The 72089-nt window shown below is 36.0% G+C and overlaps 1 protein-coding gene across 1 annotated transcript; it reads right to left on the bottom strand.

The window, feature by feature from the left end:
* Positions 1 to 24837: 24837 nt before the first annotated feature.
* Positions 24838 to 51885, bottom strand: LOC131896304 (solute carrier family 22 member 22-like). Its single transcript, XM_059246886.1, is given in 11 exon segments — positions 24838 to 24901; positions 27393 to 27596; positions 32205 to 32313; positions 39742 to 39956; positions 42073 to 42188; positions 45973 to 46016; positions 46019 to 46095; positions 46923 to 47091; positions 47592 to 47746; positions 48921 to 49024; positions 51484 to 51885. Coding segments are annotated over 11 exon segments (1659 nt in total).
* Positions 51886 to 72089: the final 20204 nt, after the last annotated feature.

Here is a 72089-nt window from a genome sequence, read left to right as displayed (position 1 = left end):
TGGCTTCCACACTGGACAACTCATAGCTGCTATAATTCCAGTTTCACAACAATCAACATTATCCCTGGTCTCCTGGGGTAACTACACATGTGGCATACATACACACACATAAAAAAAAAAAACTTTATTGATCATGCAAAAAGAAATACTAACGTTATGTATCAGATTGCCAAAACGGTGAGAGAAAATTACCCCAATAACTGATGTGATGTGTGTGTGTGTTGTTCATGAAGTGCTGTGTACTAAAGTAAATCTTTAGAACAGAAAATAATAAATAATAAGAAATTTCCATAATTGATTTAGTTTGTAATCTTGTTTGGGAGGGGAAAGATATTTTGCAAAATATTTCATTTCCATTTATATCACAAATTCAATGATATAGGTAACTACAGAGTGTAGATCCATGAACTGATGGCTTAAAGCATGCAGTTCTAAGAATAATTTTAGGGCTTAGTCAAAGTGAAAATCTTTTTAAATGAATACCCAGCTATTCCCAAGATCTGTGGGACATTTCTCTTTCTATATGTTTTCTTGGTCATCATAATAGTGAGAACCCTGTAAATCTTCTTTCCAACTTCTTCAGCTTATTGGGCAGATTTTGTGTGTTGGGACTGGAATGATACCTCAGTAGTTAAGAGCACTGGCTGCTTTCAAGAAGATCTGGGTTCAGTCCCCAGAAACCATATGATGGCTGACAACTCCAGTCTCAGGAGAATCCAACACTCTCTCCCTGCCTCTGGGGGCACCAAAGGCTGGTGATGCAGGCAAAATATGCATACACATGAAACAAAACGAAATAGTTCTTTTGCAAGATTGCATGCGTTACTATCACTGTGACTCATTTACAAAAATAGTCTCATATTGTATGAGCAGGTTGTACTTTGTGCACACTTTCCTAAGAGTTTTAGTTAATATTTCCACCAATCACCATGCGGGGTGAGCTTTCAAAATTCTTCATTTGGTTTTGAGTGCTGGAACAAAGTCCATCTTAACTCTAGCCTACTTTCATAATGACTGTGTCCTTGTTGTTGAGAGCTGGCAGGTGTCTCTGTCAGGATGCGTGGATGTATATCATTTGTGATTTGAAAACACAACAGTTGCCCACTCCCATTGCTTTATGAATTTTTTTATCTTGTGGCAAATGAATTTATTCTTACATAAAATAAATACATAAATTTTCTTCTTTTCAATTTGTTTCCCTTATGGAAACTGATTATTATACTATTCAAGGTCCAGCCATTCAGAATTCTGGTGTAGCAGAAAACTGATTTTCCAACTAACATGCAAGCACAAATTAATCAAAGAAATTTGAACTTTTCTAAATCTACTTGCCAAATATTGAGGTGAGAGAGAAATAAAAGGGGACTTCAGAACCAAGATGAAGCTAGCCTCCTAAAAGCTGAGAACAGGTTTTGATTAAAAGATCTGCCATTTCTTCTGAAAATTATGCTAGATTGGCAAAATAAAACAATCTGAGTTGGTATTTATGTAAGCATATTAATATGTATATGCACTGTTATGAAAAAATGCCAACTTCAGATGGTAATTATGTTTGTCACAAAAAAGAAAGGATACCATTGGGAACAGAATTGGTGGAAAATTAGAGAAACCAGAAATTTCCAAGAGCATGATTATTCACTAGAAAAAAAGGCTTAGTTTAGACAAAAATATAACAAGTATTTGTGAAATTAAAAACTAACTGGAAAAACTAAAAATTGTCTCATTGGATCTAATTTCTATATAATAAAGAAAAACTTCTCAACTGCCCAAGGAAAATGAAGAGAATAAAATAGCCTAAAAACTTCAAAACTGTTTAGTACATATTAGACTCACCGTCTAAAGCATTATACTCCTGTAAGTCATTTCAACAACTGTTAAAAACTGTAGACATTCCAATGCAGAGAGTATAGGGACAAACAAGAAACCAGTCTAATGTCTGCTTCTCTATTTTTCTAAGACAGTTCTTTAAATGTTGATGAAGAAAATTGCATCATAAGCATAGGAAAGAGATTGGATCTGTTTGTATTTGAAGAACAAAGCGTAACAAGAAAACAAAGGACGTCTATGTCTCCTCTTTTTTTTTTCTTATCATTTTCTGTTCATTGTATGACTAGATTCTTAGAGTCTCAAGAGACACGGACTCTCATGAGGCTGTTGGATATGTAGAGATTTCTGAGGTTTTTCCAGTGCAGGGAGAAAGGGCACTTTCATCTATCTCAATTATAATTTAAGTGATGTGACATTCAAGCTACAATCTGCCTCACCCCAACTCCCCTGCAGCTCTGGGTTGTGGAGGACTTGCTCAGGCTTTGTGATAACGATGAGAGTGTCCATCAGTAACGGTTGCCTGAGAAAGCAGTGTTGTTACAGAGATATTTTGTAACCATTAGACATTAGCAGGTCACTTTTTCCACAGCTGACAAAGCACTGTGCCAATTAAGTAACAAGAGGGTAAAGCCATGTCTCCATACTCAATCCTGACATGAAGGAAGAAACAAAAGAGTTGGTGAGGTTTGTAGCCCCATATCTCTGCACATCTGGTGAAGAGTTGCTTTGTTGAGTCCAGCTGTTGGGTTAAAGTTCCCACCAATCCTGCCATTATAGGGTATCAAAGTAAGTTAGATTGGTTCAAAAATCAAGAAAATAATACAAACTAAACATCTCCTTGATTCTGGGTTCTAGAAAAATCTATATCACAGGATACTACAGGCAGGTGGTAGAGCCAGGCACCCCTCTAAACCGAGATATATGCACTCAAACTCATTGCCTTGTAGAAAGGACCCAGGCAAGGCAATGATGAAGACCAAGTCCCTGCTCAAGCTCTTGCTTCATCCTGTTTGGATTCTGCATCGGTAGACAGTCAAAACCCTTCCTTCCCTAAGAACTTTGATTTTCTGCGTATCAGACCATGGAGCAATGTGTGCCACAGGAATTTATGAAAATTAAGAATAGTTAAATGCAACTTGTAGAGGCTCACTGCTGCATGCGACTGTAAAAGAAGTGTCCACCAAAACATTAACAGAAGTAACAGAGGAATGTGACAAAGAGAGTCCAGCCAAACTCACAGTCACCCATCAGTGAGACTCATTCACAAAGAGACACCCTCACAGACAAGTTCTAAGCTACAAGAGCCAGGCTGGACAGAAGTCAACTCTATCAACTCCCTAAACGGGAAAGCAGTGGTCTAGCCCCCCTCGGATTCATGCGAAAATATTAAAATCTCACCCAGGCAGAGGAGTTGACACCAACCTCTGGCCAGTCAGTAGCTTTTCACTTCCCAGCACTAACCCAAGGAAACACCCAGAAACCCAGTTAAAAATCAAAGAACTAATTTGCAAGAGGACGTCACAATCTGCATGAAACAAAGGAAACATCTGGAAATGTATCCAGCTGAATCATTTAAGAAACAAGATGAGCAAAAATGCAAAACTGACAGAAAGTTCTAGATGACGCATTCTCAGGATCAAAAATTGCTATGATATATTTCCTAAAACTTACAATTTTCGAAAATAACTACAGGAGTTTAGTAGAAAACAGAAATGAATAAGGCAATAGAGGTATATTTGAGTTTAAACACTAAAGACAGCAGAGAGGAACATAAAGCAATACTATGAAAAGTTAGAGGAACTAAAGGAAATGACATTTAGAGAAATAAAGGAAGCTGAAAATAAGTATCTTAACAAGGGGTTAAACGCCAATAGACTTATTGAATAGAGAAAAAAATTTAAGTCATGGGTCTGGGAAGGTGACTCAAAAGGTAACTGAGCTCCCTGAGGAAGCATGGGAACATGGGTCCAAGTCCCCAGAACACACCTAAGAAATCCAAGTGACCATGTACAAGTCGGTAACTTAGGGGTTATAACAGTAGGATTGATGGTGCTTGCTGGCCATGAAGCTAGCTCTAGGTTCAGCAGGAGACCCTGGCTCAAAGAAATAAGGCAGAGGTGATAGAGGAGGTGATAGAGAGAGTGATAGATACACCTAAAGCACTTTTCTAACCTCTGCATGTGCAAAGACTGCACACACACACACACACACACACACACACACACACACAATGACATATGTATCACACACATACATACTACAAACACGTAAACATAGAAAACAAAATTTAAAAATGTATAAAATGCAAACTAATATTTCCTTAATTCCATACTTCCAAAACTTTCAAAGCATCAGTCATAACACTAAGAGTTAAAATTGTGAAAGTCTAAAAAGAAAACATAGGGAAATGTTTATGGCATTGTATTCATTAGTCATTTAGTGGCTGTGATACTAAAAGCTGATACCAAAGCATAGGAAAAGGACTCTCCCTAACAGTGTACAACTTTTGTGCATTGAAGGACGCTGTCAGCAAAGTGAAGGCACAGCTGATAGAGTGGGAGAAAGTATTACAAATGCTATCTAATCAGGGATTCATATTGACAAGCAGGAACTCAAATACATGTCTGCACCTGTAGGAGACACCAGGAGGGCTTTGTACTCTCACAGATAAGTGCTACAGAACCCAGGAATGTTAAGCTCCCAGGCTTGTCTCTTCAATGAATGGGATGCGGATACGTATTTTCTACCCAGAAAGCTGAGAGTAGATGTTGTTAATAGGTTGGCAATCTGTACTGTCTATAGGGCCAAGAATCTCATGGATTATTGCATTTATCCCAGATGCTTCCTCCCTGCAACTTTATCATTGAACATTGTTTCTCAGTCAATGGAATTCACCCTTAGGGGAAATATCACGTGTACTTTACAGCCTGCTAACCTCTGCCTTATCTGTATGACCAAGACCATACCAGATCCTAGGCCCTTAAGCTATAGAACCCATCTTATATGATAGAGGCTTTATGTGCTCTGAGTTGAGTTTCAATATAGTCATGCCTTAAGTTTATTGTGCACATGGGACTGAGATTATTGTTACCAGGAAACATTTTCTAAAATTGTATTGTATTTAAATATGTCTAAAATAAACTGCTAGGGGTCAGACTCTAGAAGTTTGAACCAATGCTGGTTAGCTATTGAGTCAAATTTAGGTTGTATTATTTTGTTTTCTGTGATTTACTGGTTTCTATTTTGTTGCTTGCTATTTTTAACTTTTAACCACTCTTCCACCTTCTTATAGCCATATAGCTTAATTCAATGCAAAAGTTAAAATCAGGAGTTTAATGAATTTAAATCTATAAACTTTTCTATAACAGTACTTTGTAATTCACTCATATATGATGTTTGCATTTTTCATCACCTCAAACTGTTTTTGATTTTTTCTATGTCTATTGAATTTATAATTAATTACTATAGAGTATAAATCCTATCTATTTAGACATTTCCACATCTTTGTACCTTTGTGGTTTTATGTGTAGCTTGCTTACAAGTTGGAAGAAAAAATATTCAACTACTCATTATTATTAACATATTATAAAAATAAAAGCATGTGACATGGTGATATAATTTATGTTGTTGATTCTGCCATGAACAGTCATAACAGAGTGTGTAAGGTCAAATCTTGTGACAATGGTATTTGTGTTGCGTTTAGGTTTACTAATTTTCCACTATTTATATAATTTGTTTAAACTGAACTTTTCAAATAACCGCATGTAATGTAGATTTCTCTAATTTTCTCCATTTTTTCAATTCTATTAGTATTTGTCTTCTGTATTTTGAAGTCATTTCCTTAAGAACATGGATACTTATAAGAAGTAAACATTTCTCATTATATTAAGCTTATTCAATTTTCTATATTTCTGAAAATAACCTCTACTCAAAAGTCTATTTTTTCTGATAGCAATAATACCACTTTAATTATTTCAAAAAGTTATAATTTACCTACCTTATCTTATTTCTTATTCTCTTAACTTCTATGAATTTAAAAAACTAAAATGAGTTTCCTGTAGACAGCACACAGTTTGTCCATGATTTTTTTCCAAGATGATTATTCTGCTTTATTATTAGGATGCTTAGAACAGAAATAGGTAAAGTTTTCTGCAGAAGGCTATATCATAAATGTTTGCATATTTGCAGCCCAGGGGGTGTCTGTCACAATGAGTCAGTTCGGACAGTGTAGTGTAAAAGCAGCCACCATTGATATACAACAAGCACACATGACTGGACTTGGCTAATGGGCTGTACTTCTCTCACCCCTGGTTTAGATCACTGACGTTTAATGTTATTATTGATATGGTTGGGTTAAAATATTTTGGCTGTTTCCTGTTTATTTCATCTGTTCTTTGTTTCTGCACATACTTTTTTCTCTGCTTCTTTTGGATTGAGTACTGTTCTTCGTTTCTCTTTGTCTTTTCAGTCAGCTTGTAAGAACATACTAGTGTGTTTTCTTCTTCCCCATGGATAACTTCTGGTTTCTAATATATGCATTTAGTTATAGTGACTCACATTAAGCTAATAGTCTCCTACTCTAACTTTAGTGATCTCAAATCACATACCCCCAATGCATTCCTCTGATCCATAGCTGCAATTTTGTGTCATATCTTACATTTTTAAAAACACATAGTATACCTGTTATATATATATATATATATATATATATATATATATATGTATGTATATATATATATATGTATGTATATATATATTGGTTTTTCAAGACAGGGTTTCTCTGTGTAGCCTTGCACCTTTCCTGGAACTTGCTTTGGAGACCAGGCTGGCCTCCAACTCACAGAGATCCTGCCTCTGCTTCCCAAGTGCTGGGATTAAAGGCATGTGCCACCAGCACCCAGCTCAAAATATATATTTTATAGTATTAAATTGACTTCTGTAGTAATAAAGATTGATACTTTGAACTAAGAAAACCTCATAACCATAAATATATTTTCCCCATGCAAATATTTCCCCTTTGCTTAGTGGTGGCTCAAAATTTTGCTTGTACAACGATGATTGATGAGCTGGAGAGATGGCTCAGCAGTTAAGAGTACTTGTTATTAAGAAGACCCAGTTCCCAGCATCTATGTGGTGCCTCACAACCATCGCTAACTTCCAATTTCAGGGAATCTTATACCCTCCTCTAAATGCTGCAGGCACCAAGCAAACATGTAGTGTACATATATACACACAACACCCATACATATAAAATAAACTAAATAAACCTAAAAAAAATATAAATGGCTGCTATCATCAGATATTTAGTAACTTAGGTATAACTAAATGTAAACTTCTATTAAAAGTAGGTTCTTTTAAAGCATCTAATTTAAATGTCTTGTACTTTGTTTTGGTGGTTTTCTCCAAACAAGAGTAAAGTACAACTTGATGGAAAACCTGAGGAAACGTTTTTGGTCACACCCAGATTATACACATGTGCACAATACAGACTTTTCTCCAAGGGAGTCCAGATACATAGGATGAAGAAAGATCCATTTAGATTATAGTCATGAAATCTCAACTAATAATCATAGTAATTAGTATCAAGACAACAGCTGTAATCTGGCCTTTCAGGATTTTCTATGGTTTGGGCACACTCAAATATTCTTCATTGTCCACATTTTTTTTTACTTTATCCAGTAATCAACTGTGACATTTTGGGGCAATCATTTCAAAAGGGTTCCAAAGTGCAAAAAAGTTATCAGCAACCATTGGCAGTTCAGAGTCGTTGGCCATTACCAGGAGGAGAACTATTTCCTTGTGATGAAGACATTCTATAAAAGGTAATTCACCTAGCTTTAACCCTCTTCACGCTTTTTAAACACACAGAACTACATATTCTGGGCCACGTATTTTACTTTCTCAGTACAGTAAGGTTGCTACTCCACAGACGGGTATCTCAGTGGAAACTCACTAGCACACTTCTGCCTCCCTGACTGCCTTTCCTGTCTACTGTCATTTTCAAAAAGTAACTGCTATTTCTTCGTTGACAGTGGCTACATTATCTCAATTAGAAGACATATATGATTTATATCTTGATGATCCATGAGTCCATGTATATCCTCACTAAGTTGTTTTCATCTTATTGTTGTTTTCAGTATCCTGTAGGGAAAGTCCCTTGCCTGCCTTCAAGTTCGTTACACTTTGGTAGCTTTAGGCTTTACTAGTTCAAATAAACCCTTTTTCATGCCTTTATAGGACGCTGCAGACCATATTCTACTGCATATCTCCTGGTGGCTTGTGATCCCTTGCTAAAACCCTATACGGTTTTAGCAGCAGTAGTTTATCAACTGTGAGTAAATCTTTCAAAGAACAGTGTTAGATAATAGTGATAATAAAAACACAAAAAAAATACGCCTTCTCTTATGAAGCTTAGGGCTAGAGTGTACATTGTGCTTTTGTACAAAACAGTAATATCATGCTACTTTTTTAGATAGCCATATTTACTAGCAATTTAAGAAAATATTTTTTGTACTTTTTAATGTCATTTAGCCACTTAGTTGTGGTCACTTTCTACTTAAAAATGCTATTGAGTTCAATTCATTTGTACATATTCATGTTCCTGCCAGGCACTATACTCTTTTGTAAGAATAATTTCTTTTATGTATCCATTTGCTGGTAATGATTTGCAAGAACTTTGTTTTCAAATCTGAGAAATGATTTATGTTTCATAGCTTTTGTAAACTATGCTTGATTGTTATAAAAGTTAGACTAAAAAGAGGTTAGGAACCTGTAAACTGAATACTATAACATAGTGCTGAAAGAAATTGAAGAAGACAAAATATTTTGCATTTACAACATAGTCCCTGTGTATGCATTAAAATGAATACCATTTAAATGTCCACGTTAACCAAAATTATTTGCAAATTTAATGTAGTCATTATCAAAATTCACAGAAATAATCCTAAAATTCTGATGGAGCCACAATTGCCCAAAGTAGTAAATGCCACTTTATTCAATAACAACAAAGCCAAAGATGTTATACCAACTGATATCAAAATACAAGTAATCAATAATAAAAGCAGCTTGATGCAAGCATATGAGCAGATGCACACCTCAATGTAACAGAATACAGCCCCAGATCTACTTACTAGTAGCCCCATATAACTTTGACAAAGGCATCAAGACTATGCAAAGGAGAAAGGACAGTCTCTAGTAAATAGGATTGGAACACCAGATAACCACACACGGAAGCATGAGATTGAATATATCTTCTTCCATACAGAAAACAACCCAAATATAAGATGTAAAGCTATAAAACAAATGATTACAACAGAAAAATGCTTCTTGACATCCATCTAGATTATGATTTCTTGGATATAGCTCCCAACGCATATTGTAACTAAAGTAAAAAATAGACTAATGAGATTCATCAGGCTGAAATGCCATTGTGAAGCCAAGGAAATAATCAACAGAGTAAAAAGCAAGCTTGCATATTCAAGGAAGCATTTCCAAACCATCTACAGATAAGAGTTAATATCCAAAGAAGCAAATGGCTAATGGTAAGAAAACAACTAATTTAAAAAAAAAAAATGGCCAAAGGACCTAAAAATAAAATTCCTCCAGTAAAGACACACAAATAGTCAAGAAAAAAATGTTCGACAGCAACAATCATCAAGAAAGTGCTAATTAAAACCACAAAGACGGCTGGGAATGTAATTCAGTAGCAGGATGCCTTCCTTTCCCTAACATACTTTAGCTTGGTCCTAGAACCTCAAACCTAAAAACAATCAAACAGCAAACATCACAGTAACCGGTTCTACCTGGCTCTGGTTGGGATAGAGATGATCAGTAAAAAAGGTTTTTAAAAGACAAGGTGATAAGCACTGATTAAAATGTGAATGAGGGGGTTCAGTACAATTTGTGGGAATGGAAACTACTAAAGACATTATAGAAAACAGCACTGAGGATCTTCATAAAAAGCTAAAACTAAAACTACCAACAATCCTTCCTCTGAATACATCTACAAAGATAATGAAATTAGTGTTTGTAAGAGAAAATACAGTCACACACTCATGGTAACAGCATTCATAGTCACCAGAAATAGACTCAAACTAAGCATGAGCAAATACAAGAGTAAATAAAAAATATTGTTTCATGTAGCCAACTAGATATCATTCAATGTTTAAAAAGAAGGAAGTCCCATCGTTTGCAGCAACAGAGATGAAACTTAAAAGGACATTATGCTAAATGAAACAAGACAGGCAATATTTCATGATTTCACTTATAGATGGAATCGTTAAAAAGCTATACTAATAGAAACAGAGACTACAAAAGTGTGGTTAACATTGATTAGAAGGGGACAGTGGGGTTTAGGAAATGTCTGACAAAAGATAAAAGACTTCATTTAGACAGAAGGAATAAGAAGTTGGAAGATATTGCTGACTAATAATAATAATTGCTAATAATCATCTATTTGTATACTTGAAAATTGCTGAGTGGCTTTTAAATATTCTCAGTACAGAGGAAAAGTTTAGCATAGGAAATAATCAATATGTAGATTTCTTTGACTTAACCATTTAATGAACTATGATACGTGAAAACATCAGGTTCCTGCATGCACTATGTATTTACTGTTTAATTGCCTATGATTTCTAGTTTCATTCTGTTATTATCTGACAAAATGTGATAAACTTTTGCATTATTTTGCAGCAATCAAGTCAGCCTTCATGGGGTAAAATATGTTCTGCTTTGGCACAGTTCCATAATGTAATAAACAAATATATTTGTTATAAATTAATGAGATAAATTGTTGTGCATGACTAGTAGGGCCATTTTGATTTCTCATGTAAATTAATTCCATTGTTTCTTTGTTAATTTTTGTTACAGTGATTGAGATAGTAAAACTATTGGCAAGAGTGGGTATAAAAATCCCCTGCAATGATTGTTTTGGATACTGTTTGGTTTTTATGTCCAGTACTTCTTGTTTTATAAAATGACCTTCTTCAACTTTGTGTGTCCATGTGTGTGGGGGTGGGGGTGGTGTGTGTTTGTGTGGTGTGCATATGTGTCTATGTGTGTGTATGCATGTATGTGTGTAGGTGCACAGTTGCTAATAACTTTTTGATGAGCTGTTCTTTTTTATGATGTAGTGATATTCTTTGTCTCTTCTGACTATACAGAAGTCTATTTTAACTAATATAAATAAATTTCCTCCTAGATTACTTTTGAATTTTGTTATCTTGGTATAGAATTTTACACTTCTACTTTTTGTGTGTGTACATCACTGCCAGTTAGGAGGGAGAGAGAGAGAGAGAGAGAGAGAGAGAGAGAGAGAGAGAGAGAGAGAGAGAGAGAGAGAGAGAGACAGAGAGACAGAGAGACAGAGAGAGACAGAGAGTCTTTTAATTGAATAGAATCTATTCTTGAAAGATACTTTATCATGTCTTCAATTTAGTTGTTTTTTCTTTTGGTTGCTTTTTTTTTTCACATTCATTTTTTTTGCCTTCAATTGTATTAGAGTTTTGATGATTGACTTAGGCATGCTTTATTCCTTCCAAGCTTTAATTTGCTTGTATAATCCTCTGGAGGGATATTTTTTTCTTTTAGTTTATAAATATCTTAAAAGAGAACTTTTCTCTTTCTGAAGGGTAACTTTGCTGAGTTACCAGTTACTTTCCTTCTGTGTTTGAAATACATCATTCTAAACCTACTTGCCTTTAGAGTTTCTGCTCAGGAATCTGCTTAATCTGATAGGTTTGCTTTGAAATTTTGCTTTGAAATTCTGCCTTGGCTTCATACACTTTTTCTTTGTATTTTGGTAGCTTTACTATGGCCTACTATAGTAATATTTTTTTCTCTTGTGGTCACATTTATTAGAGTTCTAAATGTCCCCGTACTTGAATAACCATATTTTCCCCAAATTTTGGAAATTGTTTGCTATTATTTCACTGAATTGCTTTTCTATACTTTTAAGGATTTTTCCTGCTTTTTTTTAAACCAATTTTAATTTTCCATTAGTTTGTCCTCTTAAACTTCCTGTACGCTCTATTTATTCTTACTTTATCCTTAGTTCTTTCTGAACATGATAACTCATCAACTTTTTCTTCAGGCTTTAATATACTTAAGACCTTCTACCAAAGTTTGAATTTTACATCTGAAACTTTAATTTCTAAGATTTGCACGTGCCTCATTTTCAGACTCTATATCTGTATTGAAATATGCTGAGACCTGTTAATCTGGTGAAATAGGCAGCTTTTATACACGAAAGTTAGAGCCTTCTGACAGAACCATCTTCTCCTAATGATGTACCCCTAGGCTATCAGTTTGGTTTTCAAGGAGCAATTTAATTCCAAATTGAACTAGTAGTGCAAATTCCCTGTATTTTATCTGCCTTTAATTCATGGGTATTAGCACAATATGTACTCTGCCAGACTCTAACCAACTTCTTCTGAGGCTTTCACATGTGTGAAATCTCTCTGGTAATTCAGGAAGGTGTGTTCTATCGTGGAATATGTGGTGTTTCAAATTCAGTGACTGCTTTTCCATTTCTGTCAACAATGTATTCCTTGAATGTGTCTGGGGTGATCTATGTTTATGTTCCTTGTAGACATAACATCCACAATTCCATCATTTCTCTCTGCTATTGATATGGGAGTGAACGCTCATGATCAAAACATGGTCTTCCCCAGCTCCTCATGCCTGTTTGGGACTGGGTCCTCAGGGAAGGACATTTATCACCTCTGGAAGTTGAAATATTCACCAGTGGTTGAGCAGAGTTGGACTGTTGCTGTAGTAATGTGTAGTATCTTGCAGCTGAGATACATTTATAACTCAGTAGCAAAGATTTTGTCCAATAAGCTAGAGATGCGAAACTTCATTCCGAGTTCACTCACAGTGAAAAAGAGAAAAGCACATAAGCAATTGCATTTGTGTTGCACTTTTCTCTGTCTTGCCTTCATGATAATCTGTGTCGTTTAACCATCCTGTAACTTTTTTATTAGTTCTCAGAATTTTTTTCTTCCTTTTCTTCCTTCCTCTCCTTAAAAAATAGTTTATCCTGTGTTGCCTTGCCTCTTCTGCTCTTAAGGCCTGAAAAATATCATTCAATCCTTCATCCTGTCTGAAAGACAAAATCTCCCATTCATATGCATAAATCAGGTACAGCAAGTAGTCAGAAGATTCAGGACATTATGAACAGAAAAAAAATAAAATAAGGAATGAGATGGGCCACAGAGATGGCTCAGAGGGTAAAGACACTTATCGCAAAATGTAGTGACCTGAGTTCAATCCCAAGGACCTATATGGCAAAAGGAGAGAACAATCCCCACAGGTTGTCCTCTGACTTCCACACAAATGCCTGGGCCCACATAAATAAAAAACCCTACACATATGAAAATATACCCACAAAATAAGAAAATACAATATTAAAGAAGGAATGAATGACAGTGTTTGGGTAGTTACATATTACTAGGAGATAAAACAAACCTTTACAGAATACCCCTAGGTTGAAGGTATTTTCCCATTAAAGAAATAAGTACAACTTCAGGTTCATCCTATAGTTAGTTGGGTTTTGTCATCATTGCCAAGGATATGACTGCAGCTCACCAGAGGGGAAGAAGTCCTAAATTATTTCTAGGTCAAAGAATTTCTCTACAGTTGGTACCGAGGTTCTCAGGAGATGAGTTTGGTGGTTATAGAAATGAAACCCCAAGATGACATATAAGAACTCTCCACAATAGAGCACAAGAAGGCTGTGTTTGGTGGGCAGAAAAGTGCTTTCTATGACACTGAAGAAATCTACTGCGAACTTGCAGGATAAGCAGGTAGCTCACACGTTCTGGGAAACTGTCAAGGGGGCCTAGGTTACTAGGAAACTGGTTGTGTAGACCTTGCTGAACAAGAATAAACCAACTGATTGCATACAGAATTCAATGGGAGTTGGACATGGAGGAAACCATGAAATATACTGAGATATATTGCTTTGGGGAAAAGTCGCTGCATTTTCTCAAAGAAATTAAGTAGAAATCACCATCATCGTGTGACAGGATATGCTAATCATCCAGAGGAAAGCCTGTGAGAGATTTCTGGGAAAATGAGAACGGCTACTTGGCTACTGACCCTCCCCAAAGACAAGCAGGACTATATACCAACTTGAGAAGAGCACGCACACTCATCCAGGGTTGTCCCTCGTGGGACCAGGCATCCTATCCTAGCTTCCAACAAGAGAACAGGATGAATCTCTGCAGAGTCAGTTCAGAAGTCCATCCTCCAACAGCATCCCTCCAGTGCCCTCTACTGTTGTCAAACTTTAAACCATCCCAATGCCACAACAATAGTTAAGTCGGGGAATTACATTCAAGACGTAAGTAAAACACTAATAAACAAATTTTCTTGGCCTTAATCCCAGGAGTTAAGATCGAATCAATACCAATTTTCACTTCCCTGAGTCTGTCTGTTGGTACCAGTTTTTTTGAACCAATTCTGTATCAAATTAAGATCCATTCAGGAAATGAAAGCAACGCAGTGATATGGATGTGGGAGAATTGTGAACTCTTTTTTATGAACTCCAATGAATTGACTACTAAAGGGGAAAAAATAGTACCAAAGAACAGATAAATCACTGGTGAGAAGGAATACCCCAGTGAGGCATTGGCTTTGTAAGGGATAAAGCATCCCCAGGCTGAATTGGAAACTCCAAACAAGGAAGTTTGTGTATGGATTGGTCTGGCATCTCCATGTGAAATCTCCATACAAGAGCCTGTTAGTTATCTGGCTCTGCCCTTCCTGCTACCACTGGAGGTAACCTTCTCCTACAACAGTGACTCTTTACTCCAGTCCTAAAGGAGGCAGAACTATCAGCTCTTTCTTTGTTGGTGTGTGGTTGAGTGACACAGGAAAGGATGGTTTGGGGCTTCTGTTTCCTTCAACTATGATTATTTTAAAGGGAAACGTCCCTGTGGTTCTGGACTTTACCCCAGTTTATCTTTTGAGCACTCAATATAGTTTGTGAAGGATAAAAAGGAGGGAGAGAGAGAAAGAGGGAGGGAGAGGAAGAGGGAGGGAGAGAGAGTTCCCCTCTTGGCGTTCTCAGCAGTCTTTGCTTTTTCCTGGATTTGAGTTGACTTATTTTATTATTACCTCAACTCTGATAAACTCAAAAGAAACTCTGAACTTACACTGATGCTAGGCATGTTGTGGCACCAAGACCTGTGCTCCTCCCTTTTTACTTTGTAAGAGGATACAAAGAAAGGATCCTGTAAATAGATGCTCAAACCCGGAGATTGCACATGTGGAAAAAGATGAAACTTAGTTCATGTGAGAAGTTTTTAAAATATAATTTTTATTTATTCCTTGAGAGTTTCATTGGTACATACAACTCTCCAACTCCTGCCACATCTAACTCAGTGGGTGAGAAAAAAGAAGAGTATATTAATTGTGAGGGTATAGTTGTGAGAGAAAAGCTTTTTGATCCTCATGACTTCCCTCACTTGGGTATCGGACAATTATCTGCTACTCAGATTAGAACATGCTCTTTCATGTGTAATTCACTAGGTTACTTTTAAAAGAGATGTGCTCTGCAAGAGCAATGTGGCTACTATGGGACTCTCATTTCTGAAACGTTTTGTTTCAATTGTGCATCTATAAAACTCCCTTTAATTTTTTCTAGTTTATTCACTATCAATTTGCTGTTACCTTTTAACACCTTTTGAATGAATTCATACTGAGGTATATGCACTTCATTCCCAAAGTCACTATTATAATGTGTCTGGAAACTCTGAGGATCAGCCTCTAAGGTTGTTTCACTTAACTTTCTCTTCCCTTTTCTCCGCTATCTGAGCCCATCCAGGCTCAAGCTCTATGTATCCCTAGCATGCTGATAGCTCTTTCCTCCTGAGAAGCTGAACATTACCTCTCTGCTCTGTGGTGATATATTGTGTACCCTAACAAACTTGCTTGAGGATCCAAGGACAGAGCCAGCCACTAGATTAGGCAGTGGAGGCACACACCTTTAATCCCAGCACTTGATCTCATGCCTTTGCTTGGGAAGCACACATGCCTTCAATCCCAGGAAGTAATATGGCATGGCAGAGAAAGGTATATAAGGTGTGAGGAAACAGGAACTCACTCTCTTCAGGCTGAAGTTTTTGGGAGGTAAGAACTAGGGGCTGGCTGTTCTGCTTCTCTGATCTTTCAGCTTCACTGTGATATTTGGTTCTGGGTTTTTTATTAAAAGACCATCTAAGATTTGAACAACACTGTTCATCATTTGTTTTCCATTTAATTTCATATAGTTTTCCCTCCTTATTATTTCAGAACCTGACTTTTAGGTAGCATTTTTGTGATAGATTTCCTAAACATCTGACGTTTTCTGTACTTTTAGGAATAGCAATGGCAGTATTGATTTGTTTATTAATCTTCCTTTTCAGTGGAGTTTATGGAACATATGAGCAAGGGTTGTGTGTGTCTCTTGTTTTCTGCTATTATTTTGTTGCCTAAATTATCTAGAACTCTAGAACTTAGCGGTCTTCTAGAGCTTAAGCACTAACAAATTAATTCTTTTCCAAATATCCAGATTATTCCCACCTATTGTCTATTTCCTGTTTTCAGTGTGTGTAGACTTCCTGTTTTTACTTATTTGAAGTGACATTTAAATTGTTGTCACATTCTATATTCGTGGCCAGGGCAGTGAATTCTACATGGTTATTTTGCTAAGTCTCATGAAAATAAGGACTAAACAATGTTTGCTAAACCATAGTGTTTTAACTGGGGTCATCCTTATGGATTCCTGGGAATTTTCCTAGCACCAGGTTTCTTCCTAACCCCATAATGGCTTCGTCTACCAAGATAGGTCTTTCCTTGCTGTCCCTCCCCCAACTAGACCATCCCTTTCCTTCAAGTTCCCTTTCCATCTCCCCTTTCACCCCCTACCTTCTCCCCCATAAACACTCCAATTTACTCAGGAGATCTTATCAATTTCTCTTTCCTAGGGGTATCTATGCATGTCTCTCTTAGAGTCCTTGTCACCTAGCTTCTCTGGGGTTGTGGATTGTAGCCTGGTTATCCTTTGCTTTATCACTACCCAAATTAGAACCTTCATCTAGTAATGGATGGAAGCAGATGCAGAGATCCACAGCTAAGCACTGGGTGGATCTCCTGGAGTCCAGTCGAAGAGAGGGAGGAGGGATTATATGAGCAAATGGGTCAAGATGATGATGGGGAAATCCACAGAGTTGGAGCTCACTGACTCTGGACTGAAAGCAGGGGAACCTCCATGGTACCAAACTAGGCCCTCTGAATGTGAGTGGCAGATGTGTGGTTTGTGCAGTATATGGGGTCACTGGCAGCAGGACCAGGATTTATCCCTGGTACATGAACTGGCTTTTTGGAGCTCATTCCCTGTGGAGGTAAATCTTGTTTGATACACGGGGGAGAGGCTTGGTCCTGCCTCAACTTGATATGCCAGACTTTGTTGATTCCCCATGGGAGGCCTCACCATCTCTGAGGAGTAGATGGAGTTGGGAGTGAGTGGGAGGAGTGGAGAGAGGGGCAACTTTAAAAAAAAAACTTTTAAATTAAAAAAAAATGGTGTATTGACATAATAGTTCAGCAAGTTGAAGTACTTGCCACCAAGACTGATAAACTGATTTCAATGCACAGGACCCACAAGGTAGAAAGGAAGAACGAACTTCCAAATGTTTTTCTCTGACTGCCACACACAGGCCTTGACATGAGGATATACAGAAACATATGTATGCAAAATACACACAGACACACAGACACACACTCACACACTTAAAATAAGTGTAATAAAAACATATACATTATATTACATGATGAATAAAGATGTAATTTGAATGAGAAATAAGTTAGAAAATAGTGTCAAAGGGATTCTACAGAAAAATATAAAGCTCCAGAGAAAAAGTAATGACCAATGTATACAAAAATAAGCTTTCAGAAGACAAAAAGGCGAATTTCAAGTTTTAATTGTAAGTCAAATTTAGAGCGAGCAGAGGAATTGATGATAAAATCTTGATAATTGGATGAAAACCAGAAGATATTTGCTATCAAGATACAGGACAAAAAGTGTGGTATACACATTAGCCACATACTATTTGTTCACAGGAATCATGCCCAGATTTTGAAAGACTTTCCAAGATAGGCTAAACAAATCTCATTTTCTGTTTACTTCACATATCCTAGAATAATGTTTGAAATTCATCTGATATGGTGAGATGACTTTGTGAAGAAAGACTTGACAGGACCAGGAAAGGAGTTTAGAGGACCTTGCCTCCTGTATTTAAAAATTTAAGAACACATAGATTATTTCATATACATTTCAACCAAGAAATCATAATTCATTACTCACAATTAACCAAGAATCATGCTGTATATTGACATTCCAAGATAGTATTTTATAACAAGACTTTCTCTGTCCCACCAGCCAGGTCCCAAATAATGACACAAAGACTTATTATTAATCATGAAAGCTCGACCTTTAGCTTAGGTTTGTTTCAACTAGCTCTTATAACTTAAATCAACTCACTTATATTAATCTACATTCTGCCACATATTTCCCATCCTATTTCTTCTGTTTCTCCTGGTATCTCTCTCCTGCCTCTAGTTCCCTCTCCTTCCTCTATCTCTCCCAGAAGTCCTGCCTGTATCTCCTGCCTAGCTATTGGCCATTCAGCTTTTTATTAAACCAATCACAGTAACATATCTCTATACCGTGTAATCAAATACCTCCCAAAAGTATTTGATGGCAAAGTAGCTTAAATTTTCTTTTTCTTATTTCATTTAACTTTTAATATATGGAGAACAAAATTTTGTCATGTGATTAGATTCTGTATACTAAAGAAGTGAATTTTTATACTCAGATGTTTTTTCTATTTTCCCCTTTTATTGAAAATAGATTCTTTTCTCATACAATATATCCTGGTTACAGTTCCCCTCCCTCTACTCCTTGCAGTTCCTCCCCATTCCACCCCAATCTAGATCTACCCCCTGTCTGGTTTTCATTAGAAAAGAACAGACTTCTATGAGATAAAGATGAAACATCATAAAATAACTAAGATAAAACAAAAGCCAACACATCAAAGTTGGACAAGGCAGACCAGTAGAAGGAAAAGAGCCCAAGAGAAGGCACAAAAATCAAAGACCTACTCATTCATATATTGCATATTTTACATTTAAATATATTAAATCATACATAAAATATACAAACTATATGTGAACTTTAACTTTCTCATTTGTAAATTTTAGAAAAACCATAGTGATCTAAAAGCTACTTTGTACAGTATTGTGATTTCCAGGCAAACTAGAAGAGGCCATGTTAAATTTCAGTTTCATAGAAACAAAAAATTAATAAATGGAGGCAGAATGACATAAATATGTACTTGTTCCTTTATATTTAAACTAGCTTGGCTAGTTACCTTGATTTTCCTTCTTCATTTTTTACAATTAAATATTATAACATCATAAAAATTATATGAGTGCTCACAGAAAATTTCAAGTTGCATATTGTAAAGAAATATTAAAACAAATCTATAATAAACATAATTATGAATATAAATATACATATATAATTTAAATCAAATTTTCTTTCCTGGGCTGACAATGCTCCCTCTAAGGCCCAAAGGTCATCTAATTAAAAAGGCCATCTAACTAAAAAGATTACTTCAAGTAATCTTTTGAGTTGTTGGTCAGGTTTGTCCAAAGGACTCCCAAATATTACAGGTTATTGATGGGGCTATTGCTCTTGGTTACCCACTAGAGACGGAAGAAAGAGATGGAATACAATTTTTGACTATACTCTGAAATCTCTGAGTGATTTGGTAGCCTGGATATATGAAAATGTGTAGTGAAGTGGAAAAACTTTACAGGATAATTTGTCTAGCCAACAGTAGGTTGCAAGTTATGTCTCTATGAATTACAATTTTAGAAAATTCATTGAATTGTCTTTTAAAATAGTTTCTACTTTTTTATCTAAAATTACTAGATGCTTACAGCATAGCTTGAGAAAGATTCTCAAGGTGGACCACTTCAATTTCTTTTCTTATCTTAATATTGTTGGTGATATTTTACTGACAAAGGTATTATTTTTAGAAACAAAAGCTAAGATGGATGCTTTCACCAAGAGAAAAAATAACAAGGATCAGAACATTTACCTATGTAAATGATATTTGTCAAATAAAATGTGAGAATATGCCAGCATCTATTTTTTTTTCTGGTTTTTCGAGACAGGGTTTTTCTGCATAGTTTTTGGTGCCTGTCCTGGATCTCACTCTGTAGACCAGGCTGGCCTCAAACTCACAGAGATCTGCCTGGATCTGCCTCCTAAGTGCTGGGATTCTGCCACCCAGAATTCTATTTCCTTTTTCATTCAATTATTTTATGAATTATCTGTAAACATGATTCCCACAGAAACCTCCAGCACTATGAAAGCTAGACAGTAGAGATGAAGCTTCCAGGTCAGTATCAGCTTGATTTACATTCTTCAATTCACATGCTTTTTGCTAGTACTATATATTCTGATGACTAGATAGTTTTGCTGGTTCTAATAGTTTGCATTAACAGTTGTGGTCTTTCAGAATTTGGAATATGAAGGATAACTCACACCAAAGACCATTCAAAAACAGATAGAGAATAGAATAAAGAGCCTCAATTAAACAAACAAACACACACACACACACACACACACACATTTATGTGAATTCACTTGCAATAAAAGTACCAATAACACATGGTAGAGAAAAGATAGCCTCATCAATATATAGAGTTATGAAAACTGGCAATGCACTGGTAGAAAAATAATATGGTAACTCTGTACAAATCATGTACAAAAATTAACTCAACTATATTAAAGAAAACACAGATCTTAACTTTACACAAATAATGAAAGAAAATAGAAGAGTTTAGAGATTACATTGGTTTGATTATATTATTGGAATTGATAGCTATGTATAAATATGTTCGTTAAAATGATTTAATTATACCAAATTTTATTAATAATTGTAGGAGTAGATTGTACTGCATAAATTTATATAAAGCTCCAAGTTGCTTACTTAAATTTTTGAAATTTATAAAGTATATGAATTAAGAAAAAGTCTTTGAGATTCAATAAGAAATTGACACCTGTGGTCATTTAGCTATAGAGTAATAATTTTATGTGATAGTAAACCACAGTTCTCTCAGAATTCTCAATATTATTGTTAATTGATACTTACATTTAACACAAGAACAACAATTGATCTCCTTGATTTTTCTCTTTATTGAGATCTTTTGTTTGCCTGGTGGACTTAATTTTCAATGCTGTTATGGTAAGTGTAAATTTTATATTTTCTTACACTCTTGTAAGATAGAAACTTATCTTGCATAAGAATTCTTTTGTACCCTCATAGAAAAAGAGATAGCCTTGTCTAGAAATAGAACATCTACTATAAGAATATTGGAGTCTGAGAACATAGAGAAAGCCAACTATTAATCATCTGGATAGTTCATCCCCACTGTCTAGCTTTCATAGTGCTGAAAGATGCTATGCACACTACAGAGGGAGAAAAGTAAGAATCACTGTCTCTCAGATGTGAATCCTGCAAACTTCAAAAGACAACTGCCATAACAAGATTATACTCACTGGTACAGTAGTGGCATGAATGTTGTTGGAGTAACCAATTCACTTTTTACTTGGATCTAATGCCAGTTCCATTGGCTAGAAATTATATCTGACATTGTTTAAGGGATCAAGAACCTGTGGTTAGATTGGTCAGAGAACACAGTACTACTATTCCACTAAATAGACATAGCATTAAAATAACCTCTAATGAGTTATTGCTACACCTGTAGATCAGTATATCTTAACCCTTATCAGAGAATTTTTTTCTTGCAGTTGATGGCCACATGCAGAGAGTAAGAGACTGTAAAGTGCTAGACTCTAAATGGAAGGTACATATTACACTCTTTTCCCTTTAGGCCCAGAAATCTTGGCAGACAGGGGAGCATTATCAGAGCCAGAGGTGATGAATAAATTCAAGGAAACAGCGTTTCCTTGACAAAGCAAAGCAGTTGTACATATTAATTCACAGTGATTGTGACAGCATGCAAAACGTCTGGGCAAACAAGTCTGACAAAGTTCTAGAAAGGTGGTGCAGAAGTGGACACAAAATCTTACCACTAGCTGAGGAACTATTAGCATTTTATAGCTGGAGGTGGGATTTCTTTAATGGTGGGATGCCTGTAGTTCCAACACACTCTGATGCACGCCCCACTCCCAAGAGTAGTTAGGCAGTACAGATTGGACTCAGTGAAAAAGGGAGAAAAGGGAGGGAAAACCTCAAAGTTGGGAGGGTAGGGAAGTGGAGGACAGAAAGGGTGGATCTGAAAAGGAGTTGAAGTAGGGTTGATTGTGTTCAAAATTTATTATAGGAAATTCTCAAAGTATAATCGCAAATGTTATTTTTAGAAATTAGTATAAGTAATAATGCCAGAAAAGAAGATATGGAAATTAAATACAAGGATGAATTTGAAGAAAAAGAAGATAGAAATGATCATATGAAAAAAATACAGCAAAGAAGAAAACCAATCAACAAAGGGCAATGGAAATAAGAATTATATAAGAGAAAAAAAGATGAGAATAAAGAAATAAGAAACTAAAAAACTGTTGCAGTTGGAAAAGGAAGATAATTGAAAAGGGGTGAGCAGAAAGGAGAAGAAGATACTACATAATTAAATATTAAAAACTGAGTGTTACTGCTCCTGCCTGTGATTCAAAAATTTGACAGACTGAGGCACAAGAACCACAAGCCCCAGGCTAGACTGATCTTGTGGTGGGAACCAAACTTTAGAAAGAAAATAGGAAAAGAAAGAAGATAAAGAAATTAGAAATTAAAAAAGAAGAGAAATGAGAGTGAAATAAGAGAGCAGAAAAATTACAGTAAAATTAGAATGAAAACTTAGATGTAATTGTTTAAAGCAATCTGGTCTGCTCAAAATACTATAAGAAATGGACGGTTCAATTACTAATCACTGTCCTACACTTCAGGATGGAGCTGAATGAGTGTCAAGCTTTCTACCACCCTGCCAGCTAGTCTGAAGTCCCCAAGAATGATCAAATCTCTGGTCTTAGGTGTGGACACATTATGACGTTGCAGCAATCTACACCAAAGCTTGTGTGGCCCATCCTCCTAATTTCTCTGTTTTTTGTAATTTCGCATCAGTAAGTAACTATTTACAGTCACTTGTTTCCCATGCTGGAGTTCTTGTAACCAGCTTTTCTAATTAATGGCCATGGAAGAGAATAAACCACTCCCCTTCCTACATCTCTGACCTACTTCTCATGACCTAACAATTGGCATATCTCTCCAGGCTAACATTTATAGGATCATAGGATCAGTTCATGATCTTTGCTTAGAGGACCTGGATCCAGGTCAACAGAGAGATTTTTAAGGGTCAAGCCAAAGGCTCAGATGAATCATTTCAAAATGTCATCCCATTCCATCAGTGCAACCAAATACAAGAGAAGAAGAGGGAGTGTGGCTTGTGCCAGCATGCTAGAGACTCCAACTCCATGTCTGGTGAGATCGTGGTTCTGTTTAGGGTTGGGAGGCTGCCAATGTTGTTGTTTCAGCCTTTCGCTATTTCTTTCAGCTCAGCCACAGTTTATACCCAGTTGCTTTCAGGTATATCGGGTGCTGAAGCTCTTTCTGTCCCTCAATTCTCTTCTATAAACTGCCTCGTTTTCTGTGTTTGTTTCCATGAGTATTTGCTGAATTCTAAAACTCCGGTGCCTTCCCACTGTAAAAACACCTGGAGCTGTGAGAAATAATAATAAAATTATTATTATTGTTGTTGTTATTATATATAACAATTATCATATTTACAATAACATTATTTAGAGGATTAAATTAGTAAGCAGTTTCTCTTTGAGCAACTATAAACATACTAACAAATTAATAGCATGTTCTCTCTCCAAACATACATCAACTTCAGGGAAAAAAATAGCACTATTCTTACTATGGACAACTTTCAGAAAATAGGATTGGCTTATAAATTGCTGAAGGGGAAAAATCAGCCTCAAACTTTTATCAAGTATCCTGAACTTGGAAAATTTATTCCCTCTATTTCACTTTTGTTCCCCACATCCATGGTCATCATTTGTGCTTCATGTTTCATTCCACATGAAATTCATGTAAGGAGATTACGAGGCATATCTATGATTCACATGGACTTTAAAAGATAACACATGAAACAATGACCTGACCTACAGGCTTCCAGAATGTAAACTATCTGAGCCTTATCATCATCATGTCTAATTTGTTTATTCCAATCGGGATTTTATTAGAAAATTTGCATAAGGAATTGATCATGTGCTTTTTAACATCTGGCAATTCACTGATATTACCCCTCACCTGACGTACTTAACTCACTGTTCACTACTAAAAATGGAAGAAAAAAAGTCTGAGTTTATAATCTCTAGTTATGATGATGCTCAATTCTAGTCATTATGAATATATCTTCATTTGGTGTCTACAAACATAGTAATTCATTATACATGTGACTGTCAATATGTGGGAATTTTTAAAAGATTTACCAAGCAATTAAAAATCATAGTAGTGAATTCATCCTCTAAATAATTATCATGTTGTTCAACAAAGTCTCTAAATTTCCTATGCTATTCTCATGAAGACTTTTTAATCAAAATATACATATTTCAAGACAAGCACAGAATAAGAATCTCTAATTGGTTTCTTGGACAGTTTGCTCTTAATTTTAAAGAGAACTTGTTCCATTTAATACTACGACAAAGTATTTATTGCACAGATTTGTTTTAATTTTTCATGAAAGGAACCTGTACTCCTGGTTTATTAAATAATAAATCCTTAGGATTTTCATCTATGTTGTGGAGATTTGCTTTTGCAATAGGTTCATTTAATAAGTGTATTTGTGAATGTCCTTCAATGGGTGAAGTCTCTACAGTACAGAACAGGACAAAGAGGGTTTGTATTTGTGGAAACCCTATGGATTTTGGCTTCTTTAGCATCCCGTAGTTTCCAAGAAGTCTTGCCCTTCTTTCTCATTGATGCTTTTATTCATCAATCTGTTCCGGGAACAAAAGAAATAAAAAAGCATTAGATGAATGGACATACAAGTGAGACAGAAATGGTAAAATACAGAAGTAAAGATTATTTGTACTACACAAGCTACACATCTCTCAAATATTCATTCAGACTTCCCAACATATTGTTAAAGAAATAGTCTTGAATTAACATGACCATTTTAAAGATGGCCAAGTAAAACTCTAAGTTCTCTTGTAACTCACACAACTGACACAGTTACTCAAAAACAGAGTTTTTAATTAAAAAAATCAAAATCTTTACACCTTAATTCCATACTCATTTTTAGCATATCAGAAAAGTATTACTTTCCCTGAATAATGCCCACTTTATGAAAGAAGATGTATGAAACATGAAATACTCATTTCATCTTGATCTGAAAACTTTGGTCTGAAGATTAAAAGAGCATAATGGACATCTGGCATGTCAGTAGATCTATGCCAGTCATTAATTACGTCAGCAGCTGGGACTTGGGTATACAACGATGAGATGAACTTAACTGAAAACAAGTTGGTCATGTGGAGATGACACTTAAGGTGGTATATATAGTATGCTTTGTTTTAAGAAAGCAACATCCTACTGATACCGAGTAAATATGTATGTGAATACTGTAATGGTTAGCTTTAAATTTTAATTTGACACAGCCAACGGTCACCAGAGAATAGAATCTCAGCTGAGGAATTACCCAGATCAGATCAGACATGTCTTTGACGGGGGGGGGGGGGGGGGGGGAAGGGGGGGTAATTGGTTGTTGTAGAGTGGCCAGCCCACTCTGGGCAGCATCATTCCTGGGCAGGGAGTGAGTCCTGGACTGTATAAGAAATACAGCTGAATATAAGCCCAAGAGCAACCCAGTAAACAGTAATCTTTCCTAACTTCTGGTTCAGGTGTCTTGCTTGAGTTCAGGCCTTGAACTCCCTCAATCATGGACTATAATCTGGAAATCTAAGACAAGCCTGTTCTTCACCTACATGGCTAAACACATTAGTCAATGTGTTTTATCTCAATGAGTTAAATGTTTCATTGCATCTTCATTTGTGTTCCCAAAAAGGCATCAAAGTCTAATTCAATTAAATATAGACTTAAAATATTGTCTGGGTATGAAACTTTTTAATAATTTACTTAAGCTCTCATATATATATTAATATATATATATATATATTAATCATAAAAGTACTGCAGACCTTAGGAGGTATCAGTACTAATTACATGGGAAAATACAAATGAAATTCTTCTAAAAGGCTTTGTAATTTTCCATGTTGATGAAATAGGAAAGAGTTAACAGAATGTTTATTATATTCATTGCTGTTTACCACGTCAATGATTGATGTTTCAGGAAAAGATAGATTATTTCATCAAAATCTTCTGGTAAATATTACATGCATAGTCTCATATCTATGACCATCACCATCAAAACATAGTGTTAAAAGCTTTAAGGGTCTAAAAATTATAAAAGCAATCATTTAAATTTAAGTATAAATAACATGGCTATTACTTTATTGGTTACTGCTATGTCACAGATACTTGGGAAGATTTAAATTTGATTTTGCAACTACAGTGATAGTGTTTAATATATAACATTAAAGACAACTAGGAAAAGCAGAAATAAAACAATATTTGGCTTCAAATGACTTGGGCTCCAACTCTAGTTCTTTCTAACACTCTCTCATTGTGTATTTTCATATATACACTTCTGATTTTATATAATATATATAAATATCTGAATAGAAAAATGATAGATATGAAAAACCTATTCAATTTTCTAGCATGCAATATAGAAATTATTTATTCCAAGTCATAGATTATATGAAATTATAGACAAATAAATACTTTTTCAATGGCAAACATATCAAGATACTAGGGGATTTGATATTTAAATACATACATATATATTAAAATAATTTTTGTAAAAGCAAATCACAGTTGTGTATCACATAATAAATATTCATATGTTACTAAACATAATATTAACAAAATTAACCAAAATATTCTTGTTGTAGAATATTATTTTAAGATGAGTTGCATTCTTTTATGTTGCATTTGTTTAACTCTGTGAAGCTGTGTTACTGTGCCTGTCTAAAACACCTGATAGTCTAATAAAGAGCTGAATGGCCAACAGTTAGGCAGGAGAAACGATAGGCAGGGCTGGCAGGCAGAGAGAATAAGTAGAAGGAGAAATCTGGGAGGAAAAAGAAGAAAGAGCAAGAGAACAAGGAGAGGATGATGCTAGGGGCCAGCCACCCAGCCACACAACCAGCCACAGTGTAAGAGTGAAAGTAAGATATATAGAAGCAAGAAAAGCAAAACACCCAGAGGCAAAAGGTAGAGCATCCCCAAAATAGTAAAAACAACAAACAACATATCCTAGTCTGAACCTTATCAAATTAGATTATATAAATCTACCATATAATTCCAAAGCATTTCAAAACTATACACCCTACATTCCCACAAAAAAATACCATCATAAAAGCTCACCTTTTCTCCAAATCCTTGATAGTGTCAGAAAGTGGAAGATTGAAAGTCTCTGGCAGAAAGTAGATGTTGATTGATGCCACTATGGGTATGATCCCACAGAGAATCATAGGAAGGTGTACAAAATACTTTCTAGTAACAAGTACTAGTGCAGATACGAATGCTCCTATTCGGGAAGCAGTGTAATAAACACCACCTACAGTTGACCTTAAAAAGTAGACCAGAAATGAAAACCTGAATCTATAAGCTTGGTCTCAATTTTACCATTTTCACCACAGATGTGCAAAATCACCCTTGGTCAATGTGGATTTTCCCATAATTCAGTACTATTAATGTTGTGTATATATCATATATATCCCAATGCCTTCTAGAGTCCCATACAAAGCATGATTTCCATACGGACACAGATTTCTGCTTTTCTTAGACATGCTATAAGGTGTTTAAAGTATTAGTTTTTGTTGTCCACAGAGTACACAGCCTATTGTGATTTTTAGTTTTCACATCTTTAAAATAGACAAAACAGATACTGTATCAATGTTCATGGAGTCCAATATTAGGGTTATTTGATAATATGAGATGAATTAAATTTAAAATAAGAATAATATTTTAATGTATAGTATCTGATATTTATTTACTTCTTTATTTACACTTTAAAACATTCTGAAGTCTATTTTACACTTAAATTTAGAGAACTGACCTTACTTTCTTCCTTCTTTTTCTTTTCAGGTAAATCTTGACCTGGTATATGGACTTCCATTGAAAATTTTAGCATATTAGTTTAAAAATTAGAGGATTAATACTTGGCTGATGGCACTTTACTATAGAATTTAGAAGATGATATGTTGCAAAAAAAATGAAATCTAAAGAGTAAAGGAAGTATCTTGAGAATTTAATCTAGCAAATAATTCAAGTTCACATTTCATTTCTTCAAACAATTACATGAAGTTGCCATTTTACATGTATTTTCTCTTTTGGTCCCCCCCCCACAAAAAAAATCTATTTGTTCAAGTGGGCATATTTTATGAGCATTAAATGATGAGTGTTAAAGTTAATTACTAAAAAAATTAAAGAAGCCAAAAAATATCATTAGCTCACTTGGGATCATACACATGTCAGTACATAGCTAAAGAATGGGTACCGAGGAGGGGATAGCTTCAGAGAATTAAATTTCAATTATTAATGATAAATTGAGACTATACATAAGAATTGCATATTGATGACAAAATTTGCCAAGAGAGTTCATTTTCAGTTGTGTGTTAAATTATTTCCCACAAATGATAATAACATTCTAATAAAAAGAATATGAAGAGCCTATGAGTAATAATGGATAAATGGAGTGCCTGTATTATTGGATGGCTAATATGATGGGAAATCTTTAAGGATACATACTTACCCAACAAGTCAACCACCTATATACAAAGCATGATGGCTACCTGTTCATATATCAATAAAATATCTTTCTAAAAAGTTAGCTTTTATTAGGTAAATTCAAGGTTGTCTATCAATCATGTCTTGCTCTTACATGCCCTATATCCCAATAAGAACTTCATTAAGTCCTCTGCAAACAAACAAAAGCATAATATGTCCTTCTGTTCTAAGAGGATGAAATCCCTGAAAGTTATATAAAAATAGACTTATTAAGAAAATTATTTTTTATTTGGGTGGTTCAAAATCAAGAGTGACAGTTGATAATGGAGAGTTTTGTCTGCAGAGAGTGTGTAATATCGGATAAGAGTAATAGGAAATTTTCACTGGTGAATTAAAATGGTGCAGCACCAGTGGAAAATTGAGTCACATCTATTTGAGTTCCCAAAAGGGTCAGATGGGAATCCTCAAACAACTTAGACTTCTGCCAAGACACTAGGATGCTCTTCATAAATTGAAAGCAAGGCTCCATTGCTGAGGACAATACCTAGATAACTCATTGAACATGGAGAGGTCAAGCTGGTACCTACATAGAGCCATCAACCCTTCTTCCTAGTATCTTTGATACAAGAAAGTAGTCTACACAATACCAGAAGATAAACATAATCACCAACTCAGCCAAAAAAGTTTTGATCTCCAATGATTTCCTATCTGCAAGATATGTTAAGGCAATAGTGTCACAAAGCTTGTGGGAGTAACCAAACAATGGGCGATTTGATGCAAGACCCACACCAGGTGATGGAACCCATACTCTATACCGAGAACCAGAGACTATATAGCCCAAAGACCTGGGGTAAAATAAAATACTACTGATCTTTAAAAAAAAGAGAAAGTAGTGATAAAATGACTCCTAATGATACTCTGCTATACTCATAGATCAGCTCCTTCTTCAGCCATTATCAGAGAAGTTTCTTCCTGCAGCAGATGGAACCAAATACAGAGACTCACAGCCGGACACTACACAGAGAGAAAGAAAGAAACCTTGGAACACTAAGCCATAAATGGGATGTCTTTGCCAAATCCCTCCCCTCAGAGCTCAGGGAATCCTGCTGAAGAAGAAGCTGAAAGAATGTAAGAGCCAGAGTGGCATGGAAGACACCAGGAGAACAAGGTCTCCTAAATCAGCATGAGCAAAGCTCATATGAACTAACAAAGACTGAATCAGCATACACAGAGCCTGCACAGGCTTGCTCCAGGTCATCTGTGTATATATTATGGCTTCCAGGTTAGTATTTTTATGGGATTCCTGAGTGTGTGAAAGAGTGGATCTCTGATTGTTATGCTTTCTCTTGGGCTCTTCGCTATCTCTGTGTTTGTCTTGTCCAACTTTGATTTGATAATACTGGATGTTGTTGTTTTTAAACCTCATTCTATTTTATTTTGTTATATATATAATAATAATAATAATTATTATTATTATTATCTCTTAGAAACCTGTTCTTTCCTAAAGAGAGACAGAAATGTAGTGGATTAAGATGGGAAGGGAGGTAGGGGAGGGATAGAGGGAGGGCAACTCATAATCAGGATATACTATGTGAGAAAAGAATCTATTTTCAAGAAAAGGGAGGAGGAAGAGAAGAAGGAGGAGAAGAAAAAGGGGCCACCACAAAGAAATATAAATAATAAATCAACAAGCAAATTTTTCAGTAACTTTTCCAAAACACGTTTGCTTTGTCACATTGTCTGATATAGTCCCATTATATGTGAAATGGTTTAGATAGTAAAAAACGTTCAAGATTCTCTACTGAAGATAGAAAACTTAAAAAGTCCTTCTATGCTAATGGAAAATGCATCAGTAAGGATTTCTGAAATGAGTGCTGTGCTTGGCAAACACACATGGAGTCTCAGTTTTGCAAGGGAAAGGCGGTCCTGAACATGAAGCGCTAATCTCCTGAGATACACATGCATGTTTAAGACTGCGTGCTAGGACTGGTCATGTTGCTGTACGTCATCCATTCCTTAATATGCAGCATTTTGGTTTTGTACATGAAAACATCTTCAAGATGGCGCCTTTTCAAACTTTGTACACAAGTGTTACTTGAGCCACCAGAGATGCAAAGTAATAGGTTAAACTGGGTTGTTATTTTAAGCCTGAAGAGGTAGAGTAAGAAGACAATAGTAGTCTCTGTGCTGAAATTTGTATATGGTCAGAGTTCTCAAGGGATGATGATGTAGAGGGACTTGGGAAAATATGACAGAATATTTTCACCTACTAAATTATTCTTCCAGCAACTATGTAAATACTAACCTTTCATCTCTAAATATTGTTGGAGGACGCTTTCTATTTTTTTATGTTTTATGTTAGCTTATGAGGTGTTGAGTTTAATTAAGATGTTTTCATGCATATGTAATTATACTGTGTTATTACTCTCTTCTCCCACTTCCCGTTCTCATCCCCCTGCTCACAGGTTCTTTCCCCCACAGTTGTCTCACCTTCTGTTTTCATGTCACAAGCACATCATTGCTCTCTTTTCCTTCCCTTCTCCCCTCTTGTATTTTCCTTTCTATTTTCTACTTTTATGACCTGTACATCTACACACACACACACACACACACACACACACACACACACACACACAGATACATACATTCACTATCACATCACATATATCCCACTCGCCTTTAGACAGATTGTGCTAAAAAGTTTTTCATCAAATTGACATACACTAAAGTCATCTGAGAGGAGGGGACCTCAATTGAGATAATGCCTCCATAAGACTGGGCTGTAGACAAGCTCATTAGGCATTTTCTTAATTAGAGATTGATGGAGGAGGGCCTAGCCCATTATGGATGGTACCATCCCTGGCATGGTGGCCCTGGGTTCTATAAGAAAGCACTCTGAGCAATCCATGTGGAGCAAGTCAGTAAGCAACACCCCTCCATGGCCTCTACATCAGCTCAAGCCTCCAGGTTGCAGCCCTGTTAAAGTTCTGGTACTGTATTTCTTTGATGATGAACTGTGATGTGGAAGCATAAGCTGAATAAACATTTCCGTCCCCAAGTTGCTTTGGCCATGGTGTATCATCACAGCAATAGTAACCCTAAGACACAGGTAATCGAAACTAAACATCAGCATACACTTTAAAGCTAAACCACACTATAAATCATATAGACCTAACAATTATCTATAGACTATCCTAGCCCACAGAAATGAAATACATGTTCTTCTCAGCAGACCATTAAGAGTGAGCTGTAGACTAGTCTGTAGGGTATTTTCTTAATTAGTGATTGATGGCGGAGGGTCCAGTCCATTGTGGGCTTTATAGCACCTTCTCTAAAGTAGAATACATCCTAGCAATGCCTTCTAAAATGCCCCCTATTTCACTCATTTAAATTTTCTTGATGCTTCCAACAGTATTCAGGGTGAAACTTTGCAGTTTCTTTTCTTACCTGAGTACTGTTGGTGTGAGTTCGGTGGTGTAGGCAATGTTTATGCAGATGAAAACTGCAAAAGATCCTTTTACCAAAAGGAAAAGAATAAGGCGTAGGACATGCATCTCTGCAAACAACATTAATAAAATGATTATTTTTACCAATATTTGTTGATCTCTAGTTTAAAAAAATTACAATTGCTTTCTAAAACATTAAACACTAGGCTGTTATGTGGAATCAAGTACTGCTTTTTTATTGAAAATATATTCTGATTATGATTTCCCCAGCCTTAACTCCTATAGCCTCTCTACCTCCCCACCGACCCAAATCCAAACCCTTTCTTTTCTCTCTCATTAGAAACAAAACAGACATCTAAATAAAGACAGAAAAAATAATAAAATGAAAACAAACCTGAATATGGCAAAGCAAACAAATTAGCAAAAAATCCTTTTTTAAAAAAATTGAAATATCATACATAAAATGGGCTTGTCTCAACATAATTAAGAACATATATGAAAATCCACTGCCAACATCACATTCAATACTGAAATATGAAATCTTCCTCAAAGATATGGAACAATGTGTATGAAATCCAACAGAGTGAAAATATAATCTGTAGAATAAGAACAAATACATACCTGACAGTATTAAGCTCCACAATATTAAAGAACTCCTAAAACTGCATAACAACAATTCAAATGACTTAGGTAAAAAATGGACAAAGATATCAACAGAAAGAAAAAATAGAATACTTAGAAATGATTGTTCTGGTTGAGTAAGTCCTGAGTGAGTATGTCCTGTGGAAATGAGCAGGCCGTTTCAAGGACAGAGACTCATGACAAAATAGCAATGTCTGCTTTCCTTGGAGAGTGAGACTCCCAAGGATAGCAAAGGCTCCCTCTAGTCCATGTGAAAATGTTGATAATGTGTGCAGAAAATATTCACCGTTGCTTTCTCCCCACCCCCCCAAGATATGTATAATCTGAAGACTCTCCCCTATAGAGGGTGCTACTATTGAGATTAGCTAAACCTACCTCCTTGTTCAGTTGTATATAATAATTCTGCCTCCTTGTTTGTTTGTATGTGATAGGCCCACCTTCTTGTCTAGCTGCATGTACTCACCCTACCTCTGTGTTCAACTGTATGCAATAAACACAGTGAGCTTCCAGGACCCTGGAGTTTCCCATCAAAGAACACAGTCTATCTGCTCCCAGCTTTGTGTGTGTGTGCCTTTCTCTCTCTCTCTCTCTCTCTCTCTCTCTCTCTCTCTCTCTCTCTCTCTCTCTCTCATACTCCCTCCCTTCCTCCCTCCCTCCTTTTCCCCTCTCTCAGTTTGTCTGCTATTTTTCATTCCCTTGCCACTCCAGTCAGGTGAAGTCCCTGAAATCTGCGCAAGTATATACGAAAATATAAAGCCTATGTGGAAAATTACTCCTTCGAGGAAGTTTGATCTGTTATGAAGGATAGTTGACAGATTTTCATCCATACACTTATCAGTCAAGGGAGAAATGACACGATGTCTCTGGGATTAAATTATGAGTTTAAATATGGTATGCTCAGAGAACAAATATATACTTTGTCCCCTGTCTTGAGCATGAGAAACAATTTCTTCCTTATCTTATGCATTTTGCATACCAAACACATACTAAAATAGTTGACAGATACAAAACATGTAAATCTTAACTCTTATTGTTTGTTATAAAATTCACCTTTTGCCATTTTAAAATGCAATCTCTCTGGATACTTACATTAAAATGAGAAAAATCTTCACATTGGTGAATTCCCAAGTTTTAGTATTTGTTTCTAGAATATTTATTTAATGCATACAGTTATAGTTTAAATGTGAAATGTTTCCTAACAGGCTCATGTGTTTGAACACTTGTTCTTCACCTAATGGTACTGTCAGTGGGGATTTGGAACCTTTAGGTGGTGGAGTATCCCTGGAGTGTGGAGGCCCACAAATATTTCTTAGTGAGATCTGAGCTTGCTTTGCCCAGCAGGGCTGCATTAGAGGATTGCTTTACCATGTGGGTGGTTACTAGGTGATTGGAAGGGTCTACACTTGGCTGAGCTGGGGGGAGGTCTTTGTTCCACTCCTTGGCATTCCTATAAATAGCCCTTTGGAAGAGACAGAAGGGGCTGGTGGATAATGATCCAGGCCCTCCTGAGGCTGTCCTGTGTTTCTACCTATTTCTCTCCCCTCTATCCTTCTACCTCTATATTTCTACCTCAATCTTTTATCCCTCACTCCTCAAGAGTTCCTTGTCATACATAAGCCATAACTGGACCCCACAGATGGCATCAAGGACAGGGACTTGGTAAAAGGAGTGTGAGGGGGCATCATGGGTATAAGGGGACATACCCAATAATTACAAAGGCGATGGTATTTTATTCTTGGGAGTGAAAGTTAGGCAGTGGAATGCTGAAGTTGAAATGTAAGGCTGCAGAATATATTTCTCTCTATCTAGGTTTCTTTCCTTTTCTCTCTATCTTAATTTCTACCTATAAAAATTAAGGAAAAGTATAAGGAAGAATGTAGGGTTATAGTGTAGAAAACACTTAGGATAAGAAAAAATATATAAGGTAGAATATATAAATATAGTGTAAGAAAAAACTTAGGATAAGATATGCAACAAGACAGAGAAACTATGTCCTCAATTTTTTCAACTATGGGATTATGAATGTAAACTCCTGGGGAAGAATCAGAGAAGAGTCTATCAAAGATGAGAAAAATGAGCAGAATAAGATTCCTATGAAAGCTTTTGGCCTGTGGACAGCTTAGATTTAAGTCCTGAGTGGCAGAGGAAAGAATTTTCGCTGAGATAGCTGTGGGTGAAATAAAACATTTCACTCAAAAAAAAAAATTTCACTCTGCTGACTCTGCCACTGTATGAAAAACATCATACAATCAAAATTAGTTTCCTTTTGACCCTGAAGCCAAATTTAGAGAACAGAAGTCTTGGGAAAAATTTAGCAAACTCTCCCTCTAAAAAACTAAAAGCTTGCTGGGTGTCAGTGATGCACAACTTTAATCCCAGCACCCAGGAGGCAGAGCCAGGTGGATCTCTATAAGTTTGAGGAAGCCTGGTCTACAAACCAGAACAGGCACCAAAACTACACAGAGAAACTCTGTCTTAAAAAAACAAACAAACAAAAAAAAACCTAAAAGCTTTTCAGACCTTTCCTTCTCTGATTGTTTTTCTTTCTGTAAGGGCAAAACTTAAATTCACCTGGAAAATCTATCAGAATGAGTAAATCACCTGTAATTTTTCTAGGAAAAACAAAAAATCTCTTGGAACAGGGCAAATCCTCTCTGCTACTCCTTTCTCTCCTTCAAGCCAGAATTAGAAAAACAGCAGCCAGAGTCACTGCAGCCACAGCCTATACCCAGGAACCACAGCAGAGGTGGTGTGGGAACCTGGGAGGGGCTGTTAGCATGGAAAAAGCAGTTAGCAGAGCCTGATCCATGCAGTGGCATCAGAAACTCTGTATCTGGGGAGAGGAGACAAGCCAGGACAAGACAATAAACTATCTGGGAGGGAATTCTCTGAAAAGACTGAAAAGGCCTTTATTTCAAGTACTTTAATCTTCTTTCACTGACCTGGTAAGACAGGGGTGTAAAGCATCAAGAAATTTTCACTTCTGGCAACAAGCATCTGAGTACACACAGACAGGCACCATTTGTTCCAGGGATGGTGTCAAGTGAAAAGCTTAATACTGACTTAAAAGCATCATATAATAAAGGAGCAGAAACTTAATTTTGACCATGTTAATGAAACCAGGAGAGTTAAAGTCACCACTGGCTGCAGCTGACTTTTCTCCCGGAACCAGAAAGCAACCTTGGAATTGTAGTTTGAAAAGTAGCTTGGGAAATGTAGTGATGATATAGAGAAAGGTAGCTTGGGAAATATAATCCATAACATGGTTCATAACATTGTGAAGATATAGAGAATGGCAGTTTGGGAAATGTAGTCTTTAAAAAAGGTACAAGTATTGCACTGTTCCAATAACTCTGTTTTTTCAGATAAAAATGCTATTTTTCCTACAAGCTTTGTTTGGTTGCCTCCTAGGAATGAGAAATGTGAACAACTTGCCTGTCAGGTGGGGATTATTTGCTATGGGAAATTGAGAAACAGGTGATGCCTGTCAGAAGGCAATTAAGATGCTAATGATGCTTCTCAAGTCATTTTAAAATCTTTAAGGAAGAAAGAGAAAGAGATTTGTACACTGGGAAATTTGGGTGTGAAAAAAAATTATGGGCAAATAAAAAATTAAGAAATTTGGGTTGTGGTTGAAATGCAAGAGAGAAACATTGGCATCATTGAAATGCTCATGATAATCTTAAGATGCAGCTTCAAAAAATTAAGAAGGGGGAAATCACACCCTCGGAAGCTTTCTGGCTGTCTGAGTTTGGTGAGGAGTGTGGAACAGAGTAATGTCAGCTCCAGTGACACTCCTCCAGAGGCCTAATGGCTTCATAGGAAGTTTTTCCTAAGAGCTTTAAAGAAGCTCAGTATGGTAATTACTCGTGATTTGTGTACTGCCTCTCTTGTTGAAAGAAAATCTAATAGTTCTGTTAAGAAATCTCTTCTTGATGTTTGCTAAAGTTGGGAAAGTAATCCTATAGAGTTGGCTTTTGAATGTAAGTTAGTAAAGAGATTGTTCTAGATAAGTTTGTAAAATAGTTCTATAAAGTTTTGTGTTGAATATAAGTATTTAAAAAATATAAATATGAATGTAAAAAGTATAAATGTTGAATGTAAGATTGTAAAAAGTGTATAGTGATGTTCATACTAGAATTGTTTTTATTATTCTTTTACCTTCAGATATATTTGAATACTTTTTATAGTAGCCCAAAATATAATTTTATAGTTTCAATGGCCCCAGAAAAACTTAAGCAAAGTTGTTATAATTAAGGGAGCTTTTCTGTATTCTTCCCAAAAGTTTGCACTCTTTCTGTTTAGATAGACATAGGCCTCCCACAAAGGGACAAACCTCCCACAATCAAGTTAGTTTGTTAAAGTGTTTTTAAAATAGGATGGGTTTTTGTTTACTTGAGTGGATATTTTGAAGTTTTTTGAAATAACTGTTTTCTCCTGGGAATCAAAACAGTCTCTTTAAAATTTTATTGAACATCTGTTTGGAGAGAGTTTTAATCCAGGAAAAGGTCTTGGTGCAGCTGAGTATGCTGTAGTCACTTTAGACCCATTCCAAAAATGATATTTCATCTTTATCATCCTCTACATCCTTTACTGCTAGGTGTGGCAACTATGGAGATCTCTGTGGATGTTTGCAAGCTCCTAATAGGGGACTGGGTCAGAGAGTACCTCCTCCTACCAGAGGCTGGTAGCCAAAGACAGGCAACTTACTTCTTGATAGCTTCCAACATAATCCAGAGTATACTTGCAGGAAAGTACATCACCATGACAGGTAAGGAAGATAATCAAGAAGAACAACCTAAGACAGGCACAGTCTATCTGAGGTGCCTAGAGGGCCTTTTATTATTTCTAGAAGAGAGAGTTGTGGAGGCACACAAATGTTTCCTAGTGAGATCTGAATTTGCTTTACCCAGCATTCCTGCATTAAAGGATTGCTTGACCATTTTCATGGTTACTAGGTGACTGGAAGGGTCTACACTTGGCCAAGCTAGGGGGAGGTCTTTGCTCCACCCCTTGGTATTCTTATAAATAGCCCTTTAGAAGAGACAGAAGGGGCTGGTGGATAATGATCCAGGCCCTCCTGAGGCTGTCCTGTGTTTCTACCTATTTCTCTCCCCTCTATCCTTCTACCTCTATATTTCTACCTCAATCTTTTATCCCTCACTCCTCAAGAGTACTCTGGGGGAAAATGGGAGCTGGTCTCCCACACTGGAGGAAGTGCATCATTGGAGACTTGAAATTAACAGACAAGTCCTGCTTCCAGTCCCCTCTAGGTTTCTTATTACACCAAGATGGTAAAAGATAGAGTTCCAGCCACACATTCACAATTTCATGGAACCACTGGCCATCATGCCTTCCCCAGCATGGTGGTCACTATCTTCATCAGTGAAAAAAAAAATAAACCTCTTAGTTACTTCCTTTCAGGTACCAGTAACAACTACACACCAAAAAAAAAAAAAAAAAAAAAAAAAAGAGCGAATGGACATCACACATCCTCTTTTCTCTTTCTAAGGAAACTTCCATTTACCTGATCCCATCTCCAATGTAGACTAATCACAGTTCATTGTTTCAGCCTTACATGATTTAAATAAATACTCTGAAATACAGCCATACCAATGGTTCCCAATTAGAAGCCTGCATTTTCTATTGGTGAAGAGTTTCAAAAGACTACTTACTAGATCAAGAGAATGAAATACTCTGTAACCAAGTTCCTCCTTATCTCTTACCTCCTCGTTATTTACAGGTTGTTAACACAATAACACCAATTTTCCAAACCACATGTCCTCCTTCCACTTCTAGTGCAACTTTTTTGTGCATTTCTTCACCAAATAATACCTATTTGGCTTTACAGGTTCAGTATTGAATGGCACTAGAGAGATCCTCCAAACTACTTGTTTGTAGTTACTGTCCTTTCTGCACGATATCCTCATGCCAAGCACATATTGCTAACATAGGCCTCCCAGACATGACTTTTTTTTCATAATTGATAACACACAATTAGTTCCTAATAAAATCTGATGTAGAGCTCCCAAGTTTAAAGAAAGCCATAAAGTTGGGATTCTTCTTATTAAGGAATTCATAGCCTTTAAAATGTCCAAATGTAAAAGTAGAGTGTAGGGCTGGTGAGATGGCTAAGCTGGTAAAGGTGCCATCAAGCCTTAGTATATGATTTTGGTCCCTGAAGCCCTTACAGTAGAAGGAAAGAACCAACTACTGCAAGTTATTCTTTGACCTCCGCATATAAATTATAGGGCACACCATTTTCCATATAGAAACTTATGGGTTCAAGCCCCCTCTTGCTATTCTTAATCCAGTACAAGAGTTCACCATGCAACCCATATCTATGACTTCTTCTGGACTCATTTTTTTCTAATTCTGAAATTTGGCTAGAAATAAATCTCATTGGAGAAAGCTATAAATTTTAACTTTAATTGTCCTGTGGAAATATCACTTGTAATGATTATATCCCTTTCACTGGTTTCATATAAATAAGTAAATAAACAAATAAATGTTAAGTTCCTTTAGAAGAAATAAATAGGGATCTGGAAAGACAGCTCGGCAATTGGGAGAACCTGCTGATGTTGCAGAGGACCAGACTTCTTTCTCAGCACCCATATCACACAGCTTATGATGAACTTCTTACAATTCCATTTCTTGGTTATCCAATGAGTCTGACCTCCAAGGGCACCCACATTCATATATCTGTACGTTCACACATTGCATGCACATGTGCATATGTGTGCATACACATATAATTATATAAAATACATATTTAAAGAAATATAGTCTGGTGCTCTTCTAGGCAGTACAGTGTAAGTTGCATTTACTATTTGAAAATTCCACGTATACATGAATATGCATTAATAATAAGATTCTAAACACTGAGGAAGTCTCACCTTCGGGTAGAAATACGGTGATGGTAGTACAACTCCCAATTGTAAGGAGTGAAAAAGCAATTGAAGGACGACGCCTAACACTTCTCATTATAAAATATGTGAGTAATTTGATGGGTATGTCTACCACTCCTATGAGAATCTGGTTCAGGAAGATATTGTTTCCCAAATTTTGAATATCCAACAAGATGCCAAAAGTGCCGAACGTTGCTGTAAAACTGGAAGAAAGCACACAGAGAGGCATTCAATGAACTAAGGCATCAAAACATTTTATTATGGGGTGTGTCTGTGTGTGTGTGTGTGTGTGTGTGTGTGTGTGTGTGCATTTAGGATCATTATTTCCTTCAAAGATGCAACTAAAACCAAATATTACAAGTATGGGATGAAATAGAGTTTTATAATGTCACAGAAGTTACTTAGAAAAAATATGAAAATAAGATAATGATAAAATTATTAATAAATTAAGTAGAGTTTATATAAGTAAATTTATGTTAAAAATACTCTAAACTTAATCCACTGCTCTGATAGACTCTACATCTGAAGTTTGTTGCGATCCAAAGAGAAAATATATAAATATATTCCTAAAAGATGCATAATTTCTTGAAAATCATATTTGTTTGAGTTTAAAATTTTTATAAAACACTAGACTGCCTTATAATTTCATTATAATTAAAAAATAATGCATGAAATAAAATCTTCTGAAAATTTCAAAATTGTGGTAATTTTTAATTTGAAATTATGACACTATATGTATGTATATCCATTATAATTACTACATATAATAATTATATATAATATATACCATTATAGTTAGCAGAACAAGCTAATATATATGAGCAATGGATCTAGGTATGTACTGCTCTACTTAACATGTCACTTCAAATTTATGTTTTAAATAATGTAATTTTATGATTATAAGTTGCTTCAAAGATTATTTTTCTAAATTCATTTTACATATAAGGTCAGAGACATAGATTTCTTTTATTTCATTGCATATTACATTAATTTTTCTTGATTTAAACAACGTTATCTAATGTCTATGGGTGTTTTTCCTGCATGTATTCCTGTGTGCAGAGGTCACGAGAGGGATTCTCTAAAATTGGAGTTGCAGAAAGTTGTTAGCTGCCATGTGGGTGCTGGGAGCTGGTCCTCTGGAAGGGTAACAAATACTCTAAATTCCTGACTCACCTTTTATTTTAGATAAATAAATAAAAAATAAATAGAACCATTAGTGTTAACTCAGAACTGAAGGAATAAAGATAATTTAAAAATCTATGTAGCAGTGTATTCATTTAATATGTACTTTTTGCAAGATGGTAAAAGTAGCCACTTGAAAAATAAGATTGTCACTTCATTTTCCTGTTTGGGAGATGGTAATTTCTTCATTTAAAAATTATAAAGTGATGGTACATTTAACATATCTTTGAATTTTCTTACATCACATTTCAGTTTTTACTATATATAGTATCATGTTCACCCACATTATTTAATGTATTTACTACATACAAATACTAAAGAACTAGGTCTCTGGAGAGCTCTTCTGATGCCTGTACTTCTATTTATCAAATATCATGGTGAGAAGTATGAAGATGTTTTTAGTGATCATTTTCTATACAGAAAACCCTGGGCTCTAAATCTGCCTCTTGCAGCTCTGGACCCATTGTAAAAGTTTATCATGCAATATGTGTATGTTTAGGAAAGTCAGATAATTTCTCCTGAGGTCATTTTTCTTATCCTGAATTTGGACTAGAAGTAAATTCACTAGAAAAAAGCTATAAACTTTAACTTGGATTTTCTTGTGGAAATGCATTATTATTTGCAATGATCTGTCCCTTCCACTGTTTTTATGTAATTTCCCAATGCACTGCCAAAATATATATTTGGAACAACTGAAGGTCAAGGAAGGTCCAAAATGTACGCTGATTAGCCTTGAGCAAAACTTGAAACAATATTTGTGTGGATTTGATTCCAATATTATGCATTTAAGCTTACTGCATTGCAGTGTGAATAAAATTGACCAATCAAATTGAAAACCTGTTTTGTCTTCCTCATTATTTAGTGAAACTTAGTTTGGGTCTAAATAGCCTTTTTAATCTCATGTTTACATTTCTTCAGTCCTTGTTGCAAACATCCCATGAGGCATTTCAAAACAAAAAAACAAAAATAAAAACATGATCAATATAAGTTCTTTTTATCTTTCCCTACACAGATTTATATTTTCATTTCTAGTGCCTTGAAACAAATGTTTGTTTACCCCAGATGTTCCTCTAAAGGGTTAGCATGGTGCTGAAGCAGTTGACTGTGTGTTGGAGGAGGAAAGGGCAAGCTACTCACATTACACAGGAATAACAAAGCACTATTTTACACATCATAGGATTAGTAATAAAGTCCTTTGTTCTGAAATGTTCGCTGGTTGATTTCCCATCTTCCTTAAGTTTAGATTGCAAAGCCTTCAAAAAAAATCAAGTCAAAATATTTAGGTTGAACAAAGGTTTGAAATAAATCCTCACAAATTATATTCCCCACTCCTCTAGGCTGTCATAAACCAGCAACAATTATCTCACAAAACTAGAGTGGCATGGATTGTACTCAAATCATCTAAAAAGAAAGTAGGACTGGCAAAATTGCTTAAGGTAAAAGTTCTTGCCACCAAGTCTGATGACTTAAGTTCAATCCCAGTATCCATAGTTCAAGTTCAAAAATGATTAACCATAGTAGTCCTCTGACTTCTGTATGCTCTTCCTGGCAAATGTGTACCCAACACGTGTACACAAAATGAGAAATAAATGCAATTAAATTTTAAAGCAAATAAATAAAAATAAATAGAAATAAATTTTAAAATGTTTAAATGAATAAGCAAATATTATATATGTTATGAAACTATTTCCTAAATAGAAATCACTTTCTAATAATTCATAAATTACTTATTTCTCGTTATCAACTATTGGTGCAGTCTGATCTGAAACAGTTATAACTAACTAAATGGTGCTCAAACTGAAAAACACTCCTTAAGAATCTCCACTGTTTAATTACATATGATTAATTAATAGCTGCTTTTAGTTGTAGAGACCTACAGAGGTTTCCTTGTGAGAACATACTCAGGGTCCGAGAATCTGAGTTTGCTTTACCCAGCAGGGCTGTTATAAGGGGATAATTTGACCACTGGCGTGGTTACCAGGTATCTGGAAGGGTCTACAATTGGCTGTGTGGTGTGCTTTGATCCAACAAGGAGGAGGTCTTTTGCTCCACCCCTTGGCATTGTTATAAAAAGCCCATTTGAAGAAGCCAAAGGGACCTTTGGGTTTTGATTCAGATCCTCCCAAAGCTATCCTGTCTTTCTGTTTTTCTCTTCTTCTCTTTCCAAAAGTTTCTTATCTCTCTCTCCTCCTCACAGGAACTCTTTAAAAGGTAGGAGTTGGCTTCCCACACATGGTGAATCAAGTTCTATACCTAGTAAACTACTAAAAAAATTCTAGTTAATTTTTATTGTATCATTACAGATTTTTATATATCTTATATTGCTATTAATTTTATGTGAAATTAATTTTCAGCAAAAAACTACATTAAATATTAACTTTAGGACTCAATATTTTAAAATATTTTAGCTGTTGTTTTTAATATATTTTTATTAAATCTTGGAGAATTTCATGCTACATATCCTTTTAGCTAATTGTTTCTATGGTTTAAATTTGAAAATATTATAGAGTGGTCAGGAATAGAGAGACTTATATCTAGCTATTTATCTATGATACCTGTAATTGTAGACATCTGAAACACAAATCCTCAACACATCTTATTGGATCATTTTTCCTGAATGTGTTACACACTGCATTATATCCAGGACACCAACTACTTATTCAGCTTTTTTTCTTTTTTCTTAAATATGTACAATGACTATAATTCACCTAGCAATCATGTGAATCCATCAAGACAACCAGAACTTGTTAGATATATGAAAAATATTAGTTCACTAGAGAAATGAAGGAGTATGGTGCAATATATATATATATATATATATATATATATATATATATATATTTTTTTTTTTAATTATAATAACATCATGCCTTCCATTCCCTCCAGTACATCCATGCACATTCTTTATCTCTCCCAAATCCATGACCTCTTTTACATTGTTGTTACATACACACACGCATACATATGTATGTTATACACACACACACACACACACACACACACACACAAACAATATATTCCTATACATGTAAATACCACCAGCTCAGTCCATATAACATTGTCTGTATGTATATGACCTCAGGGCTGAGCATTTGGTATTGGATAACCAATTGGGGTAAGGAATCTTCCTAAGAGTAGAGCGTTTCTCCATGGTGCATTTTACAAACAAAATCCCCAAAATGTTCTTTTTGTTTTCCATTTAGAAAATGTTTATAATATTCATAGATTATAATACAATATTAGGTTTAAAATCAAATTACTATGCAGCTTCCCTTCCTTCCATGCCCAGTGTGCAGCATACAATGTGGACTTCTGAAATACCTGAACACATCTCTCTACTCAATTCTTTTCACCCTTCCAACATGATCTTAAGGTAATGCTGAGAACTCACAAATGTCAGGAATATATTTTTATAAAGGGTACTTCCACATCCATATTCACTGCTGATAAAATTAAAATAGCTAAGAAATGAGCAACCTGAAAGTCCTTCAACAAATGGATGGACAACAAAAATGTGGAACATATAAATTAATTTAGCGATAGAGAAAAATGAAACCATGAACTTTGCAGGTAAAATGGATCAAATTAGAAAATATGATAATGTCAATACTAAATTGACAGACATTTTTTGTCTGATCTGTGGTTCCTAGCTCCAAATCTGGGATGACAATGCACACACAGAGATAGATTATCTAACAAAAACGCCAGTACCTAGCACAAAAACATCATTTCCAGTTCTTAGTCCATGCAGTTCAAGAAACTTCCAATACAATACAGGCAATTGATGTTGCCTTGGTTGCCTCCTGAGTTTAAAGGTAATTCCCTTTTGCTATAGACATCATGCACTTTGTATACAGGACTCAGCAGATCTGAACTAGATCTAACCTTAATACCTCCCCACGAGGACTAGCTGCCATAGTCACAGGAAGGTGCTGTGTAACCTGCCAAAGGAAGAAAACAACCAATATTCCTACCCAGATGTGATGCCTATGAATTACAGCAATGGCCAGCACCACAAGATATTACTAATGGTGTGATAGTAGCACACATATCTTGGTGGCAAACAACAGCTTTCTAATTGAATTTAAGGCCCACTCAACCGGAAGAAAATGATATCTAATACTGGAAACTTAGCCAGCTACCTAGAGCTAGCAAGTCAAAGATCTTAGAGGAGAACCTTCTACCATCACTTTACTAAACCTGTATAAAATGCTAACTGCATTCTAAATATTTGTCCTTATATCTACAAGTATAGTTATCATCCCTGATCATCACTGCAAAAGACATAAAACATTACAGAAAATCACAACAGGTCAAAATATAAATAACAACTGATCATAAGTTTTCTAGCCTCAGTTGACACATCTACTTCACAACTCTAACAACTTAGGCTCAGGGAACATCAAGGAAGAAGGAGAGGAAAGATAGTAAGAGCCAGAGGATCAGGAAGTCTGTTGTGCTATTGTGTGTCAAGGTAAGAACAGGCGAACATTACCCATGATACTTGAACAAACATGGCTGCCTGAATAAGACCCGGATGAGAACAACAGCAATAGACATGCTAGCTTGTCTTTCATAGGGCCTCACCAAGACAAAGAGTTATAGGCAACTAGGGAATTTTAAAAGAGGGAGAAATAATCATCACCAGGGAATGGGTTTCCTATTTGATTATACAAGACAATATGGTCATCCTTGAAATCATATACATGTAACTAGCAGTAAACAGATTGAACAGATTTTATTGGTAAATTTAGGTATAAATATATAGCAACAACAATCTAAGAAAAAAGAGGTCATGAATTCAAGAGGGAGTTGAATGGGATTAACATTGGAGGAGTTGGAGGGAGGGAACTGAATGGGAAAATGATATATTTTAGTTAAAAAAAAATTTAAAAGGGTAGTAATAATAATCTTTTTAATATGAGCCTATCCCAAATTATTCTAGCTCCTGGGTGTATTTATCGATAATTTCACTGTGGTTGTTATTAGTTGATGGCCATGAGAAATATAAAGACAATTATAACGTATTTCTAGTACCTCAGTAGTTAGATTATATGCAATGTCTTTCTTCCCATTGATGAAGCAATTTTCTGTAGTGTCTTTATTGCTTGTTCTGTTTTCCCAGTGCTTATTAGCCACCGGACTGATTCTGGGCCCCAGCTGTTTTAAAGATGAATAGAATGGAAGGTCATATTAATGTCCAAAGACATTACTCTTGTATCCAGGAAAAGAATAATCTTATAGCTATGATCCCACCTACCAATTGAGAACATTCCAGGATTTAAGCAACCTTCAATGTATCCATGAATCCCACTGTCATACCTTATGGCTAAGTCTTTTAATATTTATTCACAGCTATAAAAACAACAAAATTTTTGTTCTTACAGAGGCGTAAAGACTCCATTATTCAAAATCTAAATGTGTTTCATAGTACTCAAATTCAAAAATTCTGCCACTTCAATATGTGACTCTGAATTGATTGAGATTCACAATTTTTAAATACAAAAATGTGTATATTCCACATTAAAAGTACTATTAATTTTTTATATTTAAAATAATACCTTACGTTTTATTCCTAAGAACACAAATTAAAGTTTGAAAGAATACCAGAATAATTTCTTTCAGGAAAAAAAGTCTGTTGTACATCTCCTTAAAAAGGTATCTAAAAGGTCTATTTTCAGACTTCTCTGTCCTTGACTGCCATGCAGGTAGATTTTCCTGTGGCTTGAGCTCAACAATCAAGTAAAAACCAAAGTGATACATAAATGAAATTTTGAGCCACTATTCACTTAATTTTATAAATTAACTGAAAATATCCTATTATTGATTTTTATAAGACTTCTAATTTATTTTTCTGCATATAGCACTTCAAATGGCACAGAGAAAATGAGTAAATGGCAAATATTCCTCAGGAGACAAAGCAGCACCATCATGTGATACAGTCATTGGGGTTTAATTGTTTAGTATACATGTCAAAGTGCACATACCAGAAAACAATGAAAAAAATGAAGTAGGGCAAGGCAAGAACAAGTTGCAGTATGTGCCAGTCTGAAAGCACATAAGCTAGTCCCCCAAACCCGGCCTGGCCAATACTGATGAATAGTCCACTGAGTATTATGATTCTGCTGTACCACTTTGGTGAGGTTTCTTCCAAAACTAAAAGAAAAAAATAGTTCTGTATTAGTTTGTAGTTTACTGGTGTGTTTATCAATATGACCAATAGCAACTTGGGGAGGGAAGGGTTTCTTTCACCTTAGAGCTTATAGACCATCATAAAGGGAAGTAAGGGCCTGAATTTGAAGGCAGGAACTGATGCAGAAGCCATAAAGAAGGACTACTTCCTCACTTGCTCTCCATGACTTGCTCAGCCTGTTTTCTTGACTAACCCAAGACTAGTTACTCCATGGTATTAAGACCATTCATAATAGGCTAGGCCCTCCTAGCCCATTAACTGATCATTAATTTAAAAAAATATCCTTCATACTTGCCTACAGTCCATTCTGATGAAGGCATTTCATCTGAGGTTCCCTCTTTCCATATGAGTCTAGCTTGTGTCAAGTTGACAAAAACTAACAAGCACATTATCCAACAACATTTAAGAAAGAAAATTTTAAGAATGAAAGACAATGCATGTGTACAGATTAAGGCAAACTTACCAAGGATAGGACAGTTGATTAAAATATTACTCATGGATGCAGACAACAGGAATCTCAAAACACAGTAAAGGGAGAAATTGGGGGCAAAGGCACAGCAGGACCCCAAAATCCCATAGGCTAAGCAAGAACACACCAACAACGGTTTCCTTCCAAACCTATGGTAACAGTAGTTAAAATAGTAAAAAATCTACAACTGATTATTTACACATCGTTAGCATATCTCCAGAGAATTCTCATTACTCTTAGATCCTTGTTTTCTGACATCCTATACCACCATAATAAAACAATTAAAGTCACATATCTTTACATAAATGTCAATGTATAGTCACTACCTTTATGTATATAATAAAGCACATTTCTCTATTTCTTATCTGAGCCATCACACTGAGTATATTCTAGGTTCTTTTAAACAATTTTATTGGTGTGTGTGTGTGTGTGTGTGTGTGTGTGTGTGTGTGTGTGTGTGTGTATGCATGCAAATATTTGCATGTGATATGCATGCAGGCACCCATGGAGACCAGAATAGGGCATCTAAACTGAACTGAGGTCCTCTGAAAGAACAGCAAGCACTCTTAACTACTAAACCATCTCTCTAGCCTCATCATTTTTGCTACCATTTCTTACTTACAAAGCATATCCACACACATTAATTGAACTATATCCTTCCTCATAAATATTAATAATTAGCATAAGTTAATATTATTCATAACCCATTTGTTTTAAAATCTGCCTCATTATTCATCTGGTTGTGAAGTGCTTATCTATTGTTAACTCTATATTTTTCTTTCTAGAAATTTCCCTGTTTTCAAATGTTTTTAACCTCCTGTCATAAACTTTCTTATAGACTTCAAGCAAATTAATTTTCATGAATGAATACTTTAAGTACACTATATAATTTTTAAATATGAAAATGCCCATAAGTTTTGAGTTGCCACAATTTTCTGGCCATCTTGTATACCAAACTTAAGAAGAAAATGAGGATTTGGTTCTTACAAATTTAGCTTCCGAACTTTGTCTCTCATTGCTAAATCTATGCTATTTTTTCATTAATCATGTTTGTTACATGACATTTTGTGACACTTTTGTCCCCCTTCCTTTTTCCATCTATCACTTGTTAATTCTTTATGGGTTAGTTCAATGTTCACACCTATGTGGAGTCTGCAATATTGACTTATCTTCCAAAGTATTTTATTTCTTTGAAACTTACCTATCACACATACTGTATTAAGCCTCCTAGATTCTTTCAATGTTCATAATTGAATAAAACTGTATAGTCTTTAAAATCAGTTTTATAGATGATTCTTTGTCCAAAATAAGAGAGGGACTTACCTGTCAGAAAAAAGACCACACACAAGACTAGCCACCAAATACCCTGCCATAGTGGTGGCTTGTGCATAGTATTTGAATGATTGGAAATCACATACTAAATCCCACTGTAAAAGATTGAATAAAAATATCATAACTTGAATGATTATACATAGTATTTGAAAAGAAGCCTCAATTATAACTAGAGAATATATATGCTGGATAATGAGAAACAGTCCCTGATTATTTTTTTGACATTAACAATGATTACTTCCTTGGTAACTTATGGTTAGACATGTCATTGCCCCTAGAGGAGAGGCTACTACTATTATTTTGCTAAATGCACATAGTATTAAACTGGCTCCTAATGACTACATTATACCCCTAGATTAGTGCATCTACCACTTATTTTCAGAGCACTTTCTATTTACTAGTAGTAGATGGTGATCAATGAAGAGATCCAAAACTGATCAACACAGAAAATAAGGGACTACAGAGAGCTCAGCCTTAAATGAAACATACATTCCATACACCCCAGCTGGGTATCATATATTACTATATTTCTGTAGTAGTAGTTATCCATGGAACATTTTCTAAATGTTTTTAGAGTTATTTCTCCCTTCCTTTGTTCCATCCTATCTACCTTCCCCTCCCAAACACCAATTTAACCCTTTCCATTCCATTACTCACTTTTAAACTTTTATACCAGTGTATTCTATCTCCCCTCCCTTGAAACATGGAGCCCCATGTCCCGTTAATAATTTCCTGACCTATATATGTATAAAAAATAAAATATACGCATGTGAAGATACAAAGCTAACTTTTAAAAATGAGAGAAATCTTGTAATATTTGTCTTTCTAGTTCTTAGTTACCTCTCTCAGAATGATTCTTTCTAGCTCCATCAATTTACCTGTGAACTTCATAATTTTATTTTTCTTAATAGCTTAATAATATTCTTTAATTGATACATGATTTTAACAAATGGAGGTAGTTAAATTTTGTAATCTATGTTCTACAATTTCTGTCTTCAATGAAAAGGATTTCCTTATCTTTTACAAAATATAAGATATTTGTCTTAGTCTGGGAGCAAGCTTTGGACACATGAAACAATTTCTAACGAGAAATATATCCACTGGTGCAAGAGTGATGTGATTTAACAATCATAGCACAACTAACCACTTTTCTACAGGGTTTGAGGCCTGCTTCACAGGGGAAATTTTCATGCTTGGTATGGTAGTACTAGTTAAAAGCCCAGGGTTAAGGAGGTCATAGGCTCTAGGTTGGAACCTCTTATTGCCACTTTGCTCAATGGTTATAATGTCAAAATTGCCTTCTTGTGGTGGTTTGAATAAGAATGAGTCCAAAGACTCGTAAGTTTGAATACTTGGATCCAAGTCAGTAGAATGGTTTAGGAAGGATGAGGAGGTGTGGCCCTGTGGGAGGATGTGTGTCATTGGGAGTAGAAATTGAGGTTTTAAGAACCATGAAATTCCCAAAGCTTTTTCTCTGCCTCATGATTGTGGATCAAGATGTGAACTCTCAGATATTCCATCACTCCTCCATTACGGAGTCTAACCTTATGAGACCATAAGCCAAATTGAACACTTTCTTTTATAAATTGCCTTGGTTGTGTTTTATCACAATAAAAATTAACTAAAACACATCTAAATATGTATGTATATACCTATAGACCTAACTGCTCTCAATCTGGCTCAGAGAACCTTCTTCTAGCAGTAGGCAGCTATCAAGGAGAGACACATAATTAGTAAATAGCTTAGAAAAGGAGGCTGATTGTTCAGCCCTAAATATAATATTTTAACATCTTTATTAACCACCATCTGCCCCCAAAGCTCAGGGAAAATTCTATATTCTGAACATATTATAGCTATCCAATTTCATGAAGTCATAGCAGCTGTGGTTACCTACTCAAGATATGCAAAATATCAAACCAGCCCAAATTCCACATAGATACGGGTAGTAACCTCCTGAACTCACTCTCCACATAGGATTTATTTATGAGAACTTCTGCTTTTAAATGTTTTATAAATGTTATTCATTTCATCCTTGAAACCACTCCAACCCTAAATAGTTATTAATTTGTATGGAAAATTAGAATTTCTAATGATTATGTTCAGATGATGACATTAACCAGAAACTTCCCTTCAATATTAATAAACTGAAACATAAAGCTTCATAACAGTAAATAATAAATCTAAGATTTTTCACCCAAATAAGCCGAGTCTTGAAGATACGCTACTAACTGTAATATTTGAATGCAATCAGCACATTCAGTTAAAATTTTTGTAGGATGATGATATTATTCTCTTTTCAAATATATGGGGAAAGATTCATATGAAGTGAAAATATATGGGCATAAAGTATGTATCAATGATAAAAAACTGCAAATCTTAACTTTAAAGCTGTATCTCTCTTGAAAAACTATATATATATGGATGCAAACACACACACATACACACACACACACACACACACACACACACACACACACACACACAGATTCACATCTCATTACTTGGTGCCAGGGCTCCATAGTCAGCTCACTAGACATCACTAGATGTAACTTACCTCAGTAACAATGGTAGAAGTAAAAACACTGTGGTCATATGTCCATCCATCCAGGCATGGCTCAGTCTCCAGCTTAGTGTTGTTAAAAACTGATGCATTGGAATCTAAGAATTGCCACTGGGTATGCCGGAAGCGTCGGCATCGCTCAGGTTTCTGATTGGGGCCCATTGGGATGGAGACCTTCAGCAGAGCTTCAGTAGTTAAGTTCATGGTGATATTAATTTCAGATCTTGGGTTGTCAAGAAGGTTTACACTGCAGTGATGATCAGGGATGGCGGCTGTAAAATTCTCCATGATGTCATGAGAGGATGACAGCAAAGATAAGATGATGTAAAGGACAGTCCTCGCAATCTGAAATCTTCCACTGTCACCTACATGATGTAGAATTTCATCAAAGGCCATGGCTATTCCTGCAAAAGCTGGCTGCAGAATCATAGATATTGTGGTATAGAAAACAAATTGAAAATTGTGACTTAATTGATTTTTTTTAATATTTTTATTTTATAAGTAACTTCTTAATTGATTTTTTTACTTTTCTGGGCCAGAAATTCAGAAATTTGAAATAGTCGTTCTTTTCTTAACAAAATGCACATTCTCTGCCCGCATATTAAAATATAATAAACCACTTGGATTTTTCATTCTTTCTTTTCATTCTTTCACAACAAAAACAGCAGTATATTTTATTCCATAAAGACACAGAATTCAAATAAAAAATCTCTGATTTGGCAACTGCATTGAATTAATACCAGTTTATAAATACAGCTAAAATGCAATGTGTTGTATTCTGCTCAGCTCTTGAGAAGTAGCTTTTAAAGGATAATCATAGCTATTACAGTCTTTCTGCTCCTGTGAGACTGTGTCTTCTTTATAGGACAGGAAAGCTACACCATGTCTCAAAAATATGGAAGTCTAAACAAGATCTGAACAATGACAATATCAGTTACTATACCAACATGGATGGTCAAAATCTCACAAAGCCCCACCCCTGGTTAAAGAGCTTTATGCAATCAATAACCCTGCTTAGAATGAGAAAATCAGTCCCTTCCAGGGATTAACCCCTAAGTAGTTATGCAGTGCAAACTGGTCAACTCTAAAATCATACATGTGAGCAACAGTAAATGGACTCAGCAGGTTTTATTTATATGTGTGTGTATATATAACAACAATATTCATAGAGAAAAGTAAACAACAGAAATAACACATGAAAATAGAAGAACTCATGGGTAGAGGAAGGGGAAGAGCAGGTTGTAGGGAATAGGATATAATAATAGGGAATTAAAGAAGACCAAAATATAATATTTGCATAAATAAAATGTCATAACAAAACTCGTTACTTTGTACAATTAATGAATGCAAATAAAAATGGAGAAGAGATACTAATATACAAATAAAGATTACATATACTCAAGGCCTAAAAATGTCCTGGTTGCATAATACTTCTAATCAGATTAATTTCTGTTTCTATCATCGTGTACATGTGCCTTATATACTGACCATTTGCCTGTCTCATCATTGTGGTATTACCCTTTCAACAACAGCTCCCCAACTTCCTTCCCCAATCACCTGAAAGCATTATTCTACCTTTGGGTTCTAGGAGTTCAACAGTTTGGGGTTGTATGTATAAGTCAAATCAATTTGTATTTTCCTTTCAGTGTTTTGTTGTTTTCACATAGAATACTGTCCTTCCATGTTGTTTACAATTTAATATGTAGCAAGAGTTTCTTCTTCTTCTACCTGGATAGTAAAAATAATTTTCAAAAATCAAAAAAATTGCTTATATGTATATATATTGGATATATATATATATGTACCACATTCTTATATATATATATATATATATGTGTGTGTGTGTGTGTGTGTGTGTGTGTGTGTGTGTGTGTGTATTTTTATCACATTCTTTTTATAGCTAGGTACCTTTAAAAGAACCCAATATCCCAAATCATCTGTGAAATGAAAATCACAACCAAGTCTAGCAAAAATGATAACATATCCCCTCACATCTTAGAGCGTCTTTTATAAAAAACTAGTAGAGCCAGGCTGTGATGGCTCACACCTTAGTCCTAGCACTTGGGAGTCAGAGCCAGGTGGATCTCTGTGAGTTCAAGGCCAACCTGGTTTACAGAGCGAGATCCAGGACAGGCACCAAAACTACACAGAGAAACCCTGTCTCGAGAAATAGATAGATAGATAGGTAGATAGATAGATAGATAGATAGATAGATAGATAGATAGATAGACAGACAGAAGGGTAGACAGATAAATAAATAAATAGTAGAAGTACCAATGTGGGAGAATAGATTGAGAAAAGTCATTACATACTCGTCACAAGAACGCAATGCAAATCAGCATCTCAATTAGGAATAATATAGTGGGAATTCCTCAAGAGCATTTTAAAAATTTGTCAATCCCTCTTCTGATTCTAAATCCAAGGAAAAACACATAGATATTTGTCTCTTATGTCCATAATAGAATTATTCACAATAGAAAGCTATGGGAAAAGGTAGCATTCATCTTTGGAAAATCATTTTGTTGAAAACTGTTTATTCTTGGCTTTCTCAAATGATGTGTTTGTACAAATGATAAGCATGTATGTTTTTATATGATAGAAATTATCAGAAAGAAAACAAAAATATACTTTCAAGGTACCCCTTACCATGGGCTTTACACTAGGGTCCACAGCCCTGTTAGCTTTACCAGAGGCCAGAGTAGTCCTAGGGATCCTAGGGATTACACTGCTCACCACCAGCTTGACCCCTTTAAGCCTGTCCAATGACCCCGAGCGCACTCACACCCTGGGTCTCATATCCCATTTTATTACTTTGAAATAGTCTTCAGCTTTACCAGAAGGCAGGCAGGATCTAGGAACCCCAGATTGTACCTCCTTACTCTCTTTATCTCCATATCAAGGCCTACAACTTCAGAAGCAGATTTTGGCTTCATAATTTCACAGGCTGGACCCAGAGCCCACAGCCCTGGCAGATATACTGGAGGCCAGACTGGTTATATGGACTTCAGAGGCCAGACTAGAACTAGGAACCCCAGATTACACCCCCTCCCCTGAGCTGCATATCCTGGTCTATAACTTTGGAAGAAGAATTCAGCTTTACCAGAAGCCAAGCCAAAACCCCCCAAGCCCCAGAGAAGACACCATACTAGACTCAAAAACATGCTAGTCACCAGAACCCTTGGCCATTTAAGTCAGAAGACAAGAGAGGAAAGCGAAACCAAGGAATAAAAAACCAATCTAACATAGACAAATGCAGGAATCAAAACCTAGACCTATAATCATCCAAATCCAGATGGCTAAACTCTAGTGTAAGAACACAATCAATAACAGAAAAGGTAATATGGCATCATTAGAGCCCAGCTATCCTACAACAGCAAGACCTGGACAACCCAAAACAGATGAAGCACAAGGAAATGACATTAAAAATTAATTTATAAAGATGATAGAGGTCCTTAAAGAGGAAATGAAAAAAATCACTTAAAGAAATTGAGGGAAAGACAAACAAAAATTGGAATGAATCAATAAATCCCTAAAAGAAAGCCTATGGAAAAAAAAACCAACAAATACTTGCATGAAATGAATAAAACTATTCATGACATGCAAATGTAAATAGAAGCAATAAAGAAAACAAAAACAGAGGGAATCCTGGAAGTGGAAAATCTGAGCAAATGAACAGGAACTACAGAAGCAAGCATTATCAACAGAATACAAGAGATGGAAGAGAGAATCTCAAATGTCAAAGACATGATAAAGGAAAGATTCATCAGTCCAAGAAAGCGTTAAATCTAAAAAATCTCCAATACAAAATATCCAGAAAATCTGGGACACTATAAAAAGACCAAACATAAGAATAACATGGATAGAAAGAGGAGAAGAAACAGCTCAAAATCCCAGAGAATATATATAACAAAATCATAGTATTTTCCCAACCTAAATAAGGACATGCCTACAAAGGTACAAGAAGGTTAAAGAACACAAAATAGATTAAATCATAAAAGGAAGTCCTCTTGCCATATAATAATCAAAACACTAAACATACAGAACAAAAAATATAATATTAAAAGCAGCAAGGGGAAAAGGACCAAGTAACATATAGGCAGACCCATTGGAATTATACCAGACTTCTCAATAGAGGCCCTAAAATCCAGAAAAACCTGTACTAATGTCTTGCAGACTCTAACAAACCACTGATGCCATCCCAGACTACTACACCCAGCAAAACTTTCGATCACAATAGATGGAGAAAGTGAGATATTTCATGACAAGTCAAATTTAAACAATATCTATCAATATCTATGTACAAATCCAGCCCTTCAGAAGGTAATAGAAGGAAAACACCAATCCCAGGAAGCCACCTATCCAACAAAAATACAAGTAATAGATAATCACAGACCAGCAAAACCCAAAGAAGGGTAACACACACACACACACACACACACACACACACACACACACACTACCAACAACAACAAAATAACAGAAATTAATAATCATTGGTGATTAATATCCCTCAATATCAGTGGACTTGATCTCAATTTGCCAATGAAAAGACACAGGCTAACAGACTAACAGAATGAGTAAGAAAACAGGATCCACCATTCTGCCACATACAAAAAAAAAAAAAAATGCCTCAACATCAAAGACAGACATTACCTCAGAGTGAAAGGTTGGAAAAATATTTTCCATTCAAATGGACTTAAGAAGCAAGTTGGTATAGCTATCCTAATATCTAACAAAATAGACATCCAACCAAAATTGATCAAAAGAGATGGAGAAGGGCATTTCATATTAATCAAAGGGAAAATTCACCAGGATTATGTCTCAGTTCTGAACATCTATGCCCCAAATTGAAGGGCACATTTGTAAAAGAAACATTACAAAAGCTTACATCATGCATAAGATCTACACAATAATAGTGGGAGAGTTTAACACCCCACACTCATCAATAGACAGACCATCTAGATAAAAACTAAACAGAGAAATAACAGAACTAAGAGATGTTATGATTCAAATGGACCTAACAGATATCTACAGAACATTTTACCCAAACACAAAAGAATACACCTTCTTCTTAGCACCACATGGAATCTTCTCCAAAATTGGGCATATATTCAGCCACAAAGCAAGTCTCAACAGATAAAAAAAAAAATAGAAATGACCCCCTGTATCTTATCAGACCACCATGGATTAAAGATAGATTTCAACAGCAGAAACAACAAAAAGCCTACAAACTCATGGAAACTAAACAATGCTCAACTGAATCACCACTGGTCAAGGACGAAATATAGAAAGAAGTGAAAGCCTTCCTAGAATTCAATGAAAAATTAATGCACAACAAACCCAAACTTATGGGACACAATGAAAGCAGTCCTAAGAGGAAAGTTGATAGCACTAAGTGCCTTCATAAAGAACTTGGAGAGACCTCATACTAGAAACTTAACACTTGAAAGCTCTATAATAAAAAGAGGCAGACAAACCTAAGAGGAGTAGACCACAGGGAAAAATCAAACTCAGGGCTGAAATCAATAAAATAGAAACAAAGAGAACAATACAAAGAATCGATGAAACAAATGTAGGGTCTGAGGAAATGCTGAAGGAAGACCCCAGACTCAAATAGCACGCAAGAACAAAGAGTGTTTATTATACCAGCATGCATGTGGGGTTGTTCACTTGTCCAAAATGGTGACAACCCAGACAGGGCCATGCAGGCTCCTTTTAAGGATAACTAAGGGGAGTTTCAGGGTCAACTACATAGTTGGTTATGCAAGCAGCAGTTACATTAGTATATTTTTACTTGGTTGAAGCTTAGTCTTATCGTTTTGGACACATCTGCACAAGCTTGGACATGATTCAGAAGGGGGCTGCTGGGTTTGTCCTTGAGATACTGTGAGGTTGACCTAGGCCCTCTATGTTTGTTCTCCCACTTGACCCTGAATGTAAGGGCCTTGGAGATAAATGGCCCTTAGTTGGAAAAGCCACCTGTTGGCCCTTCTCAGAGAACTGAAACCTAACTTTAGTTGTGAAAGCGGGAGAGTTTAACCTCTTCACAGAGTTGGTTCTTCAAGAAAATCAACAAAATAGATACAGCCTTATCCAAACTAACCAAAAGGTAGAGAGAGAATATCCAAATCAACAAAATAAATGAAAAGGGAGACATAACAACAAACTCTGAGGAAATATGGAGAATCATTAGGTCACATTTCAAAAATCTGTACTTCATGATATTGGAAACTCTAAAAGAAATGGACAAATTTCTTGATAGATAACACTTACCAAAGTTCAACCAAGATCAGATAAACAATTTAAATAGACCAAAAACCAATAATAAATAGAAGCAGTCATTAAAAGTCTCCCAACCAAAAAATGTCCAGGTCCAGATGGTTTTAATGCAGAATTCTACCAGATGTTCAAAGAAGAGCTAATATCAATGTTCTTCAAATTATTCCACAAAATAGGAACATAAGGAATATTGTCAAATTCTATGAGGCCACATTCACCCTCACACATAAACCACACAAAGACTCAACAAGAAAGATAATTACAAATCATTTTCACTAAAGAACACTGATGCAAAAATAATCAAAAAATGGCAAACTAAATCCAACAATACATCAAAAAGATCATTCACCATAACCAAGTAGGCTTCGTTCCAGAGATGCAGAGGCAGTTCACTGTATGAAAATCTTTCAATATTATCAGCCATATAAACAAACTGAAAAAACAAAACCACATGATATCTCATTATGTGCTGAAAAAGCCTTTGACAAAATCCAACACCCCTATATGATAAAAGTCTTGGAGAGATCAGGGATATAAGGGACATACCTAAACATAATAAAAGCATTATACAACAAGCCAATTGCCAGCATCAAATTAAATGAAAACTGAAAGCTATTATACAAAAATCAGGAACAAGACAAAACTGTCCACTTTCCCGATATCTATTCAATACAGTACTTGAAGTTCTAGATATAGCAATAGGACAACAAAATGAAATCAAGGGGATACAAATTGGAAAGGAAGAAGTTAAAGTATCATTATTCACAGATGATATGAGAGTATACATAAGAAATCCAAAAACTCTAACAGGGAATACCTACAGCTGATAAACTCTTTTAGTGAAGTGACTGAATATAAGATTAACTAAAAAAAAATTAGCAGCCCCCTATATACAAACAATAAATTGGCAGAGAAAGAAACCAGAGAATCAATAAAATCCTTTATAACAGCCTCAAATAATATAAAATATCTTGGTGTAACTCTAACCAAGCAAGTAAAAGATCTGTATGAGAAGAACTTCAAGTCTTTGAAAAAAAAAATAAAGAATAAATCAGAAATTGGAAAGATTTCCCATGCTCATGGATTGGGAGGATTAACATAATAAAAATGGCTGTCTCACCAAAAGCAATCTACATATTCAATGCAATCTGCATTAAAATTCCAATACAATTCTTTACAGACCTTGAAAGAACAATACTCTTTTTGGAAAAACAAAAACCCAGTATAGGTAAAACAATCCTGTACAATGTAAGAACTTCCAGAGGTGTCACCATCCCTGATTTCAAGCTCTACTACAGACCTATATTAATAAAAAACATGGTATTGCCATAAAAACTGACCGTGGATAAATAGAATTGAATCAAAGACCCAGACATATATCCACATATCTATGAACACCTAATTTTTTACAAAGAAGCCAAAATTATACAATGGAAAAAAATAAAGCATCTTCAACAAATGGTGTTTGTCTAACAGGCATGTAGAAGAATGTAAACAGTTAAAAATCTGCACAAAACTCAAGTCAAAGTGGTTCAAAGAACTCAGCATAAATCTAGATACCATGAGTCTGATAGAAAAGAAAGTGGGAAATAATCTCAAACGCATTGGTATGGAAAAACAATTGTTCTGTCCTGAACAGAACACGAATAGCACAGGCACTAAGATTGATAATTAATAAATGGTACCTCATGAAATTGAAAAGTTTCTGTAAGACAAAGGACAGTACCAATAGGACAAAACAGGGGCCTGCAGAATGGTAAAGGATCTTCACCAACCCAACCCAACATCCAACAGAGGGCTGATTTGCAAAATATAAAAAGAACTCAAGAGACTAGATATCAACAAACCAAAAAATCCAATTAAAAGTGGGGCACAGAGCCGGATGGTAGTGGTGCATGCCTTTAATCCCAGCATTCAGGAGGCAGAGGCAGGTGAATCTCTGTCGTTTCAAGGCCAGCCTGGTCTACAGAGTGAGTTTCAGGATAGGCTCCAAAGCTACACAGAGAAACCCTATCTCAAAAAAAAACAAACAAACAAAAAAAAAACACAAAAAAAGTGGGACACAGATCTAAACAGAGAATTCTCAACAGAAGAGTCTCAAGTGTCCTAGAAACATTTAAGGTAATGTTTAACATCTTTAACCATCAGGGAAATGCAAATCAAATGACTCTGAGATTCTGTCAGAATGGGTAAGATCAAAAACACTAATGACAAGATCCACCAAGATGAAGTCTCAATTCTGAACATTTATGCCCCAAACACAAGGGCACCCACATATGTAAAAGAAACATTACTAAAGCTTAAATCACATATAAAACCCCACACATTAATAGTGGGAGACCTCAACACCCCACTTTCACCACTGGACAGATCTCCCAAATCAAAACTTAACAGAGAAATAAAGGACTTAACTGATGTCATGACTCAAATGGACTTAATCGATATCTTCAGAACATTCCATCCAAACAAAAAAGAATATACCTTCTTCTCAGCACCCCATGGAACCTTCTCTAAAATCGACCACATACTTGGTCACAAAACAAATCTCAACAGATAAAAAACTATTGAAATAACTTCCTGTGTTCTATCAGACCACCATGGTCTAAAGTTGGATTTCAACAACAACAAAAACTACAGAAAACCTACAATCTTATGGAAACTGAATAATACTCAACTGAATCACCAATGGGTTAAGGAAGAAATAAGGAAAGAAAGTAAAGACTTCCTAGAGATCAACCAAAATGAAGACACCACATATCCAAACTTATGGGACACTATGAAAGCAGTACTAAGAGGGACATTCATAGCACTAAATGCCCACATAAAGAAGTTGGAGAAATCTCACACTAGTGACTTAACAGCACACCTGAAAGCTCTAGAACAAGAAGAAGCAAAGTCTCCCAGGAAAAATAGACGCCAGGAAATTATCAAAGTGAGAGCTGAAATCAATAAAATAGAAACAAAGAGAACAATACAAAAAATTAATGAAACAAAGAGTTGGTTCTTTGAGAAAATTAACAAGATAGAAAAGCACTAATCCAGACTAACCAAAAGACAGAGAGAGAGAGCATCCAAATCAAGAAAATCAGAAATGAAAAGGGGGACATAACAACAGACATTGAGGAAATCCAGAGAATCATCAGGTCATACTTCAAAAACCTCTACTCCACAAAACTGGAAAACCTAAAAGAAATGGATAACTTTCTGGATAGGTACCACATACCTAAGTTAAATCAAGACCAGATAAACGATTTAAATAGTCCAACAACCCCTAACGAAATAGAAACAGTCATTAAAAGTCTCCCAACCAAAAAAAGCCCAGGACTAGATGGTTTCAGCACAGAATTCCACCAGATCTTCAAAGAAGAATTAATACCAATACTCTCTAAATTGTTCTACACAATAGAAACAGAAGGAACATTACCAAACTCCTTCTATGAGGCTACAATTACCTGATTCCTAAACCAAACAAGGATACAACAAAGAAAGAGAACTACAGACCGATCTCCCTCATGAACATTGATGCAAAAATAATAAAATACTGGCAAAAGACTCCAAGAACACATCAAAACAATTATCCACCATGATCAAGTAGGCTTCATTCCAGGGATGCAAGGGTGGTTCAACATACGAAAGTCCGTCAATGTAATACACCATATAAACAAACTCAAAGAAAAAAACCACATGGTCATCTCACTAGATGCAGAAAAGGCATTTGACAAAATCCAACACCCCTTCATGATAAAGGTCTTGGAGCGATCAGGAATATAGGGAACATACCTAAACATAATAAAGGCAATTTACAGCAAGCCAACAGCCAACATCAAATTAAATGGAGAGAAACTCAAAGCAATTCCACTATAATCAGGAAAGAGGCAAGGCTGTCCACTCTCCCCATACTTATTCAATATAGTACTTAAAGTTCTAGCCAGAGCAATAAGACAACGTAAGGAGATTAAGGGGATACAAATTGGAAAGGAAGAAGTCAAGCTTTCCCTATTTGCAGATGACATGATAGTATAATTGAGCGACCCCAAAGATTCCACCAAGGAATTGATACAGCTTATAAACACCTTCAGCAACATATCAGGATACAAGATCAACTCAAAAAAAAACAGTAGCCTTCCTATATACAATGGACAAAAAAGCTGAGAAGGAAATCAGAGATACATCACCCTTTACAATAGCCACAAATGACATAAAATACCTTGGGGTAACACTAACCAAGCAAGTGAAGGACTTATATGACAAGAACTTTAAGTCCCTGAAAAAAGAAATTGAAGAAGATCTCAGAAAATGGAAAGAACTCCCATGCTCATGGATAGGCAGGACTAACATAGTAAAAATGGCAATCTTACCAAAAGCAATCTACAGATTCAATGCAATCCCCATCAAAATACCAACACAATTCTTCACAGACCTGGAAAGAATAATACTCAACTTCATATGGAAAAACAAAAAACCTAGGATAGCCAAAAGAATCCTGTACAATAACACAACCTCTGGAGGTATCACGATCCCTGACTTCAAGCTCTACTATAGAGCTAAAGTAATAAAAAAAACAGCTTAGTACTGACATAAAAACCGACATGTGGACCAATGGAATCGAATTGAAGACCCTGACATTAATCTGCACACCTATGAACATAGAATTTTTGACAAAGAAGCCAAAAGTGTACAATGGAAAAAAGAAAGCATCTTCAACAAATGGTGCTGGCATAACTGGATATCAACATGTAGAAGGCTGCAAATAGATCCATATCTATCACCGTGCACAAAACTTAAGTCCAAGTGGATCAAGGACCTCAACATAAATCCAGCTACTCTGAACTTGCTAGAAGAGAAAGTAGGAAGTAGTCTTCAATGCATTGGCATAGGAGATCACTTCCTAAATATAACACCAGTAGCACAGACACTGAGAGAAACAATCAATCAGTGGGACCTCTTGAAACTGAGAAGCTTTTGTAGAGCAAAGGATACGGTCAACAAGGCAAAGCAACAGCCTACAAAATGGGAAAAGATCTTCACCAACCCCACATCTGACAGAGGACTGATATCCAGAATATATAAGGAACTCAAGAAATTAGACATCAAAATGCCCAACAGTCCAATTAAGAAATGGGCTATAGAGCTAAACAGAGCATTCTCAACAGTAGAAGCTCAAATCACTGAAAGACATTTAAGGAATTGTTCAATATCCTTGATCATCAGGGAAATGCAAATCAAAACAACTCTGAGATACCACCTTACACCTGTCAGATCAAAAACACTGAAGACACCTTACGCTGGAGAGGATGTGGAGCTAGGGGAACTCTCCTCCACTGCTGGTGGGAATGCAAGCTTGTACAACCACTTTGAAAGTCAATATTGTGTTTTCTTAGAAAATTGGGAATCCATCTCCCCCAAGATCCAGCTATACCACTCTTGGGCATATACCCAAGGAATGCTCAACATTCCACAAGAGCACTTGCTCAGCTATGTTCATATCAGCATTGTTTGTAATAGCCAGAACCTGGAAACAACCTAGATGCCCTTCAACTGAAGAATGGATAAACAAAATATGGTACATATACACAATGGAATACTACTCAGCAGAGAAAAACAATGATATCATGAGGTTTGCAGACAAATGGATGGATCTAGAAAAAAATCATCCTGAGTGAGGTAACCCAGACTCAGAAAGACAAACATGGTGTGTACTCACTCATAAAAGGATACTAGATGTGGAACAAGGATGACTGGACTGCTACTCACATCACCAGGGAGGCTACCTGGAAAACAGGACCCCAAGAAAGACACAGGGATCACCCAATGATGGAGAAATGAAAGAGATCTATATGAACAGCCTGGACATGAGCTGGGGTAATGAAAGGTGAGGGTCGAGGGAAAGAGAGCTTGGGGGAGTGGGAGATCCCAGCTGGATCAACAACAGAGAGGGAGAACAAGGAATAGGAGACCATGGTAAATGAAGACCACATGAGAACAGGAAGAAGCAAAGTGCTAGAGAGGCCCACAGAAATCCACAAAGATACCCCCACAACAGACTGCTGGCAATGGTTGAGGTACAGCCCGAACTGACCTACTCTGGTGATGGGATGGCCAAACACCCTAATTGTCATGCTAGAAACCCCATCCAACTACTGAGGGATCTGGATGCAGAGATCCATGGTTAGGCCCCAGGTGGATCTCTGGGAGTCCAATTAGCGAGAATGAGGAGGGTTTATATGAGCAAGAATTGTTGAGACCAAGGTTGGATAAAGCACAGGGACAAATAGCCAAACTAATGGAAACACATGAACTATGAACCAATGGCTGAAGGGCCCCCAACTGGATCAGGCCCTCTGAATGAGTGAGATAGTTGATTGGCTTGATATGTTTGGGAGGCATCCAGGCAGTGGGACTGGGTCCTGTGCTCATTGCATGAGTTGGCTGTTTGAAACCTGAGGCCTATGCAGGGTCGCTTGGCTCGGCCTGGGAGGAGGGGACTGGACCTACCTGGACTGAATCTACCAGGTTGATCTCAGTCCTTGGGGGAGGCTTTGCCCTGGAGGAGGTGGGAATGGGGGGTGGGCTGGGGGGAAGTGAAGGGGGGCCGGAGGGGGGAGAACAAAGGAATCTGTGGCTGATATGTAGAACTGAATTGTATTGCAAAAATAAAATTTAAATTTAAAAAAAAACACTAATGACAGCTTATGCTGGAGAGGATGTGGGGCAAGGGGAACACTCCTCCATTGCTGATGGAAGTGCAAACTTGTATAGGCACTTTGGAAGTAAGTATAGAGCTTTCTCAGAAAACTGGGAATCAATCCTACCACAAGACCCAGAAATACCACTCTTGGGTATATACCCCAAGGTTGCTCAATCTGGCCACAAGGACACTTGCTCAACTATGTTCATTAGCAGCTTTATTTGTAATAACCAGAACCTGGAAACAACCTAGATGTCCCTCAAGAGAGAAATGGATAAAGAAAATGTGGTACATTTACAGGATGGAGTATTACCCAGCTGTTAAAAACAAGGACACCAGAAAATTTGAAGGCAAATGGATAGAACTAGAAAAAATCATCCTGAGTGAGGTAACCCAGACCCAGAAAGACAAACATATTATGAATTCACTCATAAGTTGATGTTAACTGTAAAAGAAAGAAAGGATAATTATGCTATAATCCATAGACCCAGGGATACTAGGTAACAAGGAGGGTTCATGGGGAAATAGTTGATCTCCCTAGGAAGGGGAAATAGAGGAGATTTTGTTAGTGGACTGAAGGCAGGTGGGGATGGAAACATGAGTGATCAGGTTGTGCAGGGTGGGGCAAGAGTACTGAAAGAGACTACTGGAAGGGGATGGCCATTTTGGGGTCAGGTAAAAACCTGTCCCAAGGGAATCTCCCAGGAATCTACAAGGATGACCCCCAGATAAGGCTCCTAGTGATAGTGGATAGTGAACTGGCCATCTCCTGTGACCAGATTGGTGCATAGCCCAATTGTCATCAGAGAGGCTTCATCCAGCAACTGATGGAAACAGATGCAGACCCATAGCCAAACACTAGGCAGAGTTCAGGGATTCCTGCAAAAGAGGGGAGTGAAAAGATTATAAGAGCTAGAAGGGACAAAGACATCAGAAGAAAATTCACAGAATCAACTAACCTGGGTTCATAGGGGCTCACAGAAACTGAACTGAAAACCAGAGAGCCCGCATGGGACTACTGATCTAGGCATTTTGCATGTGTTACAGTTGTATAGCTTGTTCCTCTTGTTTAACTCCAAACAGTGGGGACAGGGGTATCTCTGACTTTTTTACTGACTTTTGGGACTCTACCCCTCATGATTGCACAGCCTTAATACATGGGGAGGTGCTTAGTCTTACTACAAGTTAATATGTCATGTTTCATTGGTACTCAAGGGAGACCTGCCCTTTTGTAAACAGAAATGGAGGAGGAATGGATTTGAGGGGCAGGTGAGGACAGAGGGAAGCTGAGGGAGAGGGACTTAATGAGAGAAGAGAAGAGAAACTGTTATGGCCAGGGTGTAAAATAAATAAGTAAATAAATCTCAAATGTTTTTTTTTTTAAATAACTAAGTTTCTCCTGAGCATTATGAGAGCCTTACTAATGCACTGGTTCAAGGTGTGGTCATTGTAAACTCATCCCAAAAATCTTCCAGATCTTGTCAAGTGATAAAGTTAAGGAAAGGGAAGTTGGAGAAAGAAGTGTTCAAAGAGTATGCTGAAAAAAATGTAGTTAATAGCACTTACCAGGAAAGTATCTGACTAGAACATGACAAAAATGAACAACAAAAAACAAACCATGAGACAGGCTGAGCAGAATGGGCTAAGGCTTGTGTCAGGGATTAAAACAGCTAGGTAACTTTAAAATGCCTCTTTTCTTCTACTCCATCATTTTAGTTGACAAAACTGACTGAGTTAGCTAAAACTTCTATATATTTGAGGTGAAATATATGTTATTCTCATATATATATATATATATATATATATATATATATATATATATATGAATTACACTTCTATGCTCTACTTTGTGGATAAATTATAAAATCAATCCATGAACCATTAAAACAGCATTGTAATTTGTTAAGTTATAATTTTTAAAAAGTAAAGATAGAGAAGTACAATTAAAAAATGCTACTGCAGTTCAGCAGGAAACTGGTAGTTGTATTCACAATGCCCAAAGACAGTAACATAAGATCTTCAAATAGGAATTCTCATATTTCTGTTAATTGCTTCATATTTACTATGGATAGGAAACACATGTACAACCAGTAATATTTTCTCTTTTTTTTTACATTAATCAAGCTCTTTTTGCTTTGATGACTCAATTATGTACTGTTAACCATGATTTTGCATGCTATTATAAAAAAAATGGAAACTTACCTATATAAACTTTGTGTTGCACACAGCCAAATCACCCTTAGAGAAAGAACGTGTGTCTGCACCAAAGAGAGAGGGTATGTAGTCCAAGTATGACAAAGTTATTAAGTTACCTCTGGTTAATAGACATGTCCACTGGAATTAAGTGACTGAAGTGGACTTTAGTTCATGGGGTTGCTTATGTTTTTCTGCTTAAAGTGAACACTCTGTTAGTGAGAAATGTTGGTATCTAGGAGCCCTCTGGAAAAAGCAAAGTAGAGTCCCACAAGACTTTCAGGATGGTCCCAGAACAGGGATTAGAACAATGCCAAGTATCTTTTCTCCAGAATCTGTATTTCTGTGTGCATCTTGCTGTCTCTCATCACCGTCGTGGTCCCCCAGCTTTGTCATTTCTACCTGAATAAATTAAAGAGTTCAGAGAACATTTACCCAAGGTAACAAATCATTTTATTCTGAAAATAACTACATTTTTCTCTAGTCTTAAATATTTCATTCAAGCGTACACTGAAGTATAATCATATTTATCCACACTTTCCCCTTCCCACTCATTTGTATACTGCCAAAAGGTCACCTTCCAGCTTCATGAGTTTTAAGAAAAACCCACTAAGCCCAATTAGTTCTTCCCATATGTGCATGGTTATGTGGCCACTCGTTGGAATATGGAAAGTATACCAATGACCACATAGTCCAAAAAATGTTTCTCCTACAGGATAACTCCTACAGGATACTGATTCTTAGAAAATCATAAATTCAGCATGTATCTGTTTATGACACACGTCAATCATACATTTCATAAGAAAATAATTTATTCCATCCAGTTAATGATCTCTCAAGTTTTAACTTGGGAATCTTTAACAGTTCAACTAAATGAACCCTGAGAGTGAGTGCAGCATCGAATTCCAGCAGACTTGCTGACATCAGCACACAGCCACAGATGTGAGCATGAGCAACAAAAAGTGTAATGATGTTCTCTGTCTCCATATGTGCCACATCTGCTGATATTTCATAGGACAGAGCAAGAAACATAACAAAATAAGAACAAATAACAGAGATGTGATCTTAGCTTGCCCAGTAAAAGAAATTACAAAGCAACACAGGAAAAGTCACATATATAGAAATGGCTAACAGAGCCAGGCGGCAGTGGTGCACGCCTTTAATCCCAGCACTCAGGAGGCAGAGCCAGGTGGATTTGTGTGAGTTCAAGGCCAGACCTTTATAGAGGGAGATCCAGGACAGGCACCAAAACTACATGGAGAAACCTTGTCTTGAAAAAAAAAAGAAAGAAAGATAAAAAAAGAAATGACTGACAGATTTGATACATTAAGACATAAATTTAGCACAATAATTTTATTAAATATAAGTGTGATTCTAAATTACTTGCTCTTCTAGTACTAATTTTAGTTCAGGATTTTCACCCTCTTTCAAATTAATTCCATATTTTTGTTACTGAAAATATAGATAAATGGAATAGTAAGTGTTTTCCTTCACAAAAAAATGATGAAATATGTCCAAATCTGTGCAGTAAGTGGCTTCAACTAGTTCCAGTTCCTTTTGTTTGTATTGATATACTGACAGCAGGATAGATTCATAAAGAAAATTATGGGACTTGGGGATGCAACTCAGTGTACATGCCTAATATATAAGAGGCCTGGGATTTATTCACAACTTCAAGAAAAGAATTTTTTTAACTCACAGTTGTATAACTTCAAGAAAATGACTCTGTCACAGCTGCCACATAGCACTGTCAGAGCTCTGATGATGATCTTATAAAAGATAGTGTCTAAAAGAATATTTAAGAAACTCAGAAGGTGAAGATATCAAAAAAAAATGACCCATTCAAAAAATGGGCCTGGGACATGAACAGAGTTCTCAAAATAAAGAAGATATGGATAAGGACTATCTTAATAATGTTCATTGTTCTTCACAATTAGGGAAACTCAAGTCAAAGCAACTGTGAGGTTCCATCATATCCCAGTCAGAATGGTAAAGATCAACAACCTATGACAAATGCTGGATGGAGATAGGGGAAAGGAAATGTCCATTCACTGTTGGTGTGATTACAAATTGATCCAGCCATTCTGAAAAACAGTGTGGATAGTTCTCAAAAATGTAGAAGTAAATCTACCCCATGAGTCAGCTTTACCACTCTTTGGCATGTGCACAAAGGACTGGAGTTCCTACTCCAAATATGCTTGCTCAGCCATGTTCATTGTTGCTTTATCCACAATAGGCAATGGATGGGTAATAAAAATGTGGTACATGCACACTCTGGAATATTACTCAGCTATGGAGAAAATGAAAGTGAAATCATGAACTTTGCATGTAAATGGATAGAACTAGAAAAGATCATGTTGAGTGAGGTAACCCAGACCAGAAAAACAAATACGGCATGTTCTCTCTCATCTAAGACTCTTAGCTCCAAATCTTCAGATGTGAGTGCACAGTGTAACTTCAGAAACTCAGAAAGTAAAAAGGTACCATTGCCAGGTAGGAGGATGAAGAAGCAGTAGAGAGGGAAAGGGCAAGATACATGTGATCTGAGAGGGGAGATGGGAAAGAGTGGGGCTCTTAAGGATAGGTATTGAAGTAAATACAGAAGAAGGTAGGAGAAAGTTGTATTTTCAAGATAAGAGGAGAAAACTTAAAAATATACCAATGTTTCTATATTGGAATAGTAGAAGAAAAATAATACCTATGAATACAGTGAGGAAAACTTGGGGATAAGTGTGGAAGTGATGAGAATAAAAGGAGGAAGTGCCGGGATTAATTTTTATCTGCTTTGCTTTACTATTTGTCACTAAGCAGATGGTGTACAACATTGAGAAGGATCAACTCTCTACAGGACTGTTGTATCTTGGGTAACAGGAGAAAGCAAAGAAATGACGATAACAATGTTAAAGCAGCATTTATGCCTGAGTCAGATGAGCTTAGCCCCTTCACTCAAATTAGAAGACTATAAAGATGATGAGAATCACTATAAAATGAATTTTATAATAAAAAATAGATACTGAAATGTTACAGGATTTGGGGGAAAATGTTTGGTTTTAGTCTAGTTTAGTTTAGTTTTGTTTTGTTTTGTTTTCTCTACCTCCGATGCTCTCCAGCATTAACTTCTTCTAGTTGTTGTTTTCAAGAACAATTTCTAAGATTCTTAGAATTTATTAAAGTGTTGAGACTGTGTATGTTCATTAATACAACCTCTGTTGAAAATCAACAATGGCTCATATTGCTTTGTGTGAGTATTTTTTACCTTACTGGTCTTTTGCTTGTATATTATGGTTTCCAATTGTGTTTTTATTGGTTTTGTTCACGTGTGTCTATGTGTGTGTGTGAGTGTGTGTGTGTGTGTGTGTCAGAAAAAGAGAAAGAGAGAGAGAGAGAGGTGGGTTTTGGGGTGTATACAGTTTCTTGGTTTATTTTTATTTTACTTTTGTAGTTGTTTGTTTTATTTTCCTTTCTCTTATAAAAGAAAAAAGGCAAGGAGTTAGAAGGGTAGGGAGGCAGGGAGGATCTGGGAAGAAATGAGAGAGGGAAAACTGTGATCACAATATATCACACAAAACAGTTATTTTCAATTAAAAAAAAAACAATAAAGTTAACAGTGGGGCTAGGAGCAGGAATCAATGTTAAAGTTCTTATGGATAATGTGTTGGTCCCTGGTTTTAGTCCCCGTTGAAGGAAAAAAGAAAGGGATGGAGGGAGGAAGGGAGAAAGCAAGTCAATCGAAAGGATTTAGTCTGCTGGGTGAAGAGCTAAATAGAGGCCCAGGTAGATTTTTTTTTTACAGATGCCAAGCTTTAATCTCTTCTCCTTACTGGTTCTCTAAAGGATGCTCTAAAGAACTGAACAAGATTCAATTACCCAATTGTATCTTGCTGGGGCTTGGCAGGACCCAGAGAGAAAACTCCAACTACGAAGGACATTACATATTCATCACAAGAAAAATCCATCAAGATGAAGTCTCAGTTTCAACATTTATGCCCAAATACAAGGGCACTAACATTTGTAAAAGAAACATTACTAAAGCTTAAATCACATATCAAACCCCACACACTAATAGTGGGGGACTTCAACACCTCATATTCACCAATGGAAAGGTCTGCCAGACAGAAACTTAACAGAGAAATAAGAGATCTAATAAATGTTATAAGTCAAATGGACTTAGTAGATGTCTACAGAACATTCCATCCTAACACAAAAGAATATAACTTCTTCTCAGTACCACTTGGAACCTTCTTTAAAATTGGTCACATTCTTGGTCACAAAATAAATCTCAACAGATACAAAAAATTGGAATAACCCCCGTATTCTGTCACATTACCATGGCTTAGAGTTAGCATTCAACAACAACACAAATTATAGAAAGCTTACAAACTCATGGAAACTGAATAATGCTCAATTGAATCACCACTGGGTCAAGGAAGAAATAAAGAAAGAAATTAAAGACTGCCTAAAATTCAATGAAAATGAATATACAACATACACTAACTTACAAGACACTATGAAAGCAGTAATAAGAGGAAAATTCATAACACTAAATGCCTACATAAAGAAGTTGGAGACATCTCACACCACTGACTGAACAGCACATCTGAAAGCTCTAGAACAAAAAGAAACAAACTCACCCAGGAGGAATAGATGACAGGAAATAATTAAATTGAGGGCTGAAATCAATAAAACAGAAAAAAAGAGAACAATACAGGGAATCAATGAAACACAGAGTTAGTTCTTTGAGAAAAATCAACAAGATAGACAAACCCTTATCCAAACTAACCAAAAGGCAGAGAGAACATCCAAATTAACAAAATCAGAAATGAAAAGGGAGACATAACAACAGACAATAAGGAAATCCAGAAAACTATCAAGTCATACTTCAATAACCTATACTCCACAAAATTGGAAAATCTAAAAGAAATGAATAATTTTCTTGCTAGGTATCACATACCAAAATGAAATCAAGACCAGATAAGCAATTTAAATAGACCTACAACATCCAAAGAAATAGAAACAGTCATTAAATCCCCTCCCCAAAAAAGGCCTGGACTAGATAGTTTCAACACAGTATTCTACCAGAATTTCAAAAAAGACTCTTTGCTATTATACAGTGTCGCTAGACTGCATTATATATATATACCTTATGCCTGTCAGAATGGCTAAGATAAAAAACACTGAAGACACCTTATGCTGGAGAGGATGTGGAGCTAGGGGAACTCTCCTCCACTGCTGGTGGGAATGCAAGCTTGTACAACTACTTTGGAAATTAATATGGCACTTTCTTAGAAAATTGGGAACCAATCTCTCCCAAGATCCAGCTATACCACTCTTGGGCATATACCCAAGGAATGCTCAATCATACCACAAGAGCACTTGCTCAGCTATGTTCATATCAGCATTGTTTGTAATAGCCAGAACCTGGAAACAACCTAGATGCCCT

The sequence above is a fragment of the Peromyscus eremicus genome, chromosome 20 (genome assembly GCF_949786415.1).
Source record: "Peromyscus eremicus chromosome 20, PerEre_H2_v1, whole genome shotgun sequence".
In the NCBI taxonomy this organism is placed as follows: domain Eukaryota; kingdom Metazoa; phylum Chordata; class Mammalia; order Rodentia; family Cricetidae; genus Peromyscus; species Peromyscus eremicus.
The sequence above is the reverse complement of the archived record's forward strand: the minus strand, read 5'-3'. Positions and strand labels throughout refer to the sequence as shown.